This window comes from Prenolepis imparis, unplaced genomic scaffold (assembly GCF_030444845.1).
Source record: "Prenolepis imparis isolate NDT839.2.m4 unplaced genomic scaffold, iyPreImpa1.0 SCAF_36, whole genome shotgun sequence".
Taxonomy (NCBI): domain Eukaryota; kingdom Metazoa; phylum Arthropoda; class Insecta; order Hymenoptera; family Formicidae; genus Prenolepis; species Prenolepis imparis.
Genome location: NW_028141194.1, coordinates 150843 through 211790, shown reverse-complemented (window position 1 = coordinate 211790; position 60948 = coordinate 150843). Strand labels below are relative to the sequence as shown.

At 29.1% G+C, this 60948-nt stretch overlaps 4 protein-coding genes across 15 annotated transcripts in view; all 4 read left to right on the top strand.

Annotated features, from left to right (window-relative positions):
* The first annotated feature begins 262 nt into the window (after positions 1–262).
* On the top strand, positions 263–18839 carry LOC145947005 (uncharacterized). Of its 4 annotated transcripts, none has more exons than XM_083056777.1 (10): positions 263–332; positions 416–482; positions 3312–3422; positions 3618–3737; positions 5225–5432; positions 13011–13492; positions 14134–14311; positions 14444–14665; positions 16221–16406; positions 18573–18839. In XM_083056777.1, the coding sequence occupies exons 3-10, from the start codon at positions 3402–3404 to the stop codon at positions 18626–18628; spliced, it is 1473 nt and encodes a 490-aa protein (XP_082912903.1). In that variant the 5' UTR covers positions 263–332; positions 416–482; positions 3312–3401; the 3' UTR covers positions 18629–18839. The 4 variants fall into 4 exon arrangements, with proteins under 4 accessions (XP_082912903.1, XP_082912899.1, XP_082912902.1 ...); XM_083056773.1 differs by having other exon boundaries at positions 264–332; positions 16221–16450; XM_083056776.1 differs by having other exon boundaries at positions 264–332; positions 16221–16450; positions 18558–18694.
* Positions 18840–26634: 7795 nt separating this feature from the next.
* LOC145947006 (uncharacterized) lies at positions 26635–41675 on the top strand. 6 transcript variants are annotated; one of them, XM_083056781.1, is made up of 10 exons: positions 26636–26870; positions 29912–30061; positions 31996–32044; positions 32217–32333; positions 34167–34374; positions 35834–36309; positions 37158–37335; positions 37496–37717; positions 40917–41146; positions 41403–41675. In XM_083056781.1, exons 3-10 carry the CDS (start codon positions 32024–32026, stop codon positions 41559–41561), a joined length of 1611 nt encoding a protein of 536 aa, XP_082912907.1. In that variant the 5' UTR covers positions 26636–26870; positions 29912–30061; positions 31996–32023; the 3' UTR covers positions 41562–41675. The 6 variants fall into 6 exon arrangements, with proteins under 6 accessions (XP_082912908.1, XP_082912907.1, XP_082912905.1 ...); XM_083056779.1 differs by having other exon boundaries at positions 31925–32044; XM_083056782.1 differs by lacking the exon at positions 29912–30061 and having other exon boundaries at positions 26635–26870; positions 41332–41470.
* Positions 41676–51461: 9786 nt separating this feature from the next.
* LOC145946998 (uncharacterized) lies at positions 51462–56338 on the top strand. Its single transcript, XM_083056768.1, has 4 exons — positions 51462–52036; positions 52287–52386; positions 55615–55716; positions 56039–56338. Exons 1-4 carry the CDS (start codon positions 51534–51536, stop codon positions 56234–56236), a joined length of 903 nt encoding a protein of 300 aa, XP_082912894.1. The 5' UTR covers positions 51462–51533; the 3' UTR covers positions 56237–56338.
* Positions 56339–58779: 2441 nt separating this feature from the next.
* LOC145946991 (uncharacterized) overlaps positions 58780–60948 on the top strand; it is a 6669-nt gene continuing 4500 nt past the window's right edge. Inside the window, exons 1-2 of one of the 4 annotated variants that reach the window (XM_083056750.1) lie at positions 58780–58990; positions 59082–60948. The exon at positions 59082–60948 is cut by the window's right edge and continues 1774 nt beyond it. In XM_083056750.1, the coding sequence (XP_082912876.1) occupies positions 59825–60948 (1124 nt within the window). In that variant the 5' untranslated portion in view covers positions 58780–58990; positions 59082–59824. The remainder of the gene's footprint in view (positions 58991–59081) is intronic. The other 3 variants (XM_083056754.1, XM_083056752.1, XM_083056751.1) reach the window with 3 other exon arrangements.

Genomic DNA, 60948 nt, shown 5'->3' with positions numbered 1-60948 from the left:
GAATAAAAGTAGCGAGAATATGTTTCCAATTACCATAACTTCCATGTTTCTATTTACCATATCTTCAATGTCATGAGATTAATCTACAAGTAATATATTGCAAATGACTGTTATATTTACATGGCCACCACACATAGTGCAATCAATAAGCACAATTTTTAAGCATATGTGTCTTAGCATCACTGATATTAGATAAGTTTATTTTTGCAAGGAGTGTATGACTAATTAAAGAATCGAGTTAGCATTATTATCGTGTAAATAAATAGGTGAAGTTCAGTTTCCTCAACTCATTAGTAAGAACATTGTTTATAATTCGTGGTCTCGAGAGACTGGTACGTTTTTCTCACGTTTTGGCATTTAATATTAATGTATCGTTCTGTGTAATACGACTTATAAATGCTTAATTCTATTTTAGATATTTTTGACATATACATACACATTTTAATTTTTATGAGACAAAATATCTACAAGCTATAACAAAGGTAGTGCCAAATTTTAGGAGTATATAGTACTTGTGAAAATAATCCAAAAAATCATAATAAATATTTTAAAAACATTTATAGTCAAGTTTTATATATGTATATATTATGGTCAAACCCCATTACGCGGGCGTTCCTAGGATTAACTGATCAATGTGCGGAACAACCAAGCGTTTTGGTCAAAGCCCGAAATAGTTTTGTGTTTCGGCTTGTGACTAGTATGTTTTTAGTCAATCCTAGGAATAACTATCATGACTGGTCAAAGAGAAACTAAGAAAATCACTTTGAACTTTGACTAGTCAATCCTAAGTGAAGCTTAATTCAGACTTTGACTGTTAAAAAATAAAATCAAGATTTTTACTAATGTTATTATTAACATAACGTTAATAAAGCTTTTAATTTACAAAATTTTAATTTAGAGGCCAAGGCTTTATAAAATCTAATTGTAAGGAAAAGTTCTTTAATTCTCTAAATTGTGCAAATGCAAAAGGTCAAATGTATTGTGCAATTTTAAATGTCATAAATCGACTGATTGCTAGAATGAGTAATTTATTTATTGTTTATGACATTTCGATAATTATTTCTTTTTAATTTTTTTAATATTACATATATTACAAACTATTTTAAATCTTCTAATGCTCTGTATTTTTCAAAAAAGTTTCTTATGTGTCTAATTTTGAAAATATTTTTTTATACTAATTAGTTTAAAAAAATGATTAAGATATTTTTGTATACTTTTAAAAAGAGTATATTTTATGTTTTAAATAGACTTTATTTCATTTTATGTTCTAAATAAAGCTAAATGCCAAGTAAAAAGGTATATCTATTTTATATTATTAATTACATTATATTATTTTATAGTATTTTATATTATTTTAAAAGTATCCAACTAATCAAAGTATTTTCTTTTTATTAAGAGGTTGTGTCTACACAGAGTGTTTCAGGAGGAATGATCAGCATTCTAGGGACATGATTGTACACATCATTTTAAGCAAAAAAGTTTATATAAACATGTATTCTATTCTGGACGGTTATAAAGATACGTATTTAGTCTTAAGAACAAATACATTTATTAACTTAATAGGATCAAATTCTATGAAACAATTACATTAAATTTTAAGCTTACAATAAATTTAAATAATTAATATTGTTTAATAAACAATAATTTCAATTAATCATAATTTTGGCTTTAGTAAATATGAGAAATTTTAATTTACACCAGAAAAAAAAATTTTAACTAACACAGGACTTATCAAACGTGATCTAATGTTTACATTCGTAATCATGGTAATAGGAAACGACGAAAATTTAATATAATTGTTTCACAGCATTTAGCTCTACTAAGTTAATAAATGTATTCGTTCTTAAAATTGGACACGTTGTATCTTTATAATTGTTTAGAATAGAACACATATTTATATAAACTTTTTATATAAAATAATGTGTAGAATTATGATTCTAGAAAGCTGACCATTCCTCCTAAAAAAAGCACTCCGTATATAATATTTTACCAAAGATATATTTTTTAACTTACAGAAAAGTTATAAGTGTATGCTGGCCAAAAAATGAATAGATTACGAGATATTTTATACTTAAATTTAACTTAATTTTGCATAAACTATCTATAAATATGTTGTAAAATATTCATTTTTCGACGATTTTACCTCAATACTTTATATATAAAAAAATATGGTTTTTTTAATTTAAAAAGCATAAATGATCTTTAAATGTGAATGAAATTTAAAAAGCATAAATGATCTTTAAATGATCTTATAATGACCTTAAAAAGTGTTCTTTAGAAAAGTCAGTAGTGCTATTTTCTGCCCCCCCTCTAAATCAAACAACTTTTATTTGAAAGACTTTGTTGTACAATCAAAAATGAAAAAGTTTTTTTGGGGTGATCGATTAAAATGGGACACCTAGTATAATTATTATATACTCAATATGTAATATATATATAAAATATTATAATATTTAAAAAATACTAAAATACTTTTTAATTTATTATCTTTAAAGAAAGATTAGATAAAAAGTCATACGACGCAGCAATTACATTTTAAGTATTAAAATAATAGATTTGTATAACAATTTTTAATATAGTATATAAAATATATAAAACTAAATTAAATTTGAAAGTAAAATAATTTAATGCCAGAGAACTTTGCATTTCAATAAAAAATAATGTTTCTAGAATAATGTCATAATAGTAGCGCCACATACATTTTTTTTTACAACATTTAACGACGTTTTAAATAGCTACGTTAGATTTTGAATTATTAAATCTCTGTTTAGTACAAATAGGGAAATATAGATATTTTTGTTATACAATATAAATTCAAAATAACATTTAAATTTATTATGAACACGATTAATTTAGACGTTATTGTGAGTAGATGATTTAAAATTGTAAGATATTTTTACAAACAAGAGTGCGTATGGTGTGTGCGTGTATTTTTATTATTTTATACATATACTTTTCTTCGAATCTTATAGTTTTAAGTTTCATATGTTATCCTTTTTTACTATATACATTTATATATTATTATGATATCTATTAAAAATAAGGTAAATTTTCATGCCCATTGTTTAACAAAAATAGAAAACTACGCTACAAATAAATTGCAACGTAAATTTATTTATAATATAAACAATAAAAAATAATATAAAGAATATACATATATATACATATATAAAACTGCAATATTTAAGGTCTTTTATTTTATTTAAAAAACTTTCATTTTAAACTCATATATATTAATAATCAATTATTATTTAATTAAATGAGACGACCATAAACAATTTATTGAGTGCAATTATTTGTAATGTGCGCAGTGGTATTATCGAATTATTATCGAATTTCTACGTCCGTTTTTAATCATACACTTCATACCTGGGATCGAAAACTCGAATATCTTCGGCGAAATGGCTACAAATTATTTGAGAGTAAGTGCAAAAACATTCGCGCCAATACTATGAATTATTTTTTTAAATAATTTTTTATAATATTTCAATAAAACGTCACCATTAATATGACGTAATATATACATAGATTAAAGATACGAATGCAAGTTTACTACGACTTGCAAAAATATTATAATTATTTAAAGTAACAAACTCATTTATTATATATAATTTTAGGCTTTTACTGTGCAAAATAATGTTTATAAAGGGAAAGTGTCGCCTTATATAACTAACTATAATAGCCTTGCAAAATTAATATGGGATAAAATGAAGAGCAATGGAGATAAAATTGCACAAGTAAGTGAACTTTTACACGTAACATAAATGTAGAATATTTCAGCAAAGGAGAACTTTTAAAGGTACTCATAGTACACAATCAAGTTAAAAAAAAGTCATAAAACAAAAGAATATATTTTAAAATTGTATAATACTTAAAAGAAATAATAATTAAAATATTAGGCTGTATTTAAACTTATTATATATTACACAGTGGGACACAAAATTCTTTTCGAAGTGCGATAGTACGTTTCCAGAGGATTTTTTTGCGCTGAACACGATACCGTTGTCAGAATTTGCCTAGCACGTCAGGATTTCGAAATGAAAAAAGCCAAAAATGGCGTTTTTGACCATATTTAACATTTTTTTGCGGCAAAAGGAAAACTGATTTCTAAATAAACTTAACATCTGAAAGTGTAATTCAAGAACTTACAAACAAATTTTGATTCATGACCGTACGACTTTTTTTCATCAAGTTATGGCTGTTTGAATATAATTTACAAAAAATGTAAATACATACTATATACAGCAGCAAATAAAAAAGTAATTGTAATATAAAGGACCACGCACTAATATTATGAAAAAAGTGGCCGCCGTTAAAATCGACCAAAATGATAAAAAAGTGTACTTTGTGTGATGCCGATTAGAAATTTAAATAGGCACGACCTTCAAAATATGCTAGTTTTTAAACTACGAGCCCATAAATGTAATATTTTTGCTCATTTTTAGACAAAAAATAGAAAACTTTTAAAGGTACTCTTTAATTTTTTGTTCTTTTTTCGAACGATGATGTAATGCACTCGCGCATATGTTTATTATCGACACAGATACATAACATACACACACACACACACATATACATACACGCATTTATTCAAGTATATTCAGTTGTACAATAGGCCTGATAATGCTGTTGCCGCTGTATCAGTTATTAAGAAGAACGTCTCATAGAGATCAAACGATTGATTTTTGGGGGTCGCGGCAATGTTGACTTTTGATCAGCATCACATGAACAATATTTTTGCAAAGTTTCAGCTAATTTCACCGAAACCCAATTTCTATAAGGAAATGGTCCTTTATTCTTGACAGGTGTTCTTATGAATACAATTGAAAAAAAAAACGATAGATAAACTAAAGTTTGCTAAAGTTGCTTAAAATTTAATTGCAATTTAGTTTTTTTAATAGGATTTTATTATTGATTTTAACTTACTTATTTAACTTACTTATTTTATAATATTAATAATAAGTATCGAATGTAATCATGTTCAATTTTGTTATTCATTATACAAACAGGTAATAAAATAGTTAAATAATATTACCTTACAATCGTGTATTTTTAATATTATTGAATTTAATTTGCATATTAATCTCATATCGAATAAACATTTTCAAAAAACTGCATAAAATACTTCAGATCTATCCGATGTCATTTTAATTATGATTAAATAATTTACAATAAAATGCACGTTTAATGATTACAAGACACTATAATAACAATAATTTTATAGTTGGACGCGTGCACTGAGAAAGTAGTTACATATACGGAGTTACAAGACAAAGTCGTGAGATGCGCATTGTGGTTACAAAAACAAGGAATCAAACCCGGCGATGTTGTCAGTGTGTGCACAAATAATCATCTCAATTCCATTGTGCCCTGCTTGGCGGCGGTTTATGTCAACGCGATTTTTAATCCGTGGAACGAGGACATGGACTTGCGTAAGTTCTGCTGCGATAACAGTTAAAAACATTGCTACGTTATATTTAATTAATAATCAGAGAACAATAAAAGTCTAATAATAGCGCATGTGCAATTTTAGTTTATTCTATTTTATCTATTTTATATTAATTAGATTTTTTTATTTATTTTATCACAACAAAATTGTCATAAAAGAAAAAGAAACACGCCAAGTATATAAAAAATTTTGACACTGTAAGTAAATATGCTTTATAAAAATTTTTCTAAGTTTGAAAATAAAATTTAAAAATATATTTAAAAATATGTAGCTCAAAAATAAATATAAAATCAAAGCTACTCAGCCAAGTATAAATGATACATTAATTTTGCAGATTATTATCTGATCTGATATAAAATTTATCAAAGAATTACTTTTGTATTTTTAAAAATGATTATTTGTATAGTCAAAACGATTTAGACCATTTAAATGACTCTAATAATATTAAATTAATACCTTGTTTAATATGTATTATTTTTGTAATTGAGATCGGCGACGACGCGATCAATAGCAGTACATTGCTAGTATCGATAAAAGCAGTAATGACGAGACGGATGGTGACGGGATAGGTAGCGACAGTATTTGGGACGTCTGAATGATTACTAAATAATAATAATATTAATTATTATTATTAATATATTTTATAAATTCATTATCATATAGTTCTCAGTCCAAAAACTGGTTGGATGTGTATCTCCACTCTTTCCTATCCTGAGCCAATGCATGCATCTCCCTAAAGGTAGATCACACCATGTCTCTGACTATTTGCGAGCAGTAATCTAGTCTGGGCCTTTCTCTGCTTCTTTTTATTACTATCTCTACTTCTAATATCTCACGAATTAGTCCTTTGTGTCTCAGCAAGTGTCCTTCAACCATCCTATCTCTCCTATTCCTTATCGCATTCCATATACTCTTTCCCTCCTTCACTCTTTCTAATACTTCCCTATTGCTAACCCTATCTATCCATGGTATCTTTATCATGCGTCTGTAATACCACATTTCGAATGCTTCCAATTTTTTCTGTCTGCTGCCGCCACAGTCTACGTTTCACAACCATACAATGCCGTGCTTCACACATATGTCTTCAAAAGCCTTTTACGAGTTTCCAAATTTATCGCTCTGGAACATAGCATTGCTTTCTTTTTGTTGAATGCGACTCGGCCCTGTGCTAATCTTTGTTTTATGTCCTTATCGCTCCTACCATCCCAAGTTATTTGGCTTCTCAAGTAACAGAAGTCCGCTACTTCTTCTAGCTCCTCTTTTCCAATTTGTATCTTAGTTTTAGCCCTATTTTCGCGCCCCTTACATACCAGGATTTTGGTGTTCTTTTATTAATTTTCATACCATACATCTCTGTCAGAACCGTTTCTATTCCTTCAATGCCACTTCCAATTCTTCTTTGCTAGATGCTAATACTGCTATATCATCCGCGAATCTAAGCATTTTAATCTTTTGTCCTGCATGTTCGAAATCTGCTCTATCCTTAATATCACCGATTGCCTCTTCTATATATAAGTTGAAAAATTAGCGGAGATAACGTGCATCCTTGCCTTACTCCCTTTCGAATATTCATTTCTCTACGTTTCTGTTCAATTTCTATAATCGTTTGATCTTTGTACAAATTATGTATCTTCTATCCCTATATTTCATCCCTACATTTTTTAGTATTTCGAACATCTTCTCTCACTTTACGTTGTCGAAAGTTTTTTCCAGATCCACGAATCCTATGTAGATCTTTTTTTCTCTATTGTTTTATTTATTGTTAGAACTAGAATAGCCTCGCGCGTTCCCCTGTTTTGTTTAAACCCGAATTGGTCTTTTCATAATATTTCCTCTTTTCTCCAATCTTTTTTGTACGATCCTAGTTAATATTTTTGACGCGTGGAAACTTAAACTAATGGTTCTAAAATTTCCACATCTGCGCCTTTCTTTTTCGGTAGGGTTACTATGATGATAGGGTTATTATGATGTTCCGTTTGTAATCCTCCGCGATCTTGCTTGTCTCGTATACATAACTAACTAGTTTGAACAGATAATGCAATATTTCTTTGCCTGTGTACTCCAAAACTTTTGCCTATAATCTATCTATACCTGGCACTTTCCTGTTTCTTAAGTTTTTTAATACTGACTCAAATTCATCCTTCATTAAAGGATTTCCTAAATCATCTGCCTCAACACTATTTTCCTCCTCTAATGCATCTCCTAATTCTTGCTCAGAATATAACTTTTCTAAGTATTCTTCCACCTGTCCGCCCTTTCCTCGTTTCTTATTAAGATGTCTCCTGCCTGATTTCTAATATTCTTGCTACTAAATCCTATATCTCTGAAATTTTTCCTAATTATTTTTTACGCTTCATAATAATAATTGTGTAAATATTATTAATATAAAATTATATAATTATTATTGATAATATATAAAATATAATAAATAAATATATAAATAAATATATAATAAATAAATATATAATAATAAATAATAATAAAAATAAAAATTATATTTATGTATTATTAGAAAAAAAATTATTTAACTACATGTCCTAGACAGCATCAAAATCGAAACATGTCCAAAATCGAGGAAAAAAGATATCTTTAAGAAGTCTTTAAGACGTCTTTAAGACATCTTATGACATGATATCTAAGAAACATCTTAAAAATATCTTTAAAATGTCTTATGTCCCGATTTTGATGCTGTCTCTCTTTATTATAAAAATACATATTTTTACAATAAAAAAGTATATGATGTATAATTTTAAAATGAAATTAAATATATATAGTATTAAAATAATACTTTGTCTAATATTATTTTCGTAATTGAGATCGGCGACGATGCGAACGGAAGCAATAACATTGGTGACGACAAAAGCAGTAATGACGAGTTTATAATAATTACAATAATAATGATGATGATGATAATAATAATATAATAATAATAATAATAATAATAATAATAATAATAATAATAATAATAATAACCCGAAAGCATGACTAAAGAACGACTATAACAATAGACAGAAAAGAAAGAGGCAGAGATTTAATAAGCATACACTCACTACACGCAAGACAAATACAAACATTACGCCAATACTTTCACAGTAAACAAAACAGGTTACACAAAGCAATAACACAAACAGATAGAAACTACACCCCGTTAAACTTAGCCGCGCAAAATCACGAATTCGACACACATAACAGAAATGAACACGTACAAAATAAAATAGAAACATAGGCCCAAAAACAGCTATATAGAAAACACCGCTACATAATGAGCAACAAATGCATAAGCGCAAAAAACACATATACATGACTACAGCAAGGTAAACTATTCCCAGAAACCGAAGGATTCATAATAGCAATACAAGATCAAGTAATAGCAAGCAAGAATTATCTAAAACGCATTATTAAAGATCCAAATACATAGGACGACAAATGTAAAAAATGTACAGTTCCCGGAAACAATAGATCATATAACAGGAGGATGTACATTACTAGCAAACATATAGAATATACAGAAAGACACAACACAGTAGCCAAAATAATACACAAAGCAATTATCAATATATACAACATAGAACAAAACAACACACCATACTACAAATACACACCAACAACCATCATTAAAAATAAGAAATACAAACTATACTGGGATATAACGACACACACGGACAAAACAATGAAATTCAACCAGATATTACATTCATAAAGAAAAGAGAAAAAATAACATATCTGACATCTCAATACCAAATGACGCAAATATAGACCATAAGCACAATGAGAAAATAGAAAAATACACACCACTAGCACAAGAAATACAAAGAATATGGAAACAACAAAAAGTATACATAATACCACTAATAATGTCAGTAACAGGCATAACACCAAACACGTTTAAAAAATACCTGACACAACTAAAACTACTTATATACAACCACAAAGTAGCACAAAAAGCCATCATATTAAAAACTTGCAATATAACAAAAACATTTCTAATCACTATACTCATATAGCGAAACTGGACTTGGCAGTGTCCCGTCCAGTCTCTTCAACACCCCTAAAAGAGAGGGTAAATAGAAGAAGAAGAAATAATAATAATAACATATTTTATTAAAATAAAAATACTTACATTGTTAATAATGTCATTAAATAATGTCTATTTCGTGGTAATACCTTTTTCATATAAGAGACAATCGATGTATTGAACCACCTACAGATAAACCTAAAAATGGCTGTTTGAAGAACAGCTCCGATTGGCTAAACAATCTCACATCTTGGGAACGTTGCGTCAGTCGTAACATTGCGAATTTGCTATTAGGGACAAACTCGATTTGCGTGTGTGCATGCGAAATTATGCATGTGAGATCTAAAGACTGAAAGTCTTAAACCACGAAAATATTACTTTTTTGAGTACAAATTTTCGAGTTCTCGGGCTTGACTGCACCAATCATCTTCAAACTGATCGCAATCGATAGCTTATATTCACATTACATAAGCAAAATATTGTTAGATTTTTTATTATAGCTTTAGTTCTGAAAATATTTTGGCAGAAAAATTCCGGATAAACTATTTGGTAGTGGCGCGGTACCTTTGATCTGACGTGTCTTATTTTTTTTATATAGTTGGTGTCACGCCGTTATCGCGTCACTTGATTTAATTATATAGTAATAATTATGTATAAGTGTGGCATTGGTGTTATTTATTTATTATTTGTTATTTATTTATTATTTATTATTTATTATTGATTTATTATTTTATGTTATTTAGTTATTACTTATTTACTTAAAATTTTTTAAATATATATTATTTGTTTCATTTAATAACTATAAATAATAATTATTATATTTAATAAATATAAGTAGGTATATAAATAATTTAATAAGCATTATTTTTAATAAATATAAATATATGTAATTTCTAGTATTTATATGCACTACGAAGCGATGAGTGGCTACCTCCTGACAAATAAGAAATCTTGCGTAAATTCTGATTTAAATGCACTTGGATATATTTTGCAGTCTAGATTAAAAAATAAGAGATATGAGTTGTTCTACAAAAATAGAAATTATTTGATATTATTTTTGTCCATATTCCTTTTAATATATTTAATGGATTATAACTGGCTTATGACGTGAAACAAGATATGTTATTATAGTTATAAAAGCAGCCAGTCAATAAAATATGTACGAAGCGCATTTTTAAAGTAAAGTCCGTTTTGAAATAAAAAAAAGGTCTTAACATATAAAAATAATTTATTATAACCAAAAAACTTCTACAAGCTTACTTTATATTTCCACATAATTATCATTGACTTCCATCCATTTTTGATATCGTTTCAACAGCTTCCTAATTCCATTGTCGTAAAAGTCCATCGCCAGTGTCGAACCAGTTAGTAATGTCGTTCTTTAGTTCGCTTTTCTTTTCGTTCTTTAGTTTGCTTTAGGAAATTTAATAGACAATTCTGAAACCTTAATTTCAATAATTTCAATAATTTTGTATTTACTTCTTTCATTAAACCTTCTGTCATCATTGTTGGGCGACCGCTACGCTCTTTGTTATGAACATTTGTTCGTCCTTCTCTAAACAAACGACACCATTGCCTAACTTTACTGTCACTTATAACATTTGGTCCAAAAACCTCAAAGTTATCTATTCAATTTCCTTACGGCGAACTAAAGAATGGCGTTATTAACTAGTTCAAGACACAGGCGGCAGACTTTTAAAGCAATGGAATTAGGAAACTGTTGAAACGATATAAAAAATAAGTGGAAGTCAATGATGATTATGTGGAAAAATAAAGTAAGCTTGTAGAAGTTTTTTGGCTATAATAAATTATTTTTATATGTTAAGATCTTTTTTTAAATTCAAAACGGACCTTACTTTAATAATACGCCTCGTATTTTATGAGCATTTTTCCAAAACATATGATTAGGGGATTGGGAAGATTTCCAAAGAACTAAGATTTAAATAAAAGAATTAACGAATAAGAGTATTTGAAACTTTATATTTAAACTAAAAACTAGTATCTTTTGAAAAAAAATCTACAGTTGCTACAATTACAAAATTTCTTTTGTAAAAGAATATTAAATAGGTAAATAAAATATTAAGATAACTGCCAATAACTATCAAGAAACAATGCAAGACGCTCTTTAAATACAAACATACCTTCGTTTTAATATATATACATTTATCAATCCCCCGGTTAGTGCTTAGTCTCTTGTCATATTATTTTCCAGGGAACTGAGAATAGGGGACTGAAAACCAGGGGACTTAAAACTAGCGGACTGAGATTTATAAATGAAAAATATCTCGTTTGAATTATATTGAAGTTTAAATAGTTGAAGAAAATTTAAAAGTTAAACTTATACATAATTTACATTAAATAAAAGTTAATAAAAACAATAAACTTTTAACATAACCCTTACCAGAGGACTGAGAAGTTGACCTAACACGTATTCGTCATAACAAATCACGCGAAATAAAATGAATAAAAATAAAAATGAATAAAAATGACTGACGTACGTTAACTTTACTTCAAACTCATTCATTCGGTACAAGTAGCTATTTTGCTGAGATCATATATGACTTTACAATGCAAATAATTTTAATGTCGGGGGACTGAAAATTAAAACTTAGGACAAAGTTTAATAATGTTATTTATTAATAAAATAGAATTCAATAAATTAAATAATACTGTTGTTAATAACAGTGACTAATATAAATTAGTTATAACACAAAAAAATTGTATATAATTCTAAAATTATTTTGTGACGGTGTGTTGTAATCTGAATTCTTTTTGACACGCCAAGGACCTAAGAATTTCTTATTTTTTTATAAGATGATTTATAAAAATAAATACATTACTTTGCCTCTTTTTTATTATTTGTATATATAAATTCAGTTATTATCTTACTTTGTATGGAAAAAAAATCCAATTTAATGTTAATTAAAGTATAAAAAAGTTAGAGCCGCTAAAAATTTCTATTTTTGTAGAATCACACATATATATTTTTATACAGGGTGTCCGGTAATAGTCACGCCAACCGTCGTGTGCAGATTCCTGGGATCATTTGGAGACGATTTTTCCTCAGCAAAAATGTCGAGACACCAATAATTTTCGAGTTATAAGCAATTGAAAATAAAGGGTTTTTCGCAAACTAAACCTTGTGGAAATAAAATAATAATAAATTCACATTCTTCAGTTAATTTTAGGTAGAGTTTACTTTAATAGAATTTTAATTTAAGGCTTAGTTACAAAGATACATGATGGCAAAAATTGAAAACATGCAAAAAATAATGACCTCCCTCGACATTTTCGCTGAGGAAAAATCGTCTCCAAATGATCCTAGGAATCTGCACACGACGGTTGGCGTGACTATTACCGGACACCCTGTATATCGGCCCAAACTACTGTTAAAAAGATAAAATACCCTTAAAAGAAATTTGATTTGCAAACATTTGCGGGTTCGCAAGGTTTTTTTTTAGAGAAGAGGAGAGTCCTAGGAACGAGTCCCGGTAGAGGCCCGATATTATTTGTCTGCTCTAATACTTATGTGCTATTTGTCATTAGAAGTCGCGCTGCATGTCATGCAAATGACTACACCAAAAGTAATCTTCTGCAACGAAAAAGCCATGAAGGTTATTTTGAGAGCGATTAAAAAAAGCAACTTCAATCCCACTATTGTGGTTTTCGGCGAACATTCAGATGCGATCGCGACATTTTCCGACATTTTGTGCATGCATTGCAATGAGGAAGCGGCAAATTTTCGGTATGTCGAGCCTGATGACATCAAGCAAACGGCGTGCATTATACATTCATCAGGCACCACGGGGATGCCGAAAGGCATCGAAATGTCCAATTATTGTCTAATATGTCTCAATGAGGATACAAAGATAATAGATTTTACCAAAGTGGTGTTAATTTGGTTCTCATCATTTCATTGGTTGAGCGGGATACTGATGAATATAAAATCGATTGTGCAGGGCACTAAAGTGATTATGTATCCGGAATTCGATGAAGAGATGACGTGTGTATTGATCGAGAAATACAAGGTGCGGAGTCGTAATTTAATGGAGAAAATTGTGATAATATATACATAACTTGTTTCAATCAAAAGTTATCATTTACTTCATTTGTATCAAATTTCTTTTAGTAAAGTCATAAGAGCAAATTTTTTAAATTCTCTACCAGTTCCTATAATTTGAAAACAATAATAATTAAGATACACATAAAATATAAATGTCAGAATTATATAATTATATAATTTGTTGCAAGATATCTTTTTATAAGCATTAAATAATAATAATGCTTTTACGAGTTTACTTTGTAATAAAGTTGATAATTTTTTTTTAAACAAAGTTGAATGATTTTGATATAATATTTATAAAAATATATCATTCTTAAAAGAATGCTATTAATTTGCCTTTAGAGCCTATTTATATATTATCCGGAGATTAGCGTTTGTTATTAGTAAAAGATGTCTACCATTATAATAAATTATATACGAATAATTTATAATAATAGCTTATATAAATTTAAGTTATATACATAAATATTTTTTTGGAGAATATAAAAAATATCTCATATATAGAGTGTTATAATGCATCAATTAAATTACAAAACATGGTTTTACATTTCCTGGCGTATTGTAATACGAAAATTTAAATCATTTTATTCTCATTTTGTTATTCAGGTAACGATGATTTTTTTAAGCACGAGCATGATTATTCGATTTCTTAAAGCGGATTATGTAAGAAATTATTCATTAACATCTTTGAAAGTCATAATCTTCACTGGTGCGGTAATGAAGCCAAAAGTGCAAGAAGAAATGAGACGTACCTTACCGCATGTTCAAATGTTACAAAGTTATGGTAGGTATATATTTTAGTGTAATCAAATATTAAAAGTACAATATTAATATATAATGAATAAGATAATATATAATAAGTAAATAAAGGAAAATTTGTAGTGATGAAATATGATTATTCATCTTGTATTTTTAGGAATAACAGAACTATGTGCAATTGGAACATTACAGCAGCCGCATCACAAGGCTGGATCTTGCGGGACTGTACTCGAGAATATAGAAATAAAAATCGTAAACTCGGAAAACGGAAATGTTCTTGGTCCGAATAATCCGGGAGAATTGTGGATAAAGGCAGTGACTATGATGAATGGCTATTACAGAAAACCTGATGCGACTAAAAATGTTATTGATGAGGAAGGTAAGGACCTTCTTTTCTTTTGCTCAAACCAACCAGTTAAAAGTATTTTACAATAAGAATAAAAAGTTATATTAATTTATTTTTCTTATTTCTTTAAATAGAAATATTTTAACCGAAAGGAGAAACTATTGTACAAATGGTTGTTTTAATTTCCTAAAAAATAATACTATTAAAATTAAAAATAATAATTAGATACTTAAAAAGTCGCTAGTAAAATTTTAAAATAGGAACGAAGTAAAGTCGACCCAACTAGCCAAAATTATATTTATTTAAAAAACACACAACGTTTCGACCATATGGATGTGGTCCTTATCAAGTGTAATACTGAAATAATACAGTTTTAAATCATAAGTGTGAAACGGTTTGATATGTCAAAAGTTAGAGATTTTTTACATACTTCATTAGTAGAGCTGCAGCCAAATTAACGATAACGTCAACTTTTCCATAATATAGTTACAACATATTTAAATAAACATAACATAAATTCAATTTTGTCAAAACATTTGAAAGAGAGAAAAAGAGAAAACGATCCTATCGTTATGATGATTCGTCAAAAACTAAATATATAAAGCCAAAGATTATACGACCTTTATAATTTTATCATAAATGTTATTGAGATTCTCAGTGTCTTTATGTAGGTTAATTGTATTGCTAACTTTTTTGATAAAAAACATCTCTGCGATTTCTCTCTTTCGTTTTTTATCAAAAAAGTTAGCAATACAATTAACCTACATAAAGACACTGAGAATCTCAATAACATTTATGATAAAATTATAAAGGTCGTATAATCTTTGGCTTTATATATTTAGTTTTTGACGAATCATCATAACGATAGGATCGTTTTCTCTTTTTCTCTCTTTCAAATGTTTTGACAAAATTGAATTTATGTTATGTTTATTTAAATATGTTGTAACTATATTATGGAAAAGTTGACGTTATCGTTAATTTGGCTGCACCTCTACTAATGAAGTATGTAAAAAATCTCTAACTTTTGACATATCAAACCGTTTCACACTTATGATTTAAAACTGTATTATTTCAGTATTACACTTGATAAGGACCACATCCATATGGTCGAAACGTTGTGTGTTTTTTAAATAAATATAATTTTGGCTAGTTGGGTCGACTTTACTTCGTTCCTATTTTAAAATTAAAAAGTTATTCAAAAAATAAGAAATATAAATTAATAAAAAAATATATAAAAAGAAATATAAAAATAGAAAGATTTTAATTTTAAAAACTTGGCAATATTAATAATTTTATTACATTAGTATATTGTTCAAGTTGACAACACCAAGTTTTTAAAAATGTTTAACCCTGAATTCTATAGATTAAAATAGCACTATTTTGTATAACAATAATTTACAATAATACAGTTTTTTTTACAACTGGTATCTATAGTTAATGCCGTTTGGCGAATTTTCTTTTTTTAAAAAGATAAGTTTTTATGGAGAAAATATACTACACACACACACACACACACACACACACACACACACACACACACACACACACACACACACACACATATAAGGATAAGTTTGAAATTTTTTAGGATGGCTGCATTCGGGTGACTTCGGTTATTTTGACGAAAACGGGGAACTTTTTATTATCGATAGGATGGAAGAATTTATAAAGTACAAAGAATATCAAATTTCCCCTGGAGAAATTGAAGGTGTCTTAATGACACACCCAGCAGTGATGGAAGCTATAGTAGTAGGAGCGCCTCATCCAGTAGATGGTGAACATCCTGTTGCTTTTGTTACTAAAATACCCGGTGCAAAGGTATAATCTTGTTGCAATTATAATGAAATCACAGTACGAGACTATAAAATAGTAATTTAGCGATAGCAAATTTAAAAATTTTGAAAATTATTTAAATAACCTTTTTAAAAAATTTTATAACATAATTTTTAATAAACTTATTTCTGAGATTTTCATTTATTTATCAAAAATTTTAACTCTTAACTCTTTAAACATTTTAGAAATAGACACGTCCGTCTATTATTTTTTAATATAATAAATGTATCTCAGATAAGTATATAATACATTTAATTATTATTTTTTTTATGGTAATTTATTAGTACTTTTAATTATTATTTTAAATTATACATGTATGTACCTGCAGAGGAATTATGCAGAGTATATAAAAATAAGTGTTACAATTAAAATTAAGGTAATTTATTATGCAAATGTAAATTAAAAATAATAAAGTTTTTTGTTCTTTTACATGAGTTTTAGAAAAAAATCGACTGAAAATTTTTTGCGAGCATGCAATTTTCAATATATATATAATAATATGCATTTATTGTATTAAATCATAAATTATTAAACAAGTTACTTTTCTCGTTACACATATATAAACAAGCATGAGCTGATAGTAATATGTTTTGAATCTTTATTCCTTTGAATGTTTATGTTTTATATTAAAATTGAAGAAGATTCTGATTATTCTTAGCATTTCTTTATTATTATTAATAAAAAATTGGGAATGACAGCAGAAAACAAAATGTGACATTCTTTATAAATATGAACAAAAATAGTTAATATTCTTGTAGCTCTTGTCGAGACGTTTTCAAAACACTACCTATTGATGTCTCTTACGCAAGACGTTCCCAAGATACGAAGCTTCAAATTTGACATATCATCGGCATTCGCATTATCCAATGTACACCGCGGGAAGGTTGTTCAGTCAAATTTGTACATCAAGTGGCCCTAAAAAGGGCAGACTTTGTGTGTGTATGTGTGTATGTGTGTGTGGGTGTGTGTGTTAGTAAAACTTTTTTCTAATTATATTTCTTCTGGTTATTTTAATGTAAGGATAAGGAAAGGATAAGAAAATGGTAGAGAAAGAGAGATAAAAGTTTTACTAAAGAAGCACACACACACACACACACACACAAAGTCTGCCCTTTTTATAGCCACTTGATATACAAATTCGACTGAACAACCTCCCCGCGGTGTACATCGGGTAATGCAAATGCCAGCGGTATGTCAATTTTAAATCTTCATATCTTGGGAACGGCTTGCAGAAGAGACATCAAGTAGTGTTTTGAAAACGTCTCGACAAGGGCTACAAGAATATGCAATAAAAAATAGAGGGTTCCATTTAAGAAAACATCGATGACCTTGACCTGATTTTCAATCGCTGGCATTTGCATTACCCGATGTACACCGCGGGGAGGTTGTTCAGTCGAATTTGTATATCAAGATTTAAAATATATGTATATTATATATATATATATATATATATATATATATATAATATATATATACATATACATGTACATATACAGAGTGTTCCATTTTATTTTTGACGGTCAAATATTTCGATATCATGTAATTTTAGAAAAAAATGTTTCAAAAAAAGTTGCATGGCTTGAAGAACATAAGATAGTGGCAAAGATTTTACTTTGGATAGTCGTTTCAAAGTCAGCTATCAAGGTCACCTTTACGTGAAGGTCACCTTTTTCACCAATTTCTTAAATAGAACCTACTATTTTTCATTGCATATTCTTGTAGCTTATCTCGAGAGCTTTCCAAAACACTATAATAAAATATTTTTCTCTTAAGTACTTTTTGAATTGTAAGGTAACAATTTTTTGACATAAAATTAAAATATCTTGTAAAATATGTAGTTTTCGGTAATCTTACCTTAATACCTTTATGCACGGAATAATGAGCCCGATCATATAAATATATATATATATATATATATATATATATATATATATATATATGATTAGTCTGATTATTTCGTGCATAAAGGTATTAAGGTATAAGATTACCGAAAACTATATGTATATATATATATATATATATATATATATATATATATATTTCTTGTGTATGTGTTGAGGAGAATATACAATTATTTTTATAAAATATACAGTTATTTTTTGTGTAGGTAACGGAGCAAGAATTAATAGACTTGGTGTCGAGTACCATGGAGGATCAATATAAGCTTCGTGCTGGAGTAATATTTTTAGATGCTTTTCCATGTATAGGTTTAGCAAAACTTGCCAAAAGAGAATTGAAAACAAGGGCTAGAAATCTCGCGGTTAAATATAATAATTAATTATATTTAATTACAAATTATTGTTTTGAATTATATTATTATTATTATTATTATTATTATATATTTAATATGTAATTATTATATTTTTTATTATAATTATCATATTTAATTATTTTATTATTAATAATTATATTATTAAGAATATAAAGGCTCCTTCTATAATAAATATCAATTGAGAATTAAGAAGGCTATAGGAGCCGTACGCAGTTTCCGGTGCGTTGATTCCAACGAAATTTTAATTTTTCGTTGGAATTAAATACTTGTGCACGGGGCACGAATTTTTTACTTGGTATACTGCCAAGATTTTTTCGAAATAATCTCGACTCGAGATTTTAATTCCGACGATCCCCTTTGACCCCCCCAATGAAATATAAGCGAGAAAAAATATTGGTCCGAAAGTCGCTGAATCGGGAATCGAACCCGAGTCTTTCGCTTGCCGGGCGACTGCTCTTACCTCTAAGCTATTCAGACCCTTCGAAACAATACTTTTCTCATTCGGTTTTTAAATAACTATTTGTAAACGTCTTTTTTCAGCCGACGTAATCTAAATATTAAGAATATAAAGACTCCTTCTATAATAAATATAAATTGAGAATTAAGAAGGCTATAGGAGCCGTACGCGGTTTCCGGTGCGTTGATTTCAACGAAATTTTAATTTTTCGTTGGAATTAAATACTTGTGCACGGGGCACGAATTTTTTACTTGGTATACTGCCAAGATTTTTTCGAAATAATCTCGACTCGAGATTTTAATTCCGACGATCTCCTTCGTGCCCCGTGCACAAGTATTTAATTCCAACGAAAAATTAAAATTTCGTTGGAATCAACGCACCGGAAACCGCGTACGGCTCCTATAGCCTTCTTAATTCTCAATTTATATAATAATTATATTAGTTATTATTACAATCATATAATTTTAATTTTTTTTTTTTTTTTTTTTGGACAATAGTGCAGAATTTATAAACATATATAGTTAGAAATGTTTGACATTAAAAAAAATGATATATATTAAGAAGAGAAAGAAGATTCAAGAAATTATTTAAATGATTCAAATATAATGCAAAAATTATAGCTTTTATAATAGAGGAATTATAGCTTATACATGCTGGGTGTCCCATTTTAAAGGACCCACTCAAATATCTCAGAAACATTGCGTTAAATCAAAAAATGTTTCCTACAAAAGTTGTAGGGTTTCGAGGGGGACATAACATAGTAATATTCATATGACCTTGGGCGGCGTCTCCAAGGTCAAGTGAAGGTAAGAATAAATATTTTAAATGGAAACCCATATTTTTTATTATAACATCTTTTTCTACTAATTAATTTGAACAACTTTTATCTGAAGCATTTTTTTATTTTCTTCAAAATTCATTTTCACCTTCACTTAAGGTTAACCTTCACTAACCTTGGAGACGCCGCCCAAGTTCAAATGAATATTACTATGTTATGTCCCCCTCGAAACCCTACAACTTTTGTAGGAAACATTTTTCGATTTAACGCAGTGTTTCTGACAATGAGATATTTGAGTGGGTCCTTTAAAATGGGACCTGGTATAATAGAATAATTTAATACGACTATTATGCTAAATGTTTTGCAAAAGTTGTTAAAAGAATGAGGAATATAGAAATGAGCAAACAGAAAATAATAATCTATAATGATTCATAATGATAAATAAACATGTAATTAACAATAATATTTTATTAAATAGGATTATTGATATGTATTAATTGTGTTGTGTATCTGATTGTATCAAAATATATAATTTAATTTTAAGTAATAATATTTTGTCGTATTTTTTATTTATTAATGAAAAATCAACTTAATATTATATAAAATGTCATCTAAAAGATTTTGTTTTGTCAATATTTGATAAATATTTGTATGTATGTGTTTCATTTATAATCTAATAAAACATGGATAGTAGTAATTCCTATAATTAAAGTATTTAAATATAGTTAGGAATGTTTAGTTATTGTCATACAGAAAATAGAGCAATATAAACAAACACATTATTCTATTCTTTTAATTAAAAAAATAAATTATTACAATATAAGCTGTTTGCTAGTTAATCTATTTTAATGTGTGTACATTAGAGTGAAATTTTAGTATAATTTGAATGATAAATATCCGCATTTATATCAAGGTTTTGCAACAAAAAAGTATTATTATAAAAAAAATGTTTTTAAATAAAATGTAAATAACTATTCGTTTAAAATGTGACTAAAATATATTTTAAATGAACACTTTTGTGTGAGAGAGTCTTAGGTTTTTTACTATTCTGTATATCTCGAGTATCTTCGAACAGTTTTAATGCCGTAAGGAACAAAAATTCAAGTCTTCCTTTTTTTTAGTATTAATAAATTAGATAACTTAAGTGTGATTGACAAGAGATTGCTTTTGTTGTTGTTTTTATCTTGAGATTAAATTTTTAAAACGTAAATTTATAGTATGAAATATTCAATTGATAGGATAACCATTGCTTAGTAAAATATTGACTATAAAAGTAAAGCTTTTCTGGTGATATTGTAGGTGTGACAGCAAAAAGTACTATCCGTTAGATCAATAATACCTTTCTTTTGGTTTAAAAAGTGTTGTAAGAAGAAATTCAGTCATCTTCCTGAAAAGGTTGGCTTATGAAATCAATTAAAATTTAGTTGATTATTGTTTAGAAAAACAGTAACGTCCAAAAAATTAAATTTATCAGCCTGTTTGATTTCTATTGTAAATTGTAGTTTCGGATGCAACGAATTAAAAATGTCCAATGTAAATAATGACAATGTAATATCTTGATATTATCCAACTCTTTTTTGATGTTCCTATTTATTTTTACACATGCAGATCGTAAGTTTTAAAGTCTGTTTTAGTTGGAACTTTTGGAGTTGAGAAACGATTGCCAACCTTATCTAGCTGTATATATTTTCGAGCTCATTGTCTCCCAGCAAGTGAACTGGGAAATGATGTTACTCCGAATTAGTAGGGGAAGGCTAAATTATACCCTCTAAGATAAATATTAAAATTACAATAAAACTATCAAAGAAATGTCAAAATTTTTAAAATCATTTAAAACTATGGTTCTTTGTCAACGATATACGCTAAACATTAACACAAATTTATCATTGTTTCATATCATAAATTAGAAATTAAAGAAAAATAGTATTTGGTACGATTTATAATACCGGTTTGCTAAATTGTACCAATGAGTTTTTAAATCGTACCTCTAACAATAAAATTAAAAAAATTATAACAAAAATATAGTTTTATTTTCTACAAAAGTTTTTAGTTTGCAACAAAACATATCTATAAAAATGTCATATTTATAATTATAAATTCTCTTCAAAATTATTTTTTGTATTACACAAAAATATAAATAAGTATTATCTCAATACAATTAAAAATTTGATATTTTTTAAAAATGTTAATCTAAATATAAAAAAAAAGAAATTATGCCAAAGTAAAAAAATTAATTTATACATGTAATCGTACCAGTATGATATAAGAAAACGTTAATGGTACGTTTTTTACCGAACTTTCATTGCTTTGTCAAATTTGTGAATAAAAAAATAATGTTACATTTTGATGATTTTTCAACGCTTCTATATAGGATTAAATAAGATGAAAAAATACTTTAATAATAAGTTTAATTGCTTATCTTTCTCAATGTAATAGCTTAGGCACATGATGCCGAACGTTACATGAAAATGACACAAAATAAATTTATTAACACGTCACTCATCAACAGATCGCTTGAGAAGGAAACAAACATTGCGACATTCGAGTGAAGCTAGCTGCGATACAACAGCTTTAACACCTTAAAATATTGTAACTCTGTTTAAGAAAAACAGTAGAAGTACGAAGTATTTGACGAACAGTACAATTTAGCATACTATACAATATATCCAAAAACATACTTTATTGTAATAAAATATAGAGTTCCATTACTTTTTTATTATGCGATAATGTTCTTTTCCGTGTTGCATCCGACGACTGAACGGTATAGTTCACTTTTACATCATTTTAGAATTTGATATTAATTCTGTACGCTATGTTTTATTTTAATTACTTTTTAATATCTCTTATGTAATCTTTTTCCTTATCCTTGTTAGGCGCTGAGGATAATGATGATGGTCCAAAAAGAGAACTGAAACATTCGCATTATCATATTGTGTAAGACTCGTTGTTTTATAATAAATTTGCGTTTCGTTTACCGCGCTAACTTCTATTGCTATTATTTTTTTGTATTTGTTTATTATTAATAATTAGAATTTATAATCAGTATTTGGATTATAATATATAATTCTAAAAATAAATAATAATTTTATAATAAATAATGAAATAATAATAAATCTTCTATTACGGGAGAATTTGTGACCAATAAAGTTTAAATAATATTATAAAATGTCAGAAAAATTATCATGTTATCTGGAATACAATGTATGAACAAATATATGATTTTACAAACGCGTTTATTGCTTGACTTAATAGAATGTCAGGATGAGCAGCAAGTTTTATTTTTTCTAATCACTTTTACTTTTCTCGTGAATTGCGTTTTAAAGAAAAAAGAAAAAGTACTTTTATATCATCATATCATTTCAATTACAGAATTGCATGATGTTGATGTTTAAGATTAAGGACCCCATACCGCGCTGATTCATTTTACGTATAATATAATATTTGTAATATATGCAAAAATATATACATAATATAAATATAATATATATATTTGTATATATATTATATATATATATATATATAATATATATATATATATATATATATATATATAATGTAAATATAATTCTATTTATAAAGTTAATATATACCATACATATATGCAAGAATCCTATATTAATATATGTATAACTATATAAAGATTATATGTGATATATATATATATATATATATATATGATAGAAATATATACACATATATTACACACACACACACACATATATATATATATATATATTTCTTTATACAGTTTAAGTGATATCACACATATATGGAAAAATCCAATTATAATAATATATACAAATTATTATTCAAAATATATAGCATATATATATATATGCATATAATATTTATTTGTTATAGATTATATTCAAATTCAATATAATAAAACTATATTTTTACTTACATATATTTTTTAAATATATATATATAAATTATATTATGCAAATATGTATTTATATTATACATATATTTCAAAATATATATAATATATTACATATATTTCTACATATATTTTTACATATATATTTTTCCATGGGGGTAAAGGCAACTGTTCATGTTTTTTTATAATTTTCAGTCAAGAGGACATTTTGTTGTCACTGTTTTATTTATATTTGTTTATTAATCTTTGATATCTACGTATAAAAAAAGCATTGTAGATTTTAGTTAAATAAAAAAAAGTTTTACAAAGAGACCAACTTTAAATAGTATTTTATATTATTAATAAAAAAATATTGATAAAAAAGTTTCTATCACAGAATTTAATTGTTTTAAATTTTATTGTAACAACTATAAAATAAATAAAGTTAACTTTTAATATTTTCTTTATAATTTTATTTTTATTACATCGCGTCATGGCTACATCAATAAACATCCACAACGCATTGTGGCATTTTCATATTGCCAGAATGCGTTTTGGTCGATTATCAAAAGAATCTCAACACAAATTTCGCTTTGTAGCCTTTTTGAACATGCCGAAAGGCATTATGAGCGTTTTCGAAAATGCCACGACAAATTTCACGTTGTGGTTGAATCTGAGAAGTCAGAACGCGTTGTGATTGGTTTTCTCGCTTAGAGAAAATTCTTTCTGTGCATTTTTGTAGTGTATTATGATTTAAATAAATCAAAATTTCATAATTGTACGGTGATTTACACGCTTTTGAATGAGTACCCGGTTTTACCCTAGCGGTAGGGCAAAACCGGTTATTTTGACTACTTCGAAAAATGTTGTCCTTGGTAAGCAAATATTTTTTTCAGCAACTAGTCTTATTTTCTCATAGTTTAAGGTTCACTAACGCTACTAACGCAGATCAGTTACTACCGTAGTACTAGCGTAGATTTTTCTGATTTTTTGTAGGAAGACCAATCCTGACAAAATCCAAAAAAGCACCCGGTTTTGTCCCACTTTCCTCTATACAATATGTAATATAAAATATATATATATATAATTTTCAATGTAATATAATTATATAATTGTAAATTATTTTTTCTGCACAAAACTATATTAAATATTTATTATATTATAGTTAAATATTTTCATGATTTTCTGCACAAAATAAGATTTGCTCTACAAAAAAAAACAAATGGGTGAGCGAAGAAGTTTATTCTAGTAAATTATAACATATATGTATATCTTAATATAATATTTTTATTCTATTTTTTCACAAATTTTCTCTTATTTCAAAATTATATATTCCAAGTTTAAATATAAAATGATTCTCAATAAGGAGTAATGTACGCATTAAGTCGATTAGAGTTACAAGATGTGTTTAGTAATAACAATGTCATGTTAGAGAGCAATTACTAGAAAAGGGAAATATAAAAGACGGCAATCAAGAATAAGTGATATACATGTGAAGCATCTGAAATAAATGGCTGTTTCACTTTGCGTTTAAATGGGCTATACTTATCTCGATTATTATTGTTATGATGGAAAAAGCCAATCGATTCATTTACATGTTCAACGAAGAATTAGCTTGTGTTTCTTCTGATGTATTCCATTTACCACATAATGGGTATTGATTTAAGTTTCATGAGTATATAAAGGAGAATGTAAAATCAATATTCTCTTTCTCCAACATATTTACAATTATTATTTAATTAATTAATAATTAATTATTAATTATTAAATGACACAATTTACACAATGCTTTTTTACTAGATATTATAGCAGTTAGTAATTTTGAAATATTTTAACGTTATTAACACGTAATATTGATTAATTCCAGAAAGATAAATGCTAGTTAACTTTTAAAATACATGATACTCTTTTATTAGTTATAGCGTACTAGTAGCTAATAAAAAAGTATTATGTTTAAGTGAGAAATATATTCACCATAACTGTAATTGTAATTGTTATGTAATTAAATAACAACTATATATGTTAGTAAAAGCGAATTAATAAACGCGTTAATTGCAAATCACTATGTTTAAGAAGATTACGAGAAACTGTTAAGAACATAATAATATTATATGATGAAGCAGTTATCGAATACGTTATATCTAAATATACATATTCTAGCTGAATTCCGTAAAGCGCATATGCACATTTTCTATAATATACGTGACGTGTACTATAGATAAATGCGCGCATATGCGCTTTACGGAATCCAGCCTCTATCTAACAATAAATATACATATAATATCGCATTCGAAAGAGATTATGTTATACAATTGTACATAAATAATAATAGTAATAATAAATGTAAAAAATAAGTGAAAATATAATAATAATAATAATAATAAATATAATAATTGAAAATATAATAATAATAATAAAATTAATTAATAAAATATATTAATAAAAATTATTAATGAATTTAATAATTATTTTTATTAATATTAAATTTAATTGTTTTTTATTAAAAAAATAATTCATGATCAAAATTAGGCAAACGCGTCTATTTATTTATTTAATGAGATTTCGAAGCTTAATTTACGTCTATCTATTTGCTCATTTAACTGGATATCGATATGGATTCTATTCTGAATAGCAATTTTCATTTTTTTTGTAATTATTTTTACTTTTCTTTTGATTCGTTTTTTATAGAGAAAAATATTTTATATGTCGTCATATATCACATTATTTCTTGCTTACACATGTTTGTTCTATTTTTAATAATTTTATCGTATGCATATAAAAGTAGAACAGACTCTATTAAACTTGATAGTGTATTGGTTGCTTGTTGCGATATGTCATGAGACACTGTCGTAAATAACAGATACTGCGATCATTCGTATAATTACGATGCACAGTGCAATCAATGAGCGCCTTTTAACGTCACGACATTACTAGTAAGCATTGCATCGTGAAACTAGAAGCAAGCAAAGTTTAGTCCTTCCGTGACGAGTCATCAGTAAGGAGCTGTACACAACCCTTCGTTCCATTTTCGAGGGATTAGTAAGTCTTTCTGTTACAATATTTATGAATATATTGTATTATTATGTGAATTCGATTTATTGTCATTATGTGTGCTTGATTCTAGCAATTTTTTACACATTTTGATTTTTATGGCATAAAACATTTTTATTTATATTCGTATTGCCGACAGTGTAGAAATACTTCTTTTTTAATTTTAACGAAATGCTTAAATTATAACATCTGTGGATGACGTATGTCATCCAGCTCTCTTATTCAATGTCACTTTATCGATGAAATTTTGTAATTTTTTATTGTAACATTTAATTTCATTCTTAGCAAACAAATTTAGAAATAAAAATTCAGAGATTAGTTTAACTATTTTAATTTATCTATTTAACAATTTAAAAATTTCTCATAAATTTTATCTTGGCTATTCAATGATCCATTTAATTTGAATATTTATGTAAAAATTTTTAATAGAAAAAGAGATATTTTTAAACAAATACAATTATAAAAGTTCTACTGAATATAATTAAATCGAAGTAAAAAATGGCAATAAGAGCCAAGTGCAGTAAAGGAATTTTCTCGATAAAATTTTGCATTGCATTGCCTTTTCTTTAACATATTATTCTTGATTAACATATCTTCTTGATTAACACATTTCATTACTTTGCGTATATTTATTTAATCATGTTTGTCCATCAGTAATGTTTTTTTCATGAAATATTTTTAGTATCTATTTATTGCGTTTATGTATATGCTTATACATAATATCTTTGTATCATATATCTTTGCTTCCTGGTCTGCTAAATGAAAGCGACACATTTTAAAGATGCCTGAGATGTATCTAAAGCTATATTATTGAACTCTCTATTTTTGAATTGCTCTTAATGACCTGAGAGACTTCGGTATAAATTTTTATACGTATTAATAACAAAGGAGGATGGGTAAAATCACCGGATTTTGGCCCAAACGATGGAACTTTTTTATGCATGTCTTCTTATATTTTTGGATGTGTTGAATTCAAATCAAACGTTATTTTCAAGGTGCACCGATGGGAAAATATTGAAAATCGCATTTAAATTGCAGTTCTGCTCTTAGGATGACCCTTCGTCGTATTTATTTGGAATTGTGCTTTGAACAGCTTGAGTTTGGTCACGATGAGATTTTCTGTAACATATTACGCATTCAAACATATTATCACTTACATGATGATATGATGATTTTGCTTTTTTAGCTAAGCTTACGCCACAAATGTTACAAATCTTATCCATTCCGATCAATAAAAAAATGAAGAAATATATTATAACGCCACGCCGGAGTAATTATTGCCGGAAAATATGAAAAGATAAATCTAAGCGCTCTAATAAAAATAGTTTTTTTTTTAAATAGAGCCGAATTTGACTGTAAGTCAGTCTAAATGTGAGAATAAAACTAATTTTTTTCTGAAATATCCCAATAATATCTTGTGTGGCAAGTGTGGAAAACAATGAATTACGTCGCGCGTGAAGTTGTAGCATGAGCCGAAGGCACAAGTACGAGTGTGAATGTATCTGTATCATAAGCTGAGGCGAATGCGGCAACTTCACGCGCGACGTAATTCGTTGTCTTCCGCACATGTCATATACAATATTTTTTGTAATGCTTGACTTTTAACACACACACATACAAACACACACACACAAGATGAGATAGCCGCCACGTCTACGTCATTGATCTTGGGTCATGCTAAGAGCAGAACTGCAATTTAAATGCGATTTTCAATATTTTCCCATCGGTGCACCTTGAAAGTAACGTTTGATTTGAATTCAGCATATCCAAAAATATAAGAAAACATGCATAAAAAAGGTTCCATCGCTTGGGCCAAAATCCGATGATTTTACCCATCCTCCTTTTTATTTATTTTTATTTATTATTTTGTTTGATTGCTTTGCGGATTTATTTATATAATCTCTGTTTATAATTATGATTTAACTGAAAATGGCCCGAAAAAAAATCAAAACACTTATTTTTTAACATTATTTTTACAGATTAACAATAAAGTGTATGCGCGCCTTACTTAACTGTGGTTGGCTATTATTATCATTTTTTACTTCGATTTAATTATCTCTAAATAACTTTACACTTTTAAATAGAATTAAAAAATATTTTTGAACTATAATTTAAAAACAAGTAAAAAATACATGCCACGTATATAAAAATATATTCAAACTTGTATGTAACAAGTGAAGCAGTTCAACAAAATAAAAAGTTGTTAAATACTGTTAAAAATTTAATTATTTAATAACAAATACAAATATAATGCAAATGGCTAATTAGTTAATTGTACACTGATAATTTATAATTAACGCAAAGTGTGTGTGACTAAAGATTCTGTTAATTTTTACAATATATTTTATATAGTGTATATATTATATAGTTTATAAAATGTATATACAGTATATATATATAGTGTATAATGTAAAAAAAATGTTTCTCAAATTCTAAATTGCGCAAAATGAATTTAAGATCAATATAAACTTTGCATATCTGAGTCATATTAAGAATCACTGTCTCGTATATACTCTCATTATTGTATAGATTATACTGCTCAAATTAATGGAATTTCTAAATGGTGCTTAGCATTGATTATAAATTAGTAGTATACAATTATGCATTTGGCAAATTGCATTAATTTCATAATTGTTTTTAAACAGCTAATAAAATAATGTTAAATATTATTTTATTTGTTCAAACTTTTATACAACTAATGCCAACATATTCTTTTACGTATCTACATACATTTATGCCATTTTACGATGTAATTTTACAACACAATTAATTGTTAATATTTTGTAAAAATATAAGCTAGAAAAAGATATATAATAAGCATTTTATAAATATTAAAATGAAAAAAAAATTTTACTAGAATTTTATTTTATCTTCCAATTACAATTACAAAGTAATACATATGAAATGTAATTATACTAGACTACATTATAATTATATAGATCACATTGTCCGTAAATAAAAACTTATTATTTTTAAGAAAAAAGATTAAATTTCAAACAAACTCAAATCCAAACTTTTTTCATATACAGGATGTCCCATCTTAGAAGATCCACATAAATCTCATCAGAAACTTTGCGTTATCTTAAAAAATGTTTCAAGTAAACGTTATTTGATATTGAGAAAAAATCATCCGATAATGATTTTTATTTGGCCTTGGATCCAAAGGGATTATTTCCAAGGTTAACTTAATTTTTTTAAACGAAATCACTATATCTTTCATGAATTGCACGGAGTAAATCAGTTGACGTAATTTAATGGGATAAAAAGCGCATTCAAACTTTACTTTTAAAATGCGTTTTGGTGAAACCCGATATAATAATTTTACGCTGAATTAGGGATAAGTATGCTAAATCATACTCCCTAAGGTAAATATTAAAACTATCAAAGAAATAAAATTTTTTTATTTTTTTGAAACTATAATTCTTTGTCAACGAAATACGCTAAACATTAACACAACATTATTGTTTCATATTGTAAATTAAAAATTACAAAGAAAGATAATATTTAGCACGATTTAAAATACCAGTTTGCTAAATTGTAACCATGAGTTTTTAAATCGTATCTCTAATAATAAAATTAAGAAATTGTAAAAAAAATGAAGTTTTATTTTCTACAAAAGTCTACAACAAAACATATCTATAAGAATGTTATATTTATAATCAATTTTTTATTGTCTTCAAAAATTTAACAAAAATATAAATCGGTAATAGATAGGCTATTCGAGCCGTACGCGGATGTCGGTGCGTCGATTCCAACGAAAATTAATTTTTCGTTGGAATTAACTAATTGTGCACGGGGCACAAATTTTGCTTGGTACACCGCCAAGACTTTATTACGGAACAATCTCAATTCGAGATTTTTAATTCCAAAGATCCCCTCTGTCCCCCCTAAAGAAATGTAGGCGAGAAAAATATAGATCCGAAAGTCGCTGAATCGGGAATCGAACCCGAGACCTTTCGCTTGCCGGGCGACTGCTCTCACCATCTGAGCTATTCAGACCCTTCGACTCTATATTTTTCTCTGCCTTGATAAACAACTATTTGTAAATAATGCCTTTTTCAGCCGGCGTGAATTAAACACTAAGAATATAAAGGCTCGATATATATCAAATATAAATCGGTAATAGATAGGCTATTCGAGCCGTACGCGGATGTCGGTGCCCCGTGCACAATTAGTTAATTCTAACGAAAAATTAATTTTCGTTGGAATCGACGCACCGACATCCGCGTACGGCTCGAATAGCCTATCTATTACCGATTTATATTTGATATATATGCCTTTATATTCTTAGTGTTTAACAAAAATAGTTATTGTATTACACAAAAATATTGATGAAGAGTCTTATCTCAATATAATTATAAACTTTAATAATATTTTCTTTAGTTGTCCATCTATTATAAATATAAAGATAAAAATTAATGCCTAAATAAAAAAATGAATTTAGTAAATCGTATCAGTACGATATAAGAAAAAGTTTAACTCTTATTTTTAATTTTGTTTAAGAAATACAGTAGAGGTACGATTTAACGAATGACACGATTTAGCATGCTTTCCCCTATGTCAATCTAAAAAGTCGGTTTTTTAATGTCGGTTTTTAAATTGTGATTTAAAAGTTATCAATTCGAATTGCAATTCTGTTTAAGATGTCGCATTAAAGTTTAAAATCACATCTGTGTGTGTGTGTGTGTATTTCTAAAATATATCCTTCAACTTTTCTCTTTGCATTGTTATAAAGAACTAACGTAGATCATTGAGTCTTTTTTCAGAGAAAGAGAGAGATTTGAGATGTCTTATAACTTTGTTTGCCGAACCTTATTAATGTTACTGACCTTATCCTGAGCACGTTTATAACCTTTTGTTTTTTATCCCTCTTGCCAAAAAGAATTGCCAATAAAACTATAGGCATAATTCATAAAACTTTTCCATTACGAAACATTACCTGAAGAATATCATATATCTTTTTGTATCATTTAAAAATCTAACAAAGATCTAACAAATCTTCAAGCACTCGAAACGAAAATCTAATTAATCCATACTTATAGACAACAAGCAACATCTTTAGAAAAGCTGTTAATCATTATACTGTTTAATACTGTGTCCATTTTAAACATAGGATCTAAAACTCCATTATTTCCAACGAAATGACTACAAACGATTCAAGGGTAAATATAAAAACGCATATAATTATATAATTAACCTTTTTTATAATATTTAAACAAAAATTCACTGTCAACATAGCGTGATATAGATTACAAATACAAAACAAAAAGCTATAAAGGCTTGCAAAGGCATGTATTGCGTTTATTAATAATCAAATTTATTTATTATTTTTAGACTTTTATTGTAGAAAACAATATTTATAAGGGAGAAACAACGTCTATGCCTAACTATAAGAATATTGGAGAAATGATGTGGAATAAGATTAAAAGTCATGGAGACAAAATGGCACACGTAAGTCAACACTTACACATGATATAAATACTAGACATTTTAGAAAAAAAAGAAATTTTCGAGCTAATAAGTAATAAATAAATTTCCGTGCCTAAGTAATGAGAAATATAATTTGAAAAGAAGTATTTTCTGAAATTGTATAATACTTATTGAAAGATATTGATAATTATGGGAGAACAATAGCACCTGTGTATTTTATATCAATTGTTCTTCTATCAAAATATTTATAAGATATACACAACATAAATTTGTGTTACTAAAGCTGGATTTTGTATATGTATATGATATTCTATATGCACAGTCTTATATCTTAAACTATATTCTATTTTATCATATATTATTTTAATATTTAATTTTGACAATTAGCGAAAATAAAACAGGATCAAGAGTTCTAAATGTTTTTTATATAATCAAACTTTTTTGAAAATATTATAATTTTTTCGCGCTTGTGTATTTCTTGCGCTCTCTTATTAACCCGACACTATTTTCTATTTATACTGTACTATTTATATCTATATTATATTGTATAATTGTATTATTAATGTTATTATATCATATCACATGTATATATTCGTATTTGTATTATTAAAAATACTTGCTAAAAATAAGTAGAGACATTTGTATGAGAGGAAACATAAGTTTCCAAACAAATGCTATTCAATTCAATCGCGAAATCTTTTATTGTTTCGACAATTGTAGTGAAATTTTCGTTCCCAATTTGTCAAAATTAACAGTAATAAAATTATTATATAATGAAAATAAAAAATATTCTAACACTAAAACTATTATTTCTCAACAAACTTCTGACAATATAATGTTATTGTTATCACAATATTTATTTTCTTAATTTTATTACAGTAGTAAATTACTTATAATGGATAATACGCAAAATGCTGACATGACAAAAAACGACACTTCGTGCGTGCGCTCGAAAAAGTGCGAGTGTGTGTGAAGGGAACTACTTGAGCGAGTGTTGTCAACTAAAAGAAACCAATTAAACTAAAAATTTAACAGTTATTATAAAATATGTATATGTTTGATTCTATAAAATATTTGTTATATGAACAGGCATAAAAATTTGATTTGCATTTTTAATTTTATAACGAGTAAACATTTTAGAGAAATTATAAGATATTGAAAATAAACTTAAGATATTTCAAAATCACCTAATGTTTTTTTAACTATGACTAAAAACAATCTACAATAAAACGTTTGGTATTGGGTTGAACGAAAAGTTCGTGCCGTTTTTTTTGGTCAAATTAAAAGATGATTTTTTTATTTACATGTAACTTTATTCATTAAGGTATTCGCCGTTTTTCTCGATAACCTTTAGCAATCTTTTGGGTAGCTTCATGATTCCATCCATGTAGAACTTTTTAGTTTTTTGGGCGAAAAACTGTTTCAAGTTATTTTTGCAGGCTTCCAAGGAAGTGAAGTTCTTGCCGTTAAGAAAATTTTGCAGGGACTGGAATAAATGATAATCGGAGAGTGCAAGGTCCGGTGAATACGACGGGTGGGGTAGAACATTCCAGCCAAGCTGTATCAATTTCTGCCGAGTGACCAAAAAGACATGACAACTTCACTTCCTTGGAAGCCTGCAAAAATAACTTGGAACAGTTTTTCGCCCAAAAAACTGAAAAGTTCTACATAGATGGAATCATGAAGCTACCCAAAAGATGGCTAAAGGTTACCGAGAAAAAGGGCGAATACCTTAATGAATAAAGTTACATGTAAATTTAAAAAAATAATCTTTTAATTTGACCAAAAATACGGCACAAACTTTCCGTTCAACCCAGTTTTGAGACACTTACTAAAATAGCAATAAAATTACAGCTCGACGCATGCACTGAAAAAGAAGTTACTTATGCGGAGTTACAAAATAAAGTCGTAAGATGCGCATTGTGGCTACAAGAACGAGAAATCAAATCTAGCGATATTGTCAGTGTGTGCACAAATAATCATCTCAATTCCATCGTGCCCTGCTTGGCGGCAATTTATATTAACGCAATCTTCAATCCGTGGAACGAAAACATGGACTTGCGTAAGTTCTTCCGCGATAACGCAATTTTTGATTAATATAATCAGAGAGAAGTAATTCTAAATATAATAAATATAATTTTATCTATTTTAAATTTATTATATTTTTTTATTATATTTTATAATATTTATTTTATATTTTTTTATTATAATAATATTTTAATATTGTCAAAATTTTATTATATGTATATTAGGGTGGTCGTTAAATGGAAGATCATGTTGGATGGTCATAAATCAGCTCCAAATGTAGAAAAAATGATTCTCTAATTTTTTCAGATTTTTATTTTCAGCCCTGAGTCACCCTGTTTGCACGTGAAATACCTAAAACAAAAGCTCAATGTATCATCAGGACTACCAATACAAGAAAATAAGCTGTATTAAAAAAGAATACAAAAAAAAAATTATATCTTCAACAAAAAAAAAATCAATGGAAAATAATAAATTAATCGATATATTGATACTCCGTAAAATAATAATTTAAATTTTTTCACTCAATTTGTGTGTAGTATAACACACAACTCGAGTGAAATACCTCATATACGATGTTTTACTATTTTCACGGCAATGAAACGTATTTCATAAAATGTTGCTATTTTAGACTAGAACTAACTTAAATAAATATTTTTTAAATGAAAAAGAAAATTACGTGCCAACAGGGAGACTCAGGGCTCAAAATAAAAATCTGAAAAAATTAGATTTTTTTTTTCACATTTAAAGCCGATTTACGACTATCCAACATTAAAATTCTGAAAAAACCCATATAAGAACCACCCTAATGTATATATTGTAAGAGAGTCCCTTTGGGTTAACCGGAGAACCTCTCTTAGATGTCAGGATGAGGGTATATTGATCAGCGGATAATTCTTCTGGACGATTTCAATTAAATCAGAACTCAAGCTTCTTTATAAATGGTTAAAGAAGTTTAATTAATAAACTGCGGGAGCCAATAATACAATTATAATGTCTTGAAGTCAATATGCGTGTACTCTTTACAATGTCTCTCACAAGACTCTCACTCACATGTTTTAAATCTCCCTCGCTTGTCTTACTCGCAACCCGTTACTAGGGCTGCGTTCGGAAACGTCACCCGAGTGCATTCCTTCTCTTTCTATATCGCTGAGAAATGATATAGAAAGAGAAGGAATGCACTCGGGTGACGTTTCCGAACGCAGCCCAGGGCAGACGACATACCGACGTCATCACACAACCGCAGACGCACAGACGTATGCGCGAGTTTAATATACCGAGTAGTCGAATAGTAATGTATAACCTTACAACATTTACTATATTTTTATTATATTTTTATTATAATCATATTTTAATTATATTTTATCTATTTTAAATTAATTAAAATAGATCCTTTTTATTATGTAGTTGTAAAATAATATTTATGTATTATTTATTTTATTTAGTGTTTAATATTAATGTAGTCCCTTAATTAATTGTGTGCTATTTGTCATTAGACAACACGCTGCATGCTATGCAACTCACTATTCCAAAAGTAATATTCTGCAGCGAGAAATCCGTTAACGTTATCCTGAGTGCAATAAAAAAATGTAATTACAATCCCACGATTGTGGTTTTCGGCGACTATCCCGACGCCATCTCGTTTTCCGACATCTTGAGCACGTACAGTGATACGGAAGTGAAGAATTTCCAGTATATCGATCACGATGATATAAAAAAAACGATGTGCATCATACATTCGTCAGGTACCACGGGACCACCGAAAGGCGTTGAAATATCCAATTATTCTTTGTTGCGTCTCGGCACCGATAAGAACATAGACTTGATCGATGGAGTCGCAATTTGGTTCTCGTCACTTTATTGGATGACCGGAATAATAATAAATTTCATGTCGATCGCGCAGGGCGCCAAAGTGATCCTTTATCCGGAATTCGACGAAGAAATGATATATCTATTAATCGAAAAATACAAGGTAAAAGAGCAAAAAAGATAAACATTGCTTGCAATAAAATTTATCTTTCACTTTATGTGAAAAATAAGAGAGAGAGGGGAGTGACGAAAAATCTTTATATAATATAAAAAATAAAAGTTTTAAAAAGGCACTTTTTTTATTTATTATAAATGCGCGCGAGTAATTTTAAATTCGTCTCTTCCTAACTTTAGAAAAAATGAAAATTACATATATAGAGACATATCAATTTGATTGAAATTTTTGTTAAACATTATTTTATAAATAATAATTTTATAAATAATAAATAATAAAATTATTTTTATATAGGATGGCCTACATAATTCTTAACAGCTTGATATTTTTGTGCTATAAATTTTATATTATGTTGCATAATTCATACATGTTTTATGCATACTATCTCAAATTTCTTTGTGAAATTTTAGATTCAAGAATGTTAAAAAAATAATTATACAATTTTATACTGTAATGATTTTCATAACATGATTTACAAAATTAAATTCTGAAATGTATTCAGCAAAAATTTGCTAAGATGATTTGCGCTAATACTACAATTAGTAATATTTATTTTATAAAGGCAATTTTATAAAAATTGCTACATATTATAAAATCAATAACTTTAAAATTTAAATTACATTTTTTTTATAACACAATATTATACATTGTTATATTAAAATTAAAATGATATGCTAAAATTTGTCTGCATGCTTTCTTACCTGGGAATATCAAGTAACATATGCATTTTACATTTTTACATATAATAATAAGACACAAAAGTATAAATCTTTTATGATGATCTTCTATGATGATCTTTAATGATAAACTTTTTTATGATTTCTTGTGCTATTTAGATAACTATGGTCTTTCTAAGCACGTATATGATAAATCGGTTTCTCAGAGCAAATCACATACAAAAATTTCCATTATCGTCTTTAAAAAGTATAATTTTTGGCGGTTCAAGAATTGAACTAAAAGTACACGAAAAAATAAGATGTATTTTATCACATGTGCAAATATTACAAGGTTTTGGTAAGATATTATTTTAATATAATTAAATATCTCAATATCAATTAATATGAATATTAATATAAATAAATATATATATATATATATGCATATATATAAAATATAAAATATCTATACTAACAAAATATGTAATAAAAACTTAATCATTTATCTTCGTTTCAAGGAATGACAGAACTTAGTGCATTTGGGACACTGCAGAAATCGAGTCATAAGAGTGGATCTTGCGGAACAGTACTTCAGAATGTACAGATGAAAATCGTTGACCTAGAAAACGGAAAGGCTCTTGGACCAAATCACTTGGGAGAATTGTGCATAAAGACGGAAACTTTAATGAATGGCTATTACAAAAATCTTGAAGCAACTAAAAATATTGTTGATGAACAAGGTAAAAGAAATCTATACATTTTTTTTCATATTAGTGTCTTTTCTCCATCTTTCCCAAATGATTTCGACTCTGACATTATCGAGGTTATAATCTTGGTTAACTTCCAAAACTTTTTAGATATTGCTTATTATTTATTAAAAAATTACATAAATAAAGCTTTATGCAAATCAAACTTTGATTAAAATAAATTGTTAAAATATAATATTAGACATATTACATAAATGTTGAACAAATGAAAATGTCACTGATTGAAACAATGACAAAATTTCATCAAAGATTACTATAAGTATTTCTCTAAACTTGTAACGGTCGCTTTTCGCGAGCTCGGAATAACTCGGTCGGGATCAGGGCTCGTAAAAAGGGTGAGACAACGAACGTAGTATTGGGTATAATATATACAGTTTATTAAATCTAGGTGTCAGTATTTACAAGTGTTCGTGTGTATGTGTGTGTGTGTAACGCCTGTCTTTAAATTTCCGGATATTATGCGGGTCTTTAAATCGCCTCGGAGTGTTGGTTGACACGTACGCCGGTGTGTATGTGTGTATGAGCGGGATGGTCGTGTTTACGTCGCCCGCTAGACGCGGGGTCGGGGCGGCGCGAGGGGCGCTCGGTGTTGTCGCGACGCGAGTCGACGCGGGTAGAAAAACGCGTCAGCTGAGAGCGGCCGCTCTCTTCGATATATCGAAGAGAGCGCAATCGAACGGCGCGCGTAGTAGTCGGCCGCGTTGTCGGCAGGATTACGCAGACCGTGATTTATTAAATGACGCGACGGCTCGGTGTGTCACGGCCGTCCGTATGGGGTGCGGAGGGAGGAACGCACTGACGGTCGAGAAACCTCGACGAAGGCGGCGGAGCTCCACCCGCTGACGTCAGCGCGCTTTTTGCGGGGCGCGGTCGGAACCCCGGACTCTCGAGAATATCTCGGGGGAGACAGAGGACCTCTACCTCGAAGTCGGGGGAACAGTGGAAGCGGAAGCCGGAAGTTCGGAGCACGGAGATTATCTCCGCAGAGGCAGCGTACTCGTCTACCTCGGTCTCTTTTTCCGGGCGGATGGATTCTCCGGTACGGCGGAGTCGGAACGGTATCTGAGAGAGCTCTTATCGCGAGCTCTCTTTTTATACGGATCGAGTAACGGGATCGGAGGCTGGATCGAAGGAGAGGGAGTGGGGGTGATGGTACTCGGTTTATTTCGGCGCGCGTCGGGCGTTTACGGTGAACCGTGTTTAACGGTTTGATTAATTAAATGTGGCGCTCGGCGCCTGCCGAGCCCGGCCGGTGTTCGCCAGGCGCAGCCTTCCGACGGGTGGACGGTCGGGAACGATGCGGGGGGCGTCGTTACAAACTTTAGGAAAAATATTCACACTTTTTGTTTCCTCCACTTCCTCCATTTTATGTTTCACTGATTATGACAGTAAGATTTCACTGAAAAATCAACCACTCAATAACTGATTCCTCTTACAAAGAACGATGGTGAAATCCCTCTCCGATTTTCATGAGCTTAAGATATGTTGTAGTTTAGGTGAAAATAAGAAACACATCTTTTCTTATATAACCATTTTGTTCATTTTAAGGTGAACAACTCCTTTAAAAAAGTTCTTATATATCTACGAATGCCATTAAAATAAAAAAACAATTTTTTTTATTTTGACGGTATTCGTAGAAATATAAGAACTCAATTTCGTGCTCTTAACAATGTTATTTATAGTCACACTAATATTACTACTTAATGCGCTACTTAAAGCCCTATAATTTTTATTTGAAAAATTTTTTTCAAAAAGCATTTGTTTTCGAGTTACGAGTATATACACTACGCAAAACAATTAGGGGAGCGCTTTAAAACTTGCAAAATTTGATGATTTTTAAGAAGCCATATCTCGGCTTAGAGAGGTCGTAGAACAATGTTTCTGAGCGCATTTTAACGGGCAAAGCCTCAACTTTAAAGTGGGTAATGTAGCATTATTCGTCTCATCAAACTGTTTTTTGTGTGAAGCTTAAAATCAGATGGCGAAAAAACTCTGGAAATTTCTTGACTTTGTAATTGTCCATGGAAAAAGCAGGGATGGAACCATAAATGCCACCACATTGGCTTTGAAGTAGGAACTCTTCCCTTTAAAATGCCGCAAGAAACATTGCTCTATCATGCCTAGGAGCCGAGTTATCGCATTTCAAAGTCACCCCTGCATTTTGCAAGATTTTTAGCAATACCGCCGGCATTCGCGTTATCCAATGTGCACCATGGGAAGGTTGCTCGGTTGGATTTTGCACATCATGTGATGGTGTATGTGTACGTCAATGTTAAGTGTGTGCGTGATGCGTGTGTGTGTGTGTGTGTGTGTTTGTCAGCAGAGATAAGGACCCCACGTTTCGTCACTCCCGCTGCTATGTGTGTGGGTGTATGGGTGGGTGGGTGTGGGTATGTGGGTGTGCGCGCATACACCCACATACACACTCACATACACCCACACACGTACACACACACCCCCACCTATACACTCACACACACTTACACACACAGCAGAGAAAGTTTGGAGTCGTTAACTACCGCGGAGTGACGAACCATGGGGTCCTTATCTCTGCTGACACGCACACACACGCATCACGCACACATTCTCTTAACATTGACGTACACATACACCATACACATGCAAGTTTTAAAGCGCTTCCCTAATTGTTTTGCGTAGTATATAAACATATGTATATATAATATACGTATAACCTAAATTTAATTAAACAAGGTTTAAGATTTTATTGACCAACACTGACTAAGACTAATTCTTATATTATAAGACTTTATTTGGGAATAATCTCAATTCGAGATTTATTTCCCGACTCCCCTCTAACCCCCCTATAAAATTATAGGCGAGAAAAATATAGATCCGAAAGTCGCTGAATCGTTTCCCGATTCAGCGACTTTCGGATCTATATTTTTCTCGCCTATAATTTTATAGGGGGGTTAGAGGGGAGTCGGGAAATAAATCTCGAATTGAGATTATTCCCAAATAAAGTCTTATAATATAAGAATTAGTCTTAGTCAGTGTTGGTCAATAAAATCTTAAACCTTGTTTAAAAATTCGACTGGCAAATCACATCTTATATAAATTTAATTAAACCAAATAATACACAAAAACCTAAGAGGACGCAATAAAATATTTAATAGTAATAATATTACATATAATATAAACCCAATTTTTTTAGGATGGCTGCATTCGGATGACATTAGTTATTTCGATGAAAATGGAGAACTTTTTATTGTCGATAGAATAAAAAACCGTATAAAATACAGAGGATATCAAATCTCACCTGGAGAAATCGAGAGTGTCTTACTATTGCATCCAGCAGTATTGGAAGTTGCAGTAACAGCAATTCCTCATCCAATAGACGATGAACATCCTGTTGCTTTTGTCGTCAAGACGCCAGGAGTCGAGGTATAATTTTGTTACAAATATGATAAGGCTACAAGAGTGAGTGTTTACGTTCACAAAATTGTAACTTTTAAGAAATTCATAATTTATAAATAGTATCAAAATTTTAAGAATCTTTCGAGAGCTTTTTTTCTAAATGTTTATAGTCAATTTATTAACAAATCTATTGTCACTAATTATTTTTATAGATTACTTTTTAATGCAGAGTATAAAATCATGTATTCTATAATGCAATAATGATTAAATTGCATATGCGCAGGTAACGGAACAAGAACTAATAGACTTGGTGACAAATAACATGATGGATCAATATAAGCTTCGCGCTGGAGTGATATTTCTAAATGCTTTACCACATACAAGTACAGGAAAAATTGCAAAGAAAGAATTAAAAGCTATGGCTAAAGAATTGCTTATATAAATAAAAAGAAATTATAATTATACTTTTAATCATTATTATAATTACATATTCATAATTTATATAACTTTTTCATATATCTGGACATCCATATACATACATACATTCTTAGAATTTTTTTCCAAATTATAGATAAATAAAAATAGAATATATATGTATAATACTGTTACGTCCCTGGTCTTTCTTCCCCTGAATATCATCCCTTGAGTGTCATCGAGGAGCTTCATCGTAAAGGGGGTTGTTTATTGACAACCGCCCTGTCATTGTTTTTCGGCTCCATGACAGTTTTGGTCTGGCTGACGCATCGAGCGGACGCATGTGGATCAGACAAGCTTTCTTACATTGTACATGCAAATAATATTGTATCTCGTTGCTTTCGCGTATTGGGTCGTGATATTAAAGACCATTGCTTCCTTACGAGAGTGGATTCATTTCGCGCGCGAGTGAGTGCGAGAGTGAGTGTGACATTTTTGCGAGAACCGCAAAAGCCGTCCCGAGGACGTAACATTTTGGGGGCTCGTCCGGGATAAAAGGAACATCTCACCGCAGCGGAACAGAACATCGAAAATGTTACATTCCCCGAGGATTACCCGTTCACAAGCTCTGTCTCGAGCGACTGACAGCGAGGAATCGAAAGAGCAAACGGGCTCGTTATCGGAAGTCGCAGGAGAACCAGCAGCGACAGAATCTACAGCTCTTCGGGCTCTCCTTCTAGAAATGCGAGAGATGCGACAGGAGCAGACACGTCGAGAGGACGAAATTGCGGCGATGCTGCGTCGTCACGACGAGGAACTTCAAGCCTTAAAAGAGATTCATTCCCGACCACAAAATCTACAGTTAAGTCCTTTTATTAATAGAACGTGTGGAAATTCGGGTGCGCACTTTTCAAATGAGAGAGAGAATGATTTTCGCGCGATATTAGGATTCAAATTAAAATCTGATACTAATGACGGGACAGTATCACTTCGTGAATTTTTCTCGCAGTTTAATTTAATTGCACGAGCAAATAGTTGGGATGATGCGACAAAGACTGTTGCACTTGCTTCGAGTTTGAGAGGAAAAGCGCGTTCGGTATTAGAGACGGTAGAAGACGTGTCCAATTTAGAATTTAATGAATTAAAATCAAAGCTTGAATTACGTTTTGGAGAAGGACACTTATCACAAAATTATTACGTACAATTTACAAATCGGAAACAAAAGTTTGGGGAAGATTTGGCAACATTAGGTTCAGAACTCGATAGATTGGTTCGCCTTGCGTATCCCGAGTGCCCACACGAAATCCGAGATAAGATCGCCTGCGCGCAATTCGTTTCGGCGATATATGATAGTTTTGTCAAACGAACTTTACAATTGGAAAATATAACCTCTTTGAGTTTGGCAATTGAAAGGGCAAAAGCAATAAAAATAATTCAAGGGGAGGGTTTCGAGAAAAAGAGAGGAAATTTAAATTTTAATAAAAATTTTTCGGGTGTTGAAAAAAAGAGCGCGCAGGGTAATAAATTAGAAGGCGAACGGGATAAAAAAGATAAGAAGGAAAATAATGAAAAAGGAAATTGGCCAGGCAGCAAATTTAGCGCCGGCCGAAGGGAATGTTGGACATGTGGGAAAATCGGACATTTCCGGTACGAATGTCCTATTGAGAAGGGAAACTCGATTTAGCCGAACTTTTCGGGGAGAGTTTGGCTTCCGTGAAAAATTCCTCGGAAATTGTATTAAATGTTAATAGGATTAAGAATAACGATTATTTCATTTACAGGGGAAAAGTAGATAATAAAGTATGTTCTTTCAAGGTCGACACGGGCTCTGATGTTTCCATAATAAATAGCAAATTTGTTGATAAAAAGAAAAGAAAGATTTGTAAGAAGTTTGTTAATTTGAGATATCCCACCGGAGAAAAAGTTCGTGTAGAGTTTTGGGCAGAAATTAAAGTTGAATTAGGAAAATATTCTCTAGAAATTCCAATGTTTATTGCAGACATAAATGATGAATGTCTTTTGGGAATAGATTTTCTAAAAATGGTTAATTTGGATAAAGTCTTTGAATCGGCTTTTGGAACTCCGATATTTGAAAAAGAAATAGCTAGAATTGAAGATTCTTTTAAAGAAGTTCCGATCCCCTTGAAAGAACTCTATGAAACGAATTCTCAACATTTAACTGAAGTAGAAAAAGAAAGTTTTGTCGATTTTCTTGATGAATTTGATGATTTATTTTCTGAAAACATTATTGCAGGGAATTGTAATGTTGTAGAACATATTGTAAATGTGCGAGATTCTCCTCCCATAAAACAGGTTCCTCGTAGGATTCCGATTCAAATGAGGGAAGAAGTCGATAAGATTTTGGAAGATATGAGTTCACGTGGAGTAATTGAGGAATCACAGAGTCCATGGGTTTCCCCTGCTGTCATGGTTAAAAAGAAGGACGGTTCTATAAGATTCTGTGTTGATTATCGAAAATTAAACGAGGTGACTATTAAGGATTCTTATCCCCTTCCCCGAATTGATGACATTCTTGACCAGCTAGCGGGTAATTTTTGGTTTTCCACACTTGATCTTAAAAGTGGGTATTGGCAAATTAAGATCCGTCCCGAGGACAAAGAGAAAACGGCTTTTTCAATCGGTAAGGGACTTTGGCAATTTACAATTATGCCCTTTGGTTTATGTAACGCCCCTGCAACATTTGAACGCCTTATGGAAAAGATTTTACAAAATTTATTATCAAAAATTTGCCTTGTATATTTGGATGATGTGATAATTTTTGGGAAAAGTTTTATTGAAATGATAAACAATCTTAGAACGGCGTTTTTACGATTAAGAGAAGCGAATTTAAAAATAAACCCGAAGAAATGTGTTATTTAGTAAAAGCGTAAAATATTTGGGTCATGTGGTTTCTGCGGAGGGCGTTGTTACAGATCCCGATAAGATTTCCGTTGTTAAAGATTGGCCAATCCCTCACACAAAAAAACAATTACGAAGTTTTCTCGGATTTTGTTCTTATTATCGTAAATTTGTTAAAGGATTCTCTTCCTTAGCTAAGCCCCTTTACATGTTGACAGAAGGTCAAACTAAATACGTATGGGGAGATGAATGTCAGAAAGCTTTTGAAAAGTTAAAGTTTTTATTGTGCTCTTCTCCAATTCTTTCCTTTCCGAGAGAAAAGGGAGAATTTTTATTAGATACTGACGCATCGAATATAGGGATCGGTGCAGTGTTGTCTCAGAAGCAAGATGGAGAAGAGAAAGTAATTGCTTATTTTAGTCGTGTGCTTAATAAAGCCGAACGAAACTATTGCGTTACTCGACGGGAACTTTTAGCGATAGTAGATTCTATAAAGTTTTTTCGTCATTATCTTTTGGGACAAAAATTTTTAATTCGAACGGATCATGTTTCGTTACGGTGGCTTTTATCTTTCAGAGATTTGGAAGGTCAATTAGCTCGATGGATGGAAAGATTGCAGCAATACGAGTTTGAGATTATCTATCGTAAAGGGACTTCTCACAATAATGCTGACGGATTATCCAGAAGACTTTGTGAATCAAACAATTGTCAATATTGTGCAAAAGTGGAAAGGAAAAGCTCAGAAGAGAAGGAACAAACAGTTTCTCGCATCGTGTTCGAAGGCGAAAATTTGGAAAATTGGCGTGAAACTCAACGACAGGATCCTGACATTTCATTTATTCTTCATGCCAAGGAAACAGCAATTCGTTCCCCACGTTCAGAAATAGTCGGAGAGGATATTTCAACTCTAATATATTGGTCGTATTGGGATTCTTTGATTGTGAAAAATGGGATCCTCTATAAAAAATGGGAAGCTCCAAATTTAAAATCAAGTTTTCTCCAACTCGTGGTTCCTCGAGTACGAATAAAAGAGATATTAGAGGAGACGCATGATTCTCCAGCAGGAGGACATTTCGGAGTCAATAAGACTCTAGAAAAAATTCGAAAACGATTCTTCTGGGCAACCTGCAAACAGAATGTTGAGGAATGGTGTAAAACCTGTAAAATCTGTGTTTCGAAGAAAGGTCCTTCAGGAAAAGGGAAATCTCCTCTACAAATTTATAATGTTGGAGCTCCATTAGAGAGAATACAGATGGACACACTTGGTCCTCTTCCTTTGACAAGATCTGGAAACAAATATTTGCTTGTTATCGTAGATTGCTTCACTAAATGGGTAGAGGCTTTTCCTATTAAAAATATCAGAGCTAGAACGGTCGCTGAAGTCTTTGTTAATCAATTTATCTCAAGGCATGGAATTCCAAATGAAGTTCACACCGATCAAGGGAAGTACTTTGAATCACAACTTTTCTCAGAATTAATGAAATTACTCGGGATAAAGAAGACTAGAACTACTGCCCTTCATCCTCAATCTGACGGACAAGTAGAACGCCAACATCAGACTATTTCAAATTTCTTGGCGAAATACGTGTCAGAAGATCAAAAGGACTGGGATCGATGGATTCCCATGTTTCTTTTAGCTTACAGATCTTCGAAGCATGAAACCACTGGCGTGACTCCGGCAGAGCTATATTTTGGTAGGGAACTTAGGTTACCTGTGGATCTTTTACGAGGAAGTCCTGAATCTTCTGAAGGAAGACTTTCGGGAAGAAATTTTACTAGAAATCTAAAAGAGAAATTAGAGGAAATCCATTCTTCAGTTAGAGAGCGAATGAATCTGAAATTTTCTCAGATGAAGATTCGTTATGATCGTGGTGCCAGAAGAATTCTTTTTGAAGTAGGACAGAAAGTTTGGTTTTATAATCCTCGTAGAATTAAAGGGAAAGCTCCGAAGTTACAAGGAAGTTGGGAAGGTCCATTCCGAATAGTGAAAAAACTTAGTGACGTGGTGTTTTGTATAGAAAAGTCGTCTAGACATAAGAGAAAAATTGTACATTCAGATAGATTAGCTCCTTTTCTCGAGAGAAGTTTAGAAAACTAATAAAGTAGATTGGAGCCCGGAAATGTCGATTTTTCTTTAAAAATTCGGGGGGATATTTTTAATTTAAGGAAAAGTAGAATAAGTTATTGCGCATTTTATTTTCCGTTTTAGAGTCTTCAATTTGGGAAGAGGTTTGTCTTTAACCTGGGAAGAGTTTTCTGAATGGCGGAAAAGTTGATCTTCCAGCTTAGTCTTCCAGGAAGGAAATCTTCATTTGTCTTTGTTCTACTCTAAGAAGACTGTCTCGCCCGCGGTTTTTGATCCGTGGTTTTCCCGCGGGACTTTGGGCAAATGCCGAGACAGGGACTTGGGGAGTTCATGAGGGACGATGGGTCCACGGAAAATACCCCCCCCCCCTTGTCCGAACCGGAGGACGTAGGGAGACCGGGACTTGTCTTCAAGGAACTTTAAAAGTCGATTGGGACCAAATTGACGGAGTCGCTCGGTAACCTGCGGCAGCAGCCCAGGGTAGGGCAAGAAGACTCGTCGGTGCCCTGGAATCGACAATTGGTGCAGACGTACTGTGGATTTAGATTGGCGGAGATAACTTGTGCGGATGTGCGACGGGATCCAGAATCGCGGATTGTTCGGTAACCTGTGGGAGAAGCCCAGGATAGGACAGGGATATTCGCTGGAGTCATGAAGTCGACATCGAAGCACAGAATTTTGGATTAACGGTGGATGCCCCTTGTTATCGATTGTCGGGACAACAATCTTGACGGAGGGGGGCAGTGTTACGTCCCTGGTCTTTCTTCCCCTGAATATCATCCCTTGAGTGTCATCGAGGAGCTTCATCGTAAAGGGGGTTGTTTATTGACAACCGCCCTGTTGTTTTTCGGCTCCATGACAGTTTTGGTCTGGCTGACGCATCGAGCGGACGCATGTGGATCAGACAAGCTTTCTTACATTGTACATGCAAATAATATTGTATCTCGTTGCTTTCGCGTATTGGGTCGTGATATTAAAGACCATTGCTTCCTTACGAAAGTGGATTCATTTCGCGCGCGAGTGAGTGCGAGAGTGAGTGTGACATTTTTGCGAGAACCGCAAAAGCCGTCCCGAGGACGTAACAATACATATAGAATATAATGTATCTAATGACAATAAAAATGATATATATATACACTCAGCCAAAAATAACTTAAAAAGTAGTAAAAAATTGTCAAGGTTCAAGAATTTATAACTCAGCTAATAATTATGATATCGAGGTGTTTAGAAAACGAAAATAAAGCTTGAAGATTGTAGTTTGAGAAAATTTTAGTGCCGATTACGTGGAATGATCAGTTTTGCAATGACAAATGATAGTATGTGAACCTGCAAAACTGTTGAATAGAAGGTCCACTTTCCTGAATTGCACGGCGTGAATCAGTTGACGTAGCTCAATGGGATAAAAAGCACATGAAAATTTGAACTTTTCTCTTTAAAATGTGCTTTGGCGGAACTCGATACGATACTTTTTCGCTAAATTATCGCAATTTGAAAAAAGTCAGTTTTTTAAGGACAAATTGTGATTTAAAATGTGTATCTGCTATCTTTATCAATTCGAATCGTTGCAATTATTCAAGAATGTTGCATTGAATGCGGAGGTGTCCCGAAGCGAGCAAATTGTGCCGGGTATCTGCCACAAACAAAGTCCGAGTAAGATATTCGCGGGGTTTTCGCCGTAAGAGTTTGGCACTACTTTCTCGGGAATCGGAGGGGATCCATGAGGATTTCCCCGCGTAAAAAAAAGTAAAAAAGTGAAAAAGTAAAAAAAGAGCATCCATAATGAATTTAAATAAATTTTAATTAATATTCATTATTCGTCATCAAAGCTTGATGAAATATCCATGATTACTCTATATGACGTCCATATGACATCTATGAATACATCTAATGGATGTCGAATGGACATAGCAAATGCGGAACTATGGATGTCTAGTAGAGATCCATAAGATGTTACGTGGATGTCTAATGGAGGTTTTGAATCTCCATGGTGGACGTCTACTGGACATCCATTAGAAGTTTTTGTTCTGTGTGTGAAGTGTCGCAGGAAATGGTTACCGTCGATTTACATAACGTAATTAATATATTTAAAAAAAAGATTAAAAAGGAAGGAGCCAATATAACTGTTGTAATTTATAAAATAATTATTTTTATTTTTATTTAATCTGCACGAAATATAATGTTATTTTAAATTATTGAAAATTAAAACTTATAAAAATATTTTAACGAAAGAAAATTGTACGAATATATTCTACAAAAATATATGATATTAAAAATTGCGCCAACTAAAAATAGAAAATTACAATTTCAAACATTTTAATGAAAAACTGTTCTTTCTAATAGTTATTTTAATTTTTTACATAAATAATGATATTAAAAAGTAGCGCAAACTAAATTAAAATGATATGATATATGACATAATTATAATATACATATGTATGCATGTATTTTACTTTCTTTCTAAAGTACTGTTGATTTTACAAATAATAAAAGAAATAAATAAAATTAAAAAATTGAAAAAGTTTCCAAAAGAATCAAGGTTTTTAACGAATATTTTCAAATGATCATATTAAGTCTAGTTAAGTTATAATAAAAAATTAAAAAGCGGTTGCTAACTTCATCTCATTCTAACGAGACGGTGAAATAGAAAAAATATTAATAAGTATTCTTTTCACCAGTGGAAAATGTCCATCACGTTTTATTTTTCTAACTTATTTAAAATATGAAATTAAAATAAAAACATAATTTTCTCCTCTTCTCCCCCACCCCCCAAAATCACTCGTTAGATTGTACTGAATAATTCAAAACATGCATTTGTTCTAAAAATGTCATATTCCTGACTTAATTCTTCAACGATTTTTGCTTTGTCAAAATTTTTTCTGAAACTTAGTTCTTATATTATAAAAAAAAAATTATTAGCGAATTACGAGATTAGTATGGGAAATAGACAGAAGCCTTTTAATTATGAACCAGCAGTTAAAATATTAATACATATATTAAAATCGTATTATTTCTGTTTGGTAAATTTTTTTCTTTTTATTATTGATATAATTAAATATATATATACCTAAAATAGACATATATACCCAAAATATATATGAGAATTTCTTTTAGTATGTTAAATTTACTATTAAAATTACTAATTAAATTAATAAATAAATACATAATAAATAAAAATATATCTATTTTGTATCTTTAATATACTTTTATTTATTTATCTACTGAAAGCTATATGTATATATAATTATTTCAATTGTCAATTAAACACATGAAGTAGTTTTAGTTTCCCTTGAGTTTATCATACAAAGATAAAAAATTTTGATCACAAAAATTTATAATATAATATAAAACATATAATAGTATAGAGAATAATTTTGATGATAGTAAGTTATGATTAAAGACATATTTGCGTCAACACAAATAAATAAAATTAATAAAATTTAGATATACAAACGCTTTTCCTCAAATCTTTTCTTACAATTACACACTTTTCCTTTTTTTTGTCTGATTACATAGAGGTCTAATTATTTTTCAATGTTTAATTTGCAAAAGACATAACAAAAGAAACTTTCTTATTGAATTTAAGCTAATTTATGTACTATATATATATACATACATATATATATATGTATATAAAAGAAGGAATTATAAAAACCACACATATGTATACATTGTACATATCTCTTGTGTAACTTATTACTCTCTTTTCCTGTCGTCTCATAATTTCCGCCATATCATAGTTCACGCGCATCCCTTTTACTAGAGAAAACATTTTACGTTTTACGTTCCATAAATTATAAATGAACGTAATAGCAAACTAAGCGTTCAATATGCGTTTTCTCAGCTCCTCGCGCGATTTTTTTTTCCACAAATTCTCGGAAATAACTGTAAAGACAGTTGTGTTCGAATTGTAATAAAAGATACGTTTTATTTTCCGTTCGTAATACGTCTGCGAGATTATTATTATGACGGAGATATTGACACTGGAAAAAGTTCTTGCCTTTCTAAAAGTAGATCTAGCGTTTGCTTGTTGTTGGCCACTTCCGGTGACGGCCACAAAGTCTCAAAAAATTCGTGACAAGATATTTCGATGGTGTTGTTGCCTAAATGGTACGCTAATGTCGATATCGTTAATGTATACGTTAGGTCTCGAACGTGATAATATGTTTCTTCTTATGAAAGTGGGTTGCGAGCTAAGTGCCTTTCTACAAGTTCCAATACAGATTACATTGTTTACGCTTCAGAGTGATCGTTTGCAAGTAAGAGATAAGATATATCTTTGTTTTGGATTAATAGTAATTTTAATTTATATCTATATCTATTTATATCTATTTGCATTAATATAATAAATATTAAAAATATATAAATTTTAAAATGAATATATTACGAAAAATATTTCATATTTTTTGTGTCAAAATGTGTCAAAATGAAGCATAAAACATCTCGTAAACTATTCATTTTTCAATTATTCAATTTTAACAATTTTTTACACTAAATATTATGACGAATCGATTTATGTAAAAAAATTATAGTGATTTTATTTATAAAAGTAATAATGACCTAAAAATCTTAAAAATACCTCCATATGAAATGAGATTATGCTTACAACAAGATCCTCCTTCGAAATCCTACAACTTTTGTATGAAACATTTTTCGATGGAAATCTTGGTTTTCGAGAAATTTCAATCCAAAAGTTAAAATGAGACATTCTGTATACAAACTTAAGGCATTTAAAATAAGCTGCAATGAAATAATTCTTAAACATCTGTTTCTTCTTCTATGATCTCGGATTACTTCAAGATTATTTCTAATTAATTTATTGAATTCATGTTTTTCTATATACTTTTATGGTGTCGAAATAGAAATATAGCGCTTCGTTTAAAAAAAAAAAAAACAGAATAATTTTAATATAACCTTGAAAAATTAAATAAAAAGATTTTTTGACATTATATAATTCTAAGAAATAATATAAAAGAAATCTTTTTAAATTTTTTATATCTTCTATAGTTTAACAGTTATTTCAAATAACACTTATCTAGAAATATAGAAATCATTGTGATGGAGAGACGCACAAATATATTATTATTATGTATAGATCTGGTTGATGCATATGAGATAAAAATATTATATCTTTCATATTATATATTTGTGCAGGTTATAATATATGAAATGGAAAATTTCATCGAACAAGCAACATCAAAAGAGAAAAGTGTTATTCAGAAATATATTGATAAATGCAAATTATTTTACATTATGACATTAAGTTGGATAACTATAACTGCTGTCGCTATAATTGTTGGGCCACTGTTGCTACCTCAATCCTTTCCAATCGAAGTACAGTATCCATTTTACGTGGGCCAGCAACCTCTAAAAACTGTCATTTATTTGCATCATGCGATGGTCGTGTATCAAAGTTACGTACAAGTATGTAGCAACGTTTTTGTAGCTGTTCTACTTTGGTTTGTAGCGGCAAGATTTGAAATTTTGTCTCACAAATTTCGGAAAGTTAGAAGTTTTTCAGAGTATAAAATCTGCATACAGTTGCATCAACAGCTATTACGGTGAGATAAAATATATTATGGTGGAATAATATTTCTATCTTTTATCTTTTCAATGTTGTACTTGCAATATATGACTGCAGTGAGAGAAGCCAGAAATTTTAAAATAATTTGATGTTGTGAATAATAATAATAGAAATTAAATATTTGTCTAAATTTTTTTTTATTTTAAAATAGTGTCATACTGTTTTATATTTCTGTCGTTCATTGTCAATTTTAAAACAAAAATAAAGAAATTAAAAGTTGATTACAGATATGCGAAAGATGTTACTATGACGGTTCGTTATATAGCATTGTCATCAATAGGATTCAGTACTATAGCAGTAGTATTCAGCGGTCTTACCTTTTTAAGTGTGAGTTGTGTCTATTTTATTTGTTTAACGTATTTTGCTTATATAGCGAAAAGTATGATAAATAGTACCGTTCGTTAAATCGTAGCTCTACTGTATTTCTTAAAGAGTTAAAATATTTTAAAATGTTATTGCTGTTGTATCGCTGTTGTATCGTAGCTAGTCTCACTCGAATGCCGCAATGTTTGTTTCCTTTTCAAGCGATCCGTTGATAAATGACGTTCATAAATTTATTTTGTGTAATTTTTATGTAATATTCGGTACCCCGTGCCTAAACTATTATTCAGAGAGATAAGCAGTTTAACATATTATTTAAGTATTTTTTTATCTTATTTAATCCTGTATATGGAAGCATTGATAAATCGATAAAATGTTTTATAATTATTTTTTTTTATTCACACAAAGGCCGTAGCCAGTTAAGAAGGACCAATCTGCTCCCATACGATTCACGCTTATTTTTTTTACTTTGATTGCTGTCAATGTCACTTACAATTTAGCCAAATATTAGTTCTTAATATTGAACCGTTTTGATGTAAAAAATAAAAATAAAAATGATGAAAATAATTCATATCTTTTGATCGGCCAAACCGATTTTGATGAAATTTTAATATGTTGTAGATATCATTAAGACACATTTGTGGAAAATTTGGGAAAGGTTTCTGATGACAGAAACATTGATTTAAAAAATGAATAAATGTTTTTGCTTTTTTTTAGTCCCGATATCTTTCTGGTACAATTACGCAAAAATGTTTGTAGAATCTTGGAATAGTTTTCTATCAAACATTATTTTTTTTGAAGCAATAAAATGGATAGGCGGTATTTTTAAGATATAAAGTATTCATTTTTATTTTTTTTAAATATGATATGCTTTTGGTACGACCGTCATATATTTTTTGTAGAATTTTGAGACAGTATTCTACAACAAGTAATTTTTTCGAAACAAAAAAATAGGTAGGCGGAAGTTTAAAAAAATAAAGTATTCTTTTTTATTTTTTTTAAATATTATATGCTTTTGGTACGATTGCCATATATTTTTTGTAGAATTTTGAGACAATATTCTACAACAAGTAATTTTCTCGAACCAATAAATGGGTGGAAGGTACTTAAAAAATTTTTTTTTCAAAATTATTATAGTTTTTTGATACTATCGCCATATTTGGGTTTAGAATCTTGGAATGGAATCTTACAAGTAATTTTCCGGAATCGATTAAATGAATAGATGGTACTAAAAAAATTATAAAATAAAATAAAATGAAATAATTATAAATTTTATTGCTTCAAAAAAAATAATATCTGATAGGAAACTATTCCAAGATTCTACAAAAATTTTTTCGTAATTGTACCAGAAAGATATCGGAATTAAAAGAAAGAAAAACATTTATTCATTTTTTTAATCAATGTTTTTGTCATCAGAAACCTGTCCCGAATTTTCCACAAATGTGTCTCAATGATATCTACAACATATTAAAATTTCATCAAAATCGGTAAAGCCGATCAAAAGATATGAATTATTTTCGACATTTTTATTTTTATTTTTTACACCAAAACGGTTCAATATTAAGGACTAATATTTGGCTAAATTGTAAGTGACACTAATAGCAATCAAAGTAAAAAAAAATAAGCGTGATCCGTGTGGGGGCAGATTGGTCCATCTTATCCGGCTACGGCCTTTGACAAAGCAATGAAAATTCGATGAAACGTACCACTAACTATTTCCTATATTGTACCTACTGATGCGATTTACTAAATTAATTCTTTTACTTCGGCATTAGTTTTCTTTCTTTATATTTAGATGGACAATTGAAGAAAATATTATCAAATTTTATAATTATATTGAGTTAATACTTATATTGTTTTCTCATAGAAGAAGCTTTGTTTTCGTGAAAAAATTTTTTAAAGATTTTTATGCCAATGTGTTCAGAATGTTCCAAAACATCGAAAAATCACATTTTTTTAAAAACGTCCGTATGTGTGTATGTATGTACTTTTATTTATTATTTGTCATCATTTACTATTGTCATTTTTATAAAAATTTATAGTGTTTTAAATTTTAATGCAATTTTAATTTTTTAGAAAATGTTTGTGGTTGCTCTAACTTCCATAAATTTTAATATATTGGGATAAATTTTTTTATATAAAAATAGACTATCATTAAAGAATGGTTGATATTAAATTTTGATGAGGATCAGCGAAAGGGTTTATTTTTTATAAAATTTTGAATTTTATGAAAAATGTCTATGGTTGCTTTAAATTTCGTAAATTTTGAGATATCAAGCTAAATTTTTTTACATGATTAAAGTATCATTAAAAGATATTTGGTATTGAATTTGACGAAGATCGGTGAAAGGATTCATTTTTTATAAAATTTTGAATTTTTCAAAAAATGTAAATTTTCGAATTTTACGAAAAAAACATACGAGAGTGGATACATACATACACATATACACATACATGTACATGACATTTTAAAAAATGTTATGTTATGTTAAAAAAGTGTGCAAATTGGAAACTTGTACATTACTTTTTCAGCATTTTATTTCGCTCATTAAGCTTCCTCTATAAGGAAGCCAAAATTTAAAAACCACCTTGCACACTTTTTTATATTTTTGTGTAATACAAAAAGTATTTTTGTTAAATTTTTGAAGAGAATTTATGATTATGAAATTTATATATGAAATATGACGTTCTTATAGATATTTTTTGTTGCCGACTGAGAACTTTTGTAGAAAATAAAATTTTATTTTTGTTACATTTCTTTAATTTTATAGTTAGAAGTACGATTTAAAAACTCATGAGTACAATTTAGCAAACCAGTATTGTAAATTGTACCAAATACTACTTTTTTCTAATTTTTAATTTACGATATGAAACAATGATAAATTTGTGTTAATGTTTAGCGTATATTGTTGACAAAGAACCATAGTTTTAGATAAATGAAAAAATTGTGTTATTTCTTTGATAGTTTTATTGCAATTTTAATATTTATCTTAGGGGGGGGGAGAGTACGATTTAGTATATTTTCCCCTATATATACATATACATATATACCTAATTTCTTTAAGAATATAAAAATTGACTTATTAGACTACAGCTGTTTATGTGAATACTAAATGTTTTTCTCTTTCTTTCTTGTATTGTGAATTTAATAATTTAATAATTTTAATATTTTTTTTATATATATTGCGTTAGAGCAGAATTGTAGTATTAATATTATAATATTATTCTATACAGCGACAACCATTAACTATAAAGGCTCAATTTATGACTGTTGGCGTATCCGGACTTATAGAAGTTTTTGTTTGCGCGTGGCCAGCTGATTATGTCTTGAGTACGGTAAGATATGATAATTGATAATATATAATAAATATATAAGAAAAAATAAGAAAAAACCAAACGAAATTCGTAGATATAAAACTGATATCTTTACATTTACAGCACAAAACATAAAAAATATACAAATCTGTATAATATATATAAATATGCGCATGCACAATTTCTTTTCTATATAAAATATAACTATCATGATCAGCTTTATTATAAAAAGGTGTTATATACATACATACATATATTATACTGATTACTCTTTATTTAAATTCAAAATAAAAGCATTCTTATAGCACTATAATCAAGATGTAGTTTTATTTTAATGTTTCAGAGCAATAACGTTTGCCATGCTGTATACGAATCGTTATGGTATAAGAATAAAGTATCATTACAAAAAGATTTATTATATGTTGTATCGCGATGTCAACAGCCCGTATCTGTAACTGTACCATGCATGTTACCAACTCTTTCACTTAATTATTATGCTTCTGTAAGTCGTATCACAACATTATTGCTTCAATATTTATGAATAATTTATTATGGCATACTTAATTCCGATATTTTTGGCGATACTTAACGAATATTTTTAATTATTCCTTTGCAGCAAAACAAGCAATGCAAAAATTCTTAGTTGCACAGTAGTTTTTTACTTTTGAATTATAATTATAATTATTTATATTATAAAAACATAATAAATTTTTATAAACATAACTTTTATTTAAATTATAAAATTAAAAATAATTTTTATGTGTTTATTATGAGAAATTAAATAATCTATATATTTTTTGAAACTGTACTGTATACCTAAATTTGATTACAATAAACTTATTTAAATCACACGTATAAATTTTTGCCTTCTTAAATTAATGTGTCTTAGAAATAAATAGAAAATGATTGTAAGTTCTATATTTATAATTAGTGTTAATTTCTAGAATGCATATTCAATTAAAAATAAATACGTGAACAAAAGATATGTAGAACTTTAAGTTGTGTTAGGATAAATATTTTATTAAATTCTTAATTCTCCGGATTATTTATAAAATAAAATAAAAAATAATACTAAAATTTAATTTTAGTTTTATTTTACTTTGTATAATATTGTTTCTTTTATTAATAACTTGAAATTAAATAGTTGCAGCGCAATTTTTTATTTTTTTAAAATCCTAGCATTTGAATTTTATCTGTAAAAAATATTATATCGTGTCGCCAAAATTATCGGAATAATTTCTCTTCTCTAATAGTTAGCTAATGTTTTGTTTTATATATTATTATATCCTTCTGCACGTACATTTAAAGTAAATACTTGATAGTTTAAGATATATATATATATATATATATATATATATATGTTTATCTAGATTTAAAATAATTTATAATTATTAACAATTTAAAGTCATTTTAATGATATATTCAATAACAAAAATAAAATATTTATATCTGACAGTATTTATCGACTACGTTTTCTTATTTGACAACTTTCCGAATAATTTTCGCCGTAGAAGATGGGCTAGAAATATGATGCATTGTACGTATTATATGCTTTTCCCCAATGTGAAGAAAATATACGGTACACTGTAAATATTTAGTATGTACACTGTTAATATTTGTTTAATATGTATACACAAAATAGTATTAAATTTGTATTATGTAATAGTGACACAATACGACAAAATATTCTTTTATAAATATAAACATATTTGTCTTTATGTACGCGCGCGCGTATCGTTAAAAATTCCATGACTAATGATGTATATATAAAAATATTTTGTCTTGTCATATAATGCATATCAATTTTTGAACTATAACAAATATGCAACATTAGAAGTTAATAATAAATTAAATGTATACTTATTAAAGTTATGTAAAATTTTAATTACCTAACTAATTAAAATTTATCCGATTTATGTCGTGTTTGGTGTCACTTTAATCGTAAAAATCTCATTAATCCATTATAATTATTTTTAAGTCGATTAAATGCGAAATTCAAAAATTTTATTTTCTATAGTAACATGACATATGATATGAAAAATTATATTTAAAAGAAGCCTCGCGAGAGAGATTTCGGAACTCTTTGATGATGTGTCATCTCGCTCGCTCTTTGTTCGTTCTCGCTCTCGCTTCGACGACATCGGGAACCTTTCCTTATCTAATTCACGCGAATGTATAAACATCTTATACATAAAATCTAAAACTTTTAATTTACATTTTATCGGATCAAAAATAATTTTAATGGATTAGTGAAATGTTTGCGATTAAAATGACCAAACACGACACAAATCGGATAATTTTTAATTAGATAGGTAATTAAAATTTTGATTACATAACTAATTAAAAATTATTTGATTTATGTCGTGTATGGTGCCATTTTAATCACAAAAATTTTATTTATCCCTTAAAATTATTTTCAACTCGATAAATTGCGAATTACAAATTTTATTTTCTATGGTAAGATATGACATATATTCGTGAAATACTATAGATAAAGCGAACCTCGCGTAAGAGACTGCGGAACTCCCTTTGACAATACGATCATCTCGCTTACTCTTTACTCGTTCTCGCTTTCGACGACTTCAGAGAGAGATCTTTTCTTATCTATAATAATTTTCGAATTTAAATGTTTTTATTATGACTAATTAATAACCCAGCAAACACATATTATAACAGTTATATAACATTGGAGTCAAAAATTAAAATAACAACGTTATATTTTTATTATATAATTGTTATGTATTATCTATTTATTATTGCTATATAACATACTAGCAAACGCATATATTATAACAGTTATATAACATTGAAACAAAAAATTAATATAACAGCTGTTATATATTTATTACATAAATTTATATATCATCTGTTTGCCGTTGCTATATAATATATTAGTAAATACCTATTATAACAGTTATATAACATTAGAATAAAAAATTAAAATAACAGCTGTTACATAATATTTATTATATAAAGTATATAACTCGTTTACTGTGTTGTTATATAATGTGTACGAAAAATAGTTATATGTTTCTTCATTTGCATGTTTTGTGCAATGCTGCTAAATTTCGCGGTTTTTGTATACACACGGTCTTTTCCCGCGTGCTAAATGCATAATGTAGTGACAATGAAAAACCAATGTTAAAGTAGCGCTGGTGTCAAAGTGATACGTGATCGCCTCTCTAATAAAATATGATTTATGGTTGATTTATTGTTGGCGGGAAAGCCGGCAAAAAATATTGTGCTGTGCCTTCGTGTTGCAAAAGATTCACTTTCTTTACATAAACCAAAGACTGTAAGTATATTTAAAGTACTTATTATAAGACTGTTATATATTTTATATAACTGCGATGTTCGTCATTCCTCTAATATGCTTTTTCTTACAGAGATTAAAACTCTCTCCATTGAAAGATTTGATCGCCACATCTCGAGAGACCCTGAGCTATTGCTATTCGATCATCTGTAATTCGTTCATCGTAAGTACACAATTATTGTGGGTGAGCTGTGGAATGCTGGATTTTATATATTGAAGAAGGCGGAAAGTGTAAATATACAATTATTAATATTGCAAAATTTTTTAGGTTATATAGCGATATAGCCATATAAAAATATTGTAATCTGTACGCTATATATATATATATATATTGTATGTCTTATTTCATAATTATTATTTGCATATTATATGTTCTTTATTAATATTATATACTTAATAGATTCAATCAGTAAATATTTTATTCATCATCAGACATTTGTGAAGTGTCATCGAAGCATCAATTTTTATGGTTTTCATATATTTTACAATAAGTCATTGTCAATAAGTGTATTAATTTTTTAAAACTGCTCTTTAAGATATTTTGCATATACAGTTTATATATATATCGCATATTTTATTTAATTTTTAATATGCTTATTGCCATATTATCTATTCGCATTTTGTTTCAGATTAATTTGATTATTTGTATGTAAAGTTTACTTGTATTTTATTAATATTTGCATATGATTTTGTATCTTATATAGTTAACTAAGATTTATTAATTTTCAAATTTTATATTTTATTATTTTTTTCTAACTACTATAACTTAATTTTTTAAATTTGTTCTAATTTAAATAATCGATCAAAATTATCAACATGCCAAAAACATATCACCATTTATCAAAAAGACGTAAAAATCAATTGATTTCATGTCATATGTCACAATTACATAAAATTACAACTATAACATCAAATGTTTCCAAAAAACATTTTAAAATTAATTCTAATATTTGTAACTCTAACTCAGCTTGTAACTCTAACTCAGAGAATACATTTTCAAATGAAACTAATACTCTTCTCAGTGATAACATTTTCGATGCATCTAATAATATCTTTAATCCATCAATGGATAATAGTTTTTCAGCATCTAATAGTTTTGACATTCCTATTGCATCAGATCAAGATAGTTCTTCATTGTCTAATTTTTCTTCCAAATCAATTGATTTTAATAATGAAATCTCGGTACAAAATGTACAAAACTTAAGTTTACAAGAAGATTTGCAAATCTTAGTTTCAAAGCATTGTATTCCTCAAGGTACTGTAGATCAACTTCTTTTTATTTTGCGGAAACATGGTCATAATGATTTACCTGAAACGTGTAGAACTTTAATGAAAACACCACGTAATACTTTTCAAAATATATCTGCTGTTAGTGGTGGAAGATACATTCATTTTGGATTAGCTTCGGGAATAAAATACTCTATATCAAAATATTGTAAAATTATGCCTCGTGAAATAAAAATAAATATTAATATCGATGGTCTACCTTTAAGTAAAAGTTCAAGTAGCCAGTTTTGGCCTATTCTCGCATCAATTGAAATTAAAGATCTTTATACCGAGCCTTTTGCAGTTGGGATATTTCACGGAATGTCCAAACCGAATAATGTAAATGATTTTCTTCGTCCTTTTGTTAATGAAGCACAAATTGTTTTTCGAGATGGTATATTATTAGATAATAATTTCCATTGTAAAATCATATTGAATGCAATTTTATGCGATGCTCCTGCAAAATCATTAATCACATGTACCAAAGGTCACACAGGTTATTTTTCATGTTCAAAATGTTTTCAAGAAGGTGATTTTGTATGTAATCGAGTTGTCTTTCCGGAAATTAATTGCACATTAAGAACAAATGAATCATTTCGTACTCGTAGTCAAGAGGAGCATCATATAGGTGATTCAATTTTAGAAAATCTCCCTATAGATATGATTTCACAAAT

Coding starts and splice junctions, on each gene's coding strand:
- LOC145947005 (XM_083056773.1), top strand. CDS start 3,402: ATGGCTACAAATTATTTGAGA. Junction 14,666..16,220: donor AAATGTTATTGATGAGGAAG/GTAAGGACCTTC, acceptor GAAATTTTTTAG/GATGGCTGCATTCGGGTGAC. Junction 16,451..18,572: donor CTAAAATACCCGGTGCAAAG/GTATAATCTTGT, acceptor TTTTTTGTGTAG/GTAACGGAGCAAGAATTAAT.
- LOC145947006 (XM_083056778.1), top strand. CDS start 32,024: ATGACTACAAACGATTCAAGG. Junction 34,375..35,833: donor GAACGAAAACATGGACTTGC/GTAAGTTCTTCC, acceptor ATTTGTCATTAG/ACAACACGCTGCATGCTATG. Junction 36,310..37,157: donor TATTAATCGAAAAATACAAG/GTAAAAGAGCAA, acceptor TGTGCTATTTAG/ATAACTATGGTCTTTCTAAG.
- LOC145946998 (XM_083056768.1), top strand. CDS start 51,534: ATGGAGAGACGCACAAATATATTATTATTATGTATAGATCTGGTTGAT. Junction 52,037..52,286: donor TTGCATCAACAGCTATTACG/GTGAGATAAAAT, acceptor AGTTGATTACAG/ATATGCGAAAGATGTTACTA. Junction 55,717..56,038: donor CTGATTATGTCTTGAGTACG/GTAAGATATGAT, acceptor TTAATGTTTCAG/AGCAATAACGTTTGCCATGC.